Genomic DNA, 71899 nt, shown 5'->3' with positions numbered 1-71899 from the left:
AAGAACTTAGTCTTATGAAATCTATGCCTTTTAGTGATTGAGAGTCTGCAATTAAGGGGTTTGAGGGTCAAGCTAGTGGGTTTCCTGGGAGACACAGATGGAGGCAATTCTAGACCAGTATTTTTTAACCAGCACCAGATTCTTGGGTCAGTGATGCTGAGCATATGAGCTTTGGAAGTCAGCAAATGGAGTATTCTTGGTGGTCATTTACTGGATGTGTAATGGGCCAGTGATTCACAGCCCAGTAATGGCAATGATTGCTTCTCTAGAATATAATTACTGAGAAATAAAATATATAACCCCCAAACATCTAGAGCAACGTCTTCGTTGTGGGGGCGGGGCATATGGTGCTTTGTGGGCTGTTTTAGCACCATCAGTGTCTCCAGACATTTCTAAATGTCCTTGGTGGGGTGCGTATGGCAAAACCTCCCCCTGCTGAGCATTACTGGTCTAGAAATAAGGCCAAAGAGTCACACTGAATATAAGTGATTACACTCACCCCTAATAAACGTAGAGAATCTCACAGTTGGATATATGAATGAAATACAGCTATGGTCAATGTCGAGTGGAAACGAAATGGAAAAGTTGGAAATAATAAAATGGAAGACCGTGTTTCGTAAGCATGTTGGGTCTGGTGACGCAGTTCACTGTGGGTCTGCACGTTCCAGTATGGGGAAGTGACTGGGTTTCTAGAGGTTAAAGGTCATGGAAACTCAGTTCTGAAATACAGAGGAAGATGACAGGGGGGTGAAGTTGTATTCAGAAGAAGTGTGTGGTGGATGGAAAAGTGTGGGGTCTTGATCTTGCCATTAGCAGGCAGTAGAGGTTTCGCTTTGAGGATGTCAGAAAGCACAAGCTTCCTGCCCCTGTGGACTATCTTGATTGTAATTTGAGATTTTGATCTGGTGGCAGGCATGTTGCCTCCTTCTATTATTTTTGCTCGTGTAAAACTTAAGGGAGATGTCTGCTTCTGGAATGATCCGGTTGATGCATTCTCTTCCCAGAAAGCAACCCTAAAGGCTGGAAAGGGGCGCCTGGTGACTCAGTCAGTTAAGGGTCCGACTCTTGATTTTGGCTCAAGTCATGATCTCACAGTTCATGAGTTCGAACCCCGTGTCTGGTTCTGCGCTGAGAGTGAAGGCTGCTTGGGGTTCTCTCTCCCTCTCTCTCTCTGCCCCTCCCCCACTCATGCTCTGTCTGTCTCTCTCTCTCAAAAATAAACATTTAAAAAAAATTTTTAATGAATAAACTTAAAAAAAAAAAGAAGAAGGGCCGCCTGCATGGCGCAGTCGGTTAAGCGTCTGACTTCAGCCAGGCCATGATCTCACAGTTCATGAGTTCGAGCCTGCATCGGGTTCTGTGCTGACAGCTCAGAGCCTGGATCCTGCTTCGGATTCTGTGTCTCCCCTTCTCTCTCTGCCCCTCCCCTGCTCATGCTCTCTCTCTCTCTCTCTCTCTCTCTCAAAAATAAATAAACATTAAACTGTGGCTCAGAGCAGGGGAGTTCGTGGTGGTTTTTTTCCAGTGGGGGTCCCATCCCTCCTCCAGTGCTGTTGGTACAGTAGTTCAACCAGGACAGAGCAGGCCAGGAAAACAATCTTCATTGCAGCTGCCGGAGACGGCTAACATGATTTGGAGCATGGCCAGTTTAAGTGACTCTCTCAGCAGCAAGCAAATGGAGGGGACCAACAGTGCCATTTGCCGGGCCTGGCAGCCTGTTGGGAGCAAGCGATGGACTGGTCCACTGAGAATCTAACATGGAAGTCTGGGAGGTGACACATCCCTAGGAGACCAAATAAACTCTATGTCTTGGGCAGACTGGAGCCTATGCACCTGCATAGTAGAGATCAGAATAGACCCAAATCACCCACATATCTCTGGCTTACTGAGCCTGCGTATGCACAGGAGGAGACACGAGCACGTCTCGTGAAAAAAATATGGGGCGCCTGGGTGGCTCAGTCAGTTAAGTGTCTGACTTCTGCTCAGGTCATGATCTTGGGGTTTGTGGGTTCGAGCCCCGCATTGGGCTCTGTGCTGACAGCTCGGAGCCTGGAGCCTGCTTCAGATTCTGTGTCTCATTCTCTCTCTGACCCTCCCCCACTTGTGCTCTGTCTCTCTCTGCCTCTCAAAAGTAAATAAATGTTAAAAAAAAACTTTAGGGGTGCCTGGGTGGCTCAGTCGGTTAAGCGTCCGACTTCGGCTCAGGTCATGATCTCACGGCTCTTGAGTTCAAGCCCCGAGTCGGGCTCTGTGCTGACAGCTCAGAGCCTGGAGTCTGCTTCGGATTCTGTGTCTCCCTCTCTCTCTGCTCCTTCCCCGCTCATGCCCTGTCTTTCTTCCTCTCAAAAATAAATAAACATGAAAAAATTATTTTAAAAAATTTTTTTAAGTAAATAAATGAAAAATAAAAGGCAGGGCAGACTTGCAAAAGGCCTGGGGTTTGAATGTACTCTCCAGCAGTAAAGCATGTTAAACGTGGCTTGCCATGTTTTCACACAACCTCTGATCAATCTTTGGCTGAACATGAAGCTATACAGACAGGGGTGACCCCTCGAAAGCCACCTTAAGTACAAACAAAAGCAAAAACAAAAACCGAGCAGAGACTTCAGTGGCTGGACATTGCAGGGGAGACAGACTTTGCAGATTTAGCTCAGCTATAAAACCTGAGCAAAATGCATGGACCAGCTCTTAGAGAGTTCTCAAAAGTAAATAGAGATAGAAGGATGAGAAAAGGAAACCCGAATTCGAGCTACCGCTGAAATGGCGGTGAGGTTAATATTTTTTTTTTCCCCTCCAGAGTATTCTCCAACCTGAACTAAATGCAGTTGAAATCGGAAGTGAGGACTGGGATGCAGAAAGAAATCGGGGAGAAGCCCTTTAGTTCTGGCTTGAGGAATAGAAAAGAGAATGCCTAATGCTCAGAGAGAGTGTGGAAATCCCCCTACCTTTTTATTTTTATTTTTATTTTTATTTTTATTTTTATTTTCTCTGGTCTCCTGTGCTCAGGCCTTTAAGCAATATCATGGTGGCATCAGCAGGGGCCAAAGGACACCTCAGAGGAGCTAGAACTCTGAGGGAGGGGAACCTTCCTTTCCAGTAGGTGGAGCTGTGGGCCCAGGAGGGTGGGGTCTCCCTCGCTCCCTCCCTAGGGTGAAGAACTTGGTAAAAACAACCCTATAAAATTATTTATGAACTCCAGAGGTCAGTAAACTTGTCCTGTAAAGGGCCAGCCAGTAACAATTTTAGACTCGGTGCCCTGTGCAGGCTCTGTCACAACTACCCAACTCGGCCGTTATAGCAGAAAGGCAACCAATACATGAACAAATGAGTGTGTCTGGTTCCAATAAAACTTTATTTACAAAAACAGGCGTTGGACTGGTTTTGGCTCACAGGCTATAGTTTGCTGGCCTATGCCATGGAGGAATGAAAACTTCTGTGCACGCCAAAACCAGTACGTGAAGGTTGATCGCAGCCCTGTTCATCATTGCCCCAAACTGGAAACAATCCAAATGGCCTTCAGTGAGTAAATGTATAAAGAAACTGTGATACATTCGTACAATAGAACATACAGGCTATGCTGCGTATACTCAGCAATAAAAAGGAATGAACCATTGATCCATGCATCAACATGGATGAATTTTAAAGCATTATGTTGAGTGAAAGAAGCCAGTATGTTACATAATGTAACCTGAACAAAAAGGTCCTGATGATTCCATTTATATGGCATTCTGGTAAAAACAAAACTACAGGGATCGAGACAGATCAGTGGTGGCCAAGGGCTGGCATGAGAGGGAGGTTTGATCATAAAGGCGCAGCAGGAGGGAATTTTTTAAGATAGGAAACTGTTGGCGCACCTGGGTGGTTCAGTCGGTTAAGCGTCTGACTCTTGATTTCGGCTCAGGTCACGATCTCGTGGTTCGTGGGTTCGAGCCCCACATTGGGCTCTGCGCTGGCAGCTCAAAGCCTGCTTGGGATTCTCTCTCTCCCTCTCTCTCTCTGCCCCTGCCCTGTTTGTGCGTGTGCTTTTTCTCTCTCAGAGTCAATAAATAAACTTAAAAAAAAAGATAGGAAACTGTTTCGTATACCAATTCCAGTAGTAGTTACGTGAATCAATGTATGTGTTAAAAGATATGAAAATTTTAAATTAACAATATAAAATATAAAAGCCTGGGGTGCCTGTGTGGCTCAGTCGGTTAAGCATCTGACTCTTGATTTTGGCTCAGGTCATGATCTCATAGTTCATGAGTTCGAGCCCCACATTGGGCTCTGTGCTGACAGCACGGAGCCTGGAGCTTTCTTGGGATTCTCTCTTTCCCTCTCTCTCTGCCCTTCCCCTGCTCTGTCTCTCTCAAAATAAATACATAAACTTTAAAAAATAAAATACAAAAGCCATAAGGAAAAATATCGACAAATATTACCACATCTAAGTTCAAAATTCCTGCACAACAGATCACAAATAACGTTGAAAGATAACCCACAGAAGCATGATGAAGATTAATATCCAAAATCAACCAACCAACCAACCCACCAATGGGAAAAAGATTTTTAAAAATTTTTTAAATGTTTATTCATTTTTGAGAGACAGAGACAGACAGAGCATGAGCGGGGGAGGGGCAGAGAGAGAGGGAGACACAGAATCCGAAGCAGGCTCCAGGCTCTGACCTGCCAGCACAGAGCCCGAGGCGGGGCTCGAACCTATGAACCATGAGATCATGACCTGAGCCGAAGTCAGATGCTTAACGGACTGAGCCACCCAGGCGCCCCAGGATTTTTTAAACCCAACAGAAAAATGTGTAAGTCAAATGAATAGACAATTTATAGAAAAAAATACAAATGTCCAATAAACTGAGGAAATTATGCTCAACACTAGAGTACAAAGGTATTTAGACACATGCAAATTAAAATAAATGTAAGATTTGATTTTGCTTGTTCTGCCTTTTGGAGGATAATTTGGCAGTTTAATTAAAATTAATAGCACCCCTCTTTGTCCTAGAAATTCTATTTCTAGACATCCTCCTACTAAAAGATTCATGCCCCATGGCATGAATACATGAGATATAAAATACATGAGATATAAAATACAAAAAACCCTGGGGCGTCTGGGTGGCTCAGTCCATTAGTGTCTGACTCAATTTTAGCTCAAGTCATGATCTCACAGTTCATGAGTTCAAGCCCCTTTGTCAGGCTCTGTCCTGTGCCCCTCCCCTGTTCACTCTCTATCTCTCTCTCAAAATAAATAAACAGACACTGAAAAAAAAAAAGATTCTCATGAGTACCCACAGAATCATGTGCCAAAGAATCTGCTGAACATTCCAATGACAACTTAGATGTGACCTCAAAGTTCACTGACAGAGAAATGGCTAACCAAATAAACAATGGCATTCCCCTACTATGGAGTAACGACAAGGTAGCAGTTAAAAATGATGAGGTAGTAAGTATATTCACTTCCTTTTGCTGCTATAATGAATTACCACAAAGTTTGTGGCCTAAAACAAAGTGACTATATTACAGTTTTGGAGGTTGAAAGTTCTAAATGGGTCTCACTGGGCTAAAATCAAGGTGTTCGCAAGGCTGCATTCCTTCTAGACACTCTATGGAAGAATTCGTTTCCTTGACCTTTCTACCTTCTAGAAGTCACCTGCATTCCTTGGCTTATTATCCCATTTTTCATTTTCAAAAGATTAGCATTGAATCTCCCTCTCTCTCTCTCTCTCACCATTCTGCTTCTCTCTCTCTTTTTTTTTTAAAAATTCTCTTTCTCTGCTGAGAATGCCTGCCTGGTTTTTTTGTTGTTTGGGTGTGTATATATATATATATATATATATATATATATATATATATATATTGAAAGGGAGAGTGAGGGGCCCCTGAGTGGCTCAGTCGGTTAAGCGTCCGACTTCGGCTCAGGTCATGATCTCACAGTCCGTGAGTTCAAGCCCTGCATCGGGCTCTGTGCTGACAGCTCAGAGCCTGGAGCCTGTTTCAGATTCTGTGTCTCCCTCTCTCTCTGCCCCTCCCCTGTTCATGCTCTCTCTCTGTGTCAAAAATAAATAAACGTTAAAAAAAATTAAAAAAAAAAAGAAAGGGAGAGCGAGAGTTGGGGGGAGGGGCAGAGGGAGAGAGAATCTCAAGCAGCCTCCACGGTCAATGCAGAGCTGGACACAAGGCCCACAGCCCTGGGATCATGAAGTGAACTGAAATCAAGAATCAGACACTCAACCGACCGAGCCACCCAGGCGCCTTTGTGTGTGTGTGTGTGTGTGTGTGTGTGTGTTTTAAGTTTATTATTTTCAGTAATCTCTACAGCCAACGTGGGGCTCAAACTCACAACCTCAAGATCAAGAGGCACACCCTCTACCGACTGAGCCAGCCAGGCATCCCTGTTTCTTTCTTTTTTTTTTTTTTTTAATTTTTTTTTTCAACATTTATTTATTTTTGGGACAGAGAGAGACAGAGCATGAACGGGCGAGGGGCAGAGAGAGAGGGAGACACAGAATCCGAAACAGGCTCCAGGCTCTGAGCCGTCAGCCCAGAGCCTGACGCGGGGCTCGAACTCCCGGACCGCGAGATCGTGACCTGGCTGAAGTCGGACGCTTAACCGACTGCGCCACCCAGGCGCCCCAGAAACTCGGGATTTTCAGCCCCACCCCCCATTCTCTCAAAAAGGGAGAAGGGCTGAAAATGGAGTTAATGATCAATCAATCATGCCTAAGCGATGAAGCCTCTATAAACTCCCAAGATGTTGGGAGAGTGGTGCCTGGAGACGGCATGGAAGCTGGGTCTCTAACCAGGAGTTTAACCACTGGTAGAATCCAGAGTCCGCTTGCTGCTCTGAAAAGCAGGCACTGGGGCAGGTGGGTGAGTGGTGCCGGGCTCTGCCCTTTACTGGTTGAGATTTGGGGCCTGGCTTTGGCCTTGGCCTCCTTGATCTCCTCAGCGGAACTGAAGCGGTGAAGGCAGATAAATTCCCCACCCCCAAACCTGGGCAGCTCCCCCAGGCTTCCAGTAGGTCTCAGACGGAGCCCGCAAAGCAGGTGTGATTAATACTTTTTTTTTTAACTTTTGTTTTAGTTTATTTATTTTGAGAGAGAGAGAGAGAGAGAGAGTGAGGGAGGGGCAGAGAGGGGGGAGGGTGGGAGGATCCGAAGCCAGCTTCCTGCTGATAGCAAAGAGCCCAATGCAGGGCTCAAACCCACAAACGTTTTTTAACGTTTATTCATCTTTGAGAGACGGAGCATGAGCGGGGAAGGGGCAGAGAGAGGGAGACACAGAATCAGAAGCAGGCTCCAGGCTCTGAGCCATCTGCCCAGAGCCCGACGCGGGGCTCGAACTCACAAACCACGAGATCATGACCTGAGCCAAAGTTGGACGCTCAACCGACTGAGCCACCCAGGCGCCCCAGTTCTTTTAATTTTTGAATTCACGGGGCGAATATATAGTGGGGGCACTGGATAGAGACCACAGTGCTAGATACAATATACAAAGCACAGTAAAAATCGATTCTAGGTTTTAGTCACCCCAAAATACTGGAAATACCATGAAATTCTGAGTAAAGCTAACGAGTTTCAGTTTCAGGTCTTCCTCTTTTTAGATGTGAAAATAGAAAGAAGGTGATTTTCACTTACTCTGTCTGAAAGATGGGTATGAAAATTCCTATCTGTCAATATAAAGGTATTTTCAGACCAAGAGTACAGAGAATTTACCATCAATGTTCTGGGCTTGAGAAAAATATTCGACAAAATTCTCTAACCTTAGCACAGAAACCTCAAAATGAAGGAAATGGTAGCAAGAAATGACTCTTGTAAATTAGGCATAAAATGAAATCTAAATGGATGACAACTGGGCATTTAATATAAATATTCTCTGCTCTAAGAGAAAAACACAATAGTCAAGGACTTAAATATTTTTATTAAAAAATAAAAGACAGTGGCGCCTGGCTGGCTCAGTCGGTAGAGTATGAGACGCTTGATCTCAGGGTTATAAGTTCGAGCCCCATGTTGGCTGTAGAGATTAGTAAAAAATAAAATCTTTGAGGGCTGCCTGGGTGGCTCAGTAGGTTAAGCGTCCGACTTCAGCTCAGGTCATGATCTCATGGTTCATGGGTTTGAGCCCCGCATCGGGCTCTGTGCTGACAGCTCAGAGCCTGGAGCCTATTTCAGATTCTGTGTCCCCCTTTCTCTCTGTCCCTCTCCTGCTCTCTCTCTCTCTCTCTCTCTCTCTCTCTCAAAGTAAATAAACATTAAAAAAACAAAATCTTTGAAAAAAAAATTTAAATACAATATAGATAGAGAAAGCCATATAATACAAAAGTATAGCTTAAGGGGTTATTATACCAAACGTCCTTATAACCACTGCCAAATTCAAGAAAGAACTTTGCCACTCACCCCAGAAGACTCATCCAAACTGAACCAACCCATCAACCATTACCCTGACTTTATAGCAATTATTTCCTTGCATTTCTTTATTTTATTGCCCGAGGGTACATCCCAAACATTGTGGTTTGGTCTTCTGCTTTAAAAGATATTGTTAGGGGCTCCTGGGTGGCGCAGTCAGTTAAGCGTCCGACTTCAGCCAGGTCACGATCTCGCGGTCCGTGAGTTCGAGCCCCGCGTCAGGCTCTTGGCTGATGGCTCAGAGCCTGGAGCCTGTTTCGGATTCTGTGTCTCCCTCTCTCTCTGCCCTCCCCCATTCATGCTCTGTCTCTCTCTGTCCCAAAAATAAATAAACGTTGAAAAAAAAATTAAAAAAAAAAAGATATTGTTAGGTGTTTGGGGCACCTGGCTGGCTCAGTTACTGAGTTGCTCACTGTTTCTAGGCCTCTTGGGCAGATAGGGCTAGAAAGTGCATACACACACACACACACATTCTTCTTATTTTAAATACACTATCTTATGACGTCATACTGATATTTCCAATTTAAACTCAGGAATACAGATTTTTTGGGTTTTTAACCTCTTGTATATTGTATCTGTGTTTCCTTCTTCCACATCAAAAATAAAGGGTTCTCGAAGATAACAGGGGCTGACAGAATACACCCTAATTACTCATTTATTTTATCCCACTGTGTTAGGGGTTCCCAAGACCAGCTCACATTTGGTGGCTCAGTCGGTCGGGCATCAGACCTTGGCTCAGGTCATGATCTCACGGTTCATGAGTTCGAGCCCCACATTAGGCTCTCTGCTGTCAGCGTGGAGCCCGCTTTGGGTCCTCTGTTTCTGTCTGTCTTTGCCCCAGTGGTTCTCTCTCTCTCTTTCTCAAAATAAATAAATAAACTTCAAAAGAAAGAAAAACTCACAGGTTTGAACATATAGTTGTATTCACAGCTAAGTTTTAATACAGAGAAAGGATTTGCTGCAGAAAAAAAAAACAAGAGAAAAAGACATAGGCAGAGTATAAAGGATGCCATGCACACAGGCCTGCCTTATGCTGTCTCCCTCCCACGATGGGTCATGCACAGCTCACTATTCCCTAGCAACGAAAATACAGTGATGAATATGTGATGTTTCTGCCCTGGGAAGCCATTAGAGATTCAATGCCCCATTATTGCGGGGCAGGTCACTAGGCACTCTCTGCCTAGAACATTCCAAAATTCTAGACTCTTAAGAGGAAAGCAGATGATGCATAAACCATGCTGTTTGCACAGTCTGGGCACAGTGAACCGTTCTTATCAGTTAAGGGATAGTGGGAGCAGTCCCCAAATCCAAGGTCCCAGCCAAGTGCCAACCTCTCAAGCAGGCCTTTCAAAAGATAGCAGTCTCAGGCCTGCTGTGTTAACCCCTTGGCCAAGTCAAGTTTACAGCAAAATTATCAGTAGGACCGCATGCAGCAGGGTGAGACCGGCCTGTAGTATTGACCTCATTTATACACTCCAGGGGTCCTAGATTTCACCAGTTCAAACAAATCCCAGGGGCCCCTGGGTGGCTCAGTCGGTTAAGCATCCAACTTCAGCTCAGGTCACGATCTTGCAGTTTGTAAGTTCGAGCCCCGCATGGGGCTCTGTGCTGGCAGCTCAGAGCCTGGAGCCTGCTTCAGATCCTGTGTCTCCCTCTCTCTTTACCCCTCTCCTACTCATTCTGTCTCTCTCTCTCTCTCTCTCTCTCAAAAATAAATAAACATTAAAAAAATTAAAAAAAAAAAACCCAAATCTCATTAACCATAAAGATCCATCTTGGAAAGCCAGGTGGCTTCCTCCTTACATTTCTATTTTAATCCTTTTTGACCTGGCTCACGGCGTCCATTCAGACACAGCATAGCCTGGTCGGGAAGTGGAAACTGATCTGAAAGCCATCCAGGCCAAGACAGTGTCGGGCTAGTCGGTGCACACACAGGAAGTGCAATCCAGAGGGCACATGTGGCACCCCAGGAAACAGTTTAGACTTGTTAGGGCACCCCCCACCCCGAGCAGGACAGACAATAGTCAGGAGGTATGGGTTAACAGGTCCCCAGTGTGGCCTCCCACCCAGTCCAAACCACAGAATTACATTTAGCTCTTAGTTCTAGAGAGACTGCCTGAAGGCAAGCCAGACTCCGTCGGTTCTGCTTGCCTGAGACATATGCCTGAGACGTACGTCCGCCTTTTCTTTTTTTTTTTTAATTTTTTTTAATGTTTATTTATTTTTGACACAGAGAGAGACAGAGCATGAGCGGGGGAGGGGCCGAGAGAGAGGGAGACACAGAATCCGAAGCAGGCTCCAGGCTCTGAGCTGTCAGCACAGAGCCCGAGGCGGGGCTCGAACTCACGAACAGCGAGATCGTGACCTGAGCCGAAGTCGGACGCTCAACCAACTGAACTACCCAGGCGCCCCCGTATGTCCGCCTTTTCATGAGTGTGGACAACATCTGGAGGTGTCAGCACCCTGGCAGGTGTGACTTGGGCTCATCAGTCACTTTGCATTCAAGGTGCTCACAGCAGCTTGGAAATGAAACACCAAGGGGGCATTTTTCTTCCGGAAGAGGGGAAGCTTCCAGGAACACTTCAGAAAGGCAAAGGACTCTAATGCCCTCTGTACTCCCTGGCTCCTCCCCGGATATTTCCTTATTTCTCCATGGTTACACCATCAGTGTGTCTCACTCAGTGACCTAAGCTTACATTTCCCAAGCATTTTATTCTCCACCAGACCTTATTTGTCTGGAAGGGTTGCGTGCAATAAGGACAGAATCATTTTCCCAAGAAAAACATTGTTATACAGTTTAACCAGAAAGATGCATCACGTCCAGGAACTGGTCAGGAGAAATTCTCAACTTTCGTTTTTTTTTTTTTTTTTTTTTTTTTTTCCAAAATGGGTTTACATAACTCCCACTCTTTTGGTCCAGATCGTGTTCCCAGTGAACAGCCTAGAAAAAAAATGCTGGGGACAGCTGCATTTGATAAGCAAACGGCTGGCAAATGCATGTGTAGCAAGAGGGAGATGAAGAAAAGAGAGTCAGGCTATCAATTCAGGGCTACAAACTGCGAGGAATCTAGAACTTTGAAGACTGCAAGTCAACAGCAGTGAGACATCTCCAAGAGAGGGTCGGGAGTCTCATCCGTAGGGAGTGGGTGAAGGGTTACATTTCCTGTGTGTTCCCTCACAGTTAGTCCCCATATCAGTAATCTGAAGCCAATCCAAGAACAAGCTGTCTCCTGTCGGCATCTGTGTGATTTTCCAATATATTCATGGGTCTGTTTCTGATTTTTTTGTTGGCTTGCTTTGTTTCTGCATTTCTTGAGAAAAATTGGCAGTTTTCAGAGGGGAGGGGTGGAGGATGGGTGAAATAAGTCAAGGGGGTGAATAAATATACACTACCAGTTACAAAATAAATGAGTCACGGGGTGCCTGGGTGGCTCAGTCGGTTAAGCCTCCGGCTTCGGCTCAGGTCATGATCTCACAGTTTGTGGGTTCGAGCCCTGCATCGGGCTCTGTGCTGACAGCTCGGAGCCTGGAACCTGCTTCGGATTCTGTGTCTGCCTTTCTCTCTTCCCCTCCCCCACTCATGTTTTTTCTTTGTCTCTGTCTCTCAAAGATAAATAAACATTAAAATTTTTTTTAATTAAATAAGTCACAGGGATGAAAAGTACATCGTGGAGAATATAGTCAATAAAGTGCAGTAACGCTATACGGCGACAGATGGTGCCCATACTTATGCTCACACCATGGCGAGCATCACACGATGTATAGAAGTGCCAAATCACGACGCTGTCCACCTGAAGCTAATATAATATCGTGTGTCAACCTTAGTTCAATAATAAAAACCACATAATAAAAAAAGCTCAAATATCCTATTCACTTGGCATCCACAATATTTTCTTTCTTTTTTTAAATATTTATTTATTTTGGGGAGAGTGCAAGGGGGGAGGGGCAGGGGGAGGGGATGCTGAAAGGCTGTCAGCAGAGAGGCCACCGCGCGGCGACTCGAACCCTCAAACCGTGAGACCATGACCTGAGCCGAAGTCGGATGCTCAACCGACTGAGCCACCCAGGCGCCCCTCTACGATATTTTCATAGCTTATGGCCCCGCAGAGGCTGTCTTAAATAGGGGACCGGTGCAGAATCTGAGTTCTTTTCTTTGAAATATGCTTGCAGTCCTGCACAACTCATGGATGGGCTGAAAACAGCTGCAGAAGCCAGTATCAGCTTTCAGCTCAGAGTCGGGCCCAGGCAATTAGGATCTGGGGAATCCAGGATTTTTTTTTTTTTTTTTTTTTTTTTAAAGCCAGCAGCCTTTCTTCAGGAGCAGCAAAGCCGAGACAAGGAAGGGGACAGCTGTGTTCCCAAGTCCCAGTGCCAAGCAATGCTTTCCCAGTTGCTCTTTTTATTTTGTCAATTTTTTAGAGTCCAAACAGACCCCCTCAAACATACAAACATACGTGTTTGGGGCTGGGACACCAGCACACTAAAAGCTGAGTTTTAAATCTCCTGAAGTGCCATTTCTTTCTTTTTTTTTTTTTTTAATGTTTATTTTTGAAAGAGAGAGAGCAAGCACGAGCAGGAGAGAGAGAGGGAGAGAGAGAATCCCAAGGCTCTGTGCCTCCCTCACAAAGCCCGATGCAGGGCTTGAACCCACGAACTGTGAGATCATAATCCGAGCTGGTCGCTTAACCTACTGAGCTACCCAGGCACGCCCCCACCCCCCTCCCCCCAAGTGTCCTATGTGGAGATTGCCTCTTTTCACATCCTCCCTTTTTCCACAGTCTTGTTCTGTCTCCAGTACTCAAAGACTTTAAACTGCGATCTGCCCACAGGCAAGACAAACGAGGGGGGTGTGATCCATCAACACTTTTTGTTTCATTTATGGCTTTCCTCTACCTTCCTAGCACTGATGAAACGTCTAATGTCTTCATCAATTGTTATCACACCCCCCTCCCCCACCACCATGCGGTAGCCCCAGAACCCAAGGTCTTTGTAAAAATCCCTCTTTTTTCCTCAAACCCCCAGCTTGTAAAATCAGCATTTACAGGGTTAACATTACAGCTGCCAGGAGGAGATCCTTGCAGCCCAGTCAGGAGGGGCAGCTGCTAAGCCAAAGAAAAGGCTGGCGTGTTTTTTTGTTCTTTTTTTGTTTGTTTGTTTGTTTTGCCCTTTTTGTCCCTCTGGCTTATCTAAAGCCTTGCTGCAGCCCTCGGATCCAATTTAGCTGTTTTTCTTCCAGTTGGAGGAGAGAGCAAGACAGGACTAAACATTTTCCGTCCACCCAAAAATCCGCCTGCAGGAATTTGGGGATTCTTTCCCCTCCTTGTCTTTAACTCATGCAAAGCTCATTTTGTGCGTGGGGGAGGGATATTCGGGGCCTTTCTCCTCTACTTGGAGGACAGAACGAAAACCAAAGCCACCTTCTGAGTTGTTCTTTTTCCTCCCTTTAGCCAGCAGGACCAAGAGTAGCCAAGAGACTGCAGCCCTGTTACTGTTTAATACTGTAGGTTACTCCACAGCCACCGAGACACCAGGATTTTGTCATCCCCACCCCCGTTCCTTTTCCTAAATTTTCAGTGAGTCCCACTGCTGCCACCACATCCGGTGATTAGCTAAAAGGACTCATAGGACTCGGGGATATAGTTGTACCCATGGCTAAGCTTGATAACAGCATGTAACTATGTGGTAGGATCTGCAAGGGAAAAACAAAACAAAACTGTCTTCCTCCCACGAGGGGTCACACACAGATTGCTGTTCCCCCAGCAACAAAAATGCAGCCATACATGTTTCTGCCCAGAGAAGCCCCATTAGAGACCCAGTGCCCAAGATTAGTTATTCTTGGGACTTAGTCACTAGTCACCCTCTGCCAAGCACGTACCAATATTCCAGATTCCCAGCACAAAAGCAGATGTTTGACATACACCACACTGTTTGCACCGTCATGGTGCACATCGTGAGCCATCCCTATCAGTCAGGGAATGGTGGGAAACCTCCCGAAATCCAAGTTATGAGACTCCAGCCAGGGGCAAACCTTGTGAACAGGACTTTCGGAGGACGGGCTCAGGCTTGCTAGTGCGTGCTCTCCAGTCTCAGAAAAACAATACTAATTGCACCACTGATTTAATTACCACGAATAGTTTAAAGACATGAGCATATTCTTTCCCAATTGTTTTTATTTTTTTAATGTTTATTTATTTTTGAGAGAGAGAGAGAGGGAGAGAGAGACAGAGTGTGAGCAGGGGAGGGGCAGAGACAGAGGGAGACACAGAACCCGAAGCAGGCTCCAGGCTCTGAGCCGTGAGCACAGAGCCCGACGTGGGGCTCGAACTCAGGAACTGCGAGATCATGACCTGAGCCGAAGTCAGATGATGCCCCACTGACCGAGCCACCCAGGCACCCCTCCCCCAATTATTTTCGTGGTTGCGTTTTTATCTACACTACCTGAGCCACTACATACTCACCTCTCCGTTTGAACTACTATTTAGTCTTACTCCTTCGTTCAGTACTTACTGTACCTTAGGTCAAAGACTCCTGGGTCATTGTGGTTTTCTGAAGCTTGTTCTTTCATAGATTCCTCAGAAAGGAATGATGAGGACAATATTCCTTCAGTTTTTGCATGTTGGTAACATTTTGTTGAAAAACAGCTTTTCTTGGTATAAAGTTCTTGGCTCACATTTTCTTTCATCCTACTGTCAAAGTGTGATGATCTAATTTTCTTACCCTGATCTATCACTTGCTCTTTTTCTTTTCTAGCTGCTCAAATATTTTTTTTCTCTTTTTCTTTATTTTAAAGTGCAATCACTTACAAGGGTATGACGTAGTGGTGTTCACTCTGGATGGATATGCTCATTTTTCAGTTCTTTTTCCCTTCAGTTTGGATAGTCTCCATCACTATGCCTTTGAATACATGAATCTTTTCTTCTGCAATGTCTAATCTGTTGTTAATCCTGTCCTTGCATTTTTTTCTTTTTCTTTGTTTTTTTCCATCCATGCATTTTTCATTTCAGATTTTATAGCTTTAATCTCCAGAAGTTCTATTTGGGCCTTAATATGCTTAATTTGGCTTCTGAACATTTGGAATAGAGTTATAAGGACCGTTTTAATGTTCTTCACTATTGATTCAGATTCTCTATCATTTCTGGGTCAATTCGAATCGATTTATTTTTCTCAAAATTATGTATCATGTCTCCTGGTTCACTGGATGCCTGGTCATTTTTTACTAGGTGGCAGGCATTGTGATTTTTATCTTGCTTGGGGCTGGATATTTTTGTATTCCTATGAATATTGTTCAGCTTTCTTCTAAGACACAATTCATTTGTCTGGGAACAGTTTGATTCTTCTGGGTCTGGCTTTTAAGCCATATTGGGCATGAGCAGAGCAGCATTTAGTCTAGGGCTAATTTGGTCCCCACTGCTGGCCTCCTAAGTCGTCTACTTGATCCTCTGTAAATTATGAGGCTTTCCACTCTATCTAGTGAGATCACGAACTTCTTCCAGCCCTCTGCAAACTCCGAGGATTATTCCCTCTAATCATTTCTGGTGGTTCTTTGCCCAGCCTTGGGTGGTTTCCTCACATGCAAGAGCTGAGGAGTATTTAGCCGAAGGCTCAAGCGGGACCCTCTACAGACCTCTACAGCTCAGCTCTTTTCAACTCTGTGCAGCTTTCTCCTCTCTAGTACCCTGTCCTTGAACTCCAGCCGCCTTGGTCTCCTTGGACTCCCGAGTCCATCTCCTTAACTCAGGGAGAGCACCGGGCTCTGCCTGGATTCCCCTCTCAGGGCTGTGATGGGAAACTCTATCCAGGCTGAGATGTCCGTAGAGCTCACTTCATTTGTTTCAGGTGAGAGGGTAAATCTGGTCCCTGTGACTCTGACTCAGTCAGAAGCAGAAGAAAATCTGGCATGCTCTTTCAGTATGCAGGGGCTTTTTTATTCCAGAAAGTTTTATGGAATTATAGTTTTCAGTATTTCTTTTGTTCCCTTAATCTGTTTTCTTTTCTTTTTATTTTAATGTTTATTTAGTTTTGAGAGAGAGAGACACAGAGGGCGAGTGGGGGAGGGGTGGGGGGAGAGGTGGGGGACACAGAATCTGAAACAGGCTCCAGGCTCTGAGCTTTCAGCACAGAACCCGATGCGGGGCTCGAACCCACAAACCGTGAGATCATGACCTGAGCCGAAGTCGGACACTTAACCGACTGAGCCACCCAGGCGCCCCGATCTGGTTTTCTTGTTCAGGGACTCTGATGGTGTAACAATTAGATCGTCTCTTTCTAACTTGATATTTGTCATTTGTTCTCAAATCTTTTTCTTTTTTATTTGAAGAAACACGTTCCTGCTTGTCACCTTCTACTTCTCTTAAGCCATCATGTGTTGTGTGTATTTGCTTTGTGTTCCTTGTAGTTTAATCTTCTATCCTCAAATGATCTTTTTCTTTTATTTCCAAATATTTCCTGAGATCTATCAAGTCATTTCTGAATTTTTCTAGTACTTATTTTATGTCCTCCATTATCTTACACCATTTCCTCTTTTTTTGAAAGATTTTATTTTTAAGTAATCTCTATACCCAACACGGGGCTCAATCCCACAACCCCGAGATCAAGAGTGGCACACTCCACCGACTGAGCCAGCCAGGCGCCCCCTTCCGTCATTTTCTTAATGTCTCTTAGCTTGTTCAAAATAGCTGGCTATAGCTTTGATCTGTTCTGTTAGCATGTGTTTTTGGCGTGCTTTTACTGTCTCTAAGGATGGTATTCTGCCCCTGATTCTTTAGCCTTCTAGCGACATTGTATGGGATTTCCCCTCCGAACATTGTTGTAGCTCTTTATACAAAAGTGATCTTCCTTAACTTTTGGAGGGAGGTGGGGTTCAGGGTTAGCTTCTTAAATGTCAGAGCTCCCTCTTCTGTTGTTTTTGCATAGTGCTAAAAATGATGGCAACTTGTTTCTGAGAACTCTTGGCTCTATTTACCTACTATTATCTGGACATTCTCTTTCCTTATTGAGGTAGGCTGAGTTATGTCTCCCTGAAAGAAACCCATGTTCTAACCCTGGAAACCTGCGAATGTTACCATGAAAGGACTTTGCAGATGTGATGAAGGATTTGCAATAAAGAGATTCTCCTGAACTATCCAGGTAGGCCCTAATTGCCGTGGAAAGTGCCTTTATAAGAGGGAGGCAAAGGGAGATCACACAAAGAGAAGAAAATGTGACTATGTAGGCAGATATTGGAGTGATGGGGCCACAAGCCAAGGAATGCCAGAAGCCACCAGAAGCTGGAAAGAGCAAGGAGTGAATTTTCCCTTAGAGCTCCCAGAGGGAGCATGACCCTGCCAGCACCTTGATCTTGGCCCAGTGATCCTGATTTGGGACTTCTGGCCTCCAGAACTGTGAGATTATAAATATCTGTTGTTTTAAGCCACCCAGCTTTGTGGTGATTTGTCCCAGCCACAATAGGAAACAGAGTTTGGTACTGGAAGGATGGTACAACTATACCAGATTTCTAAAAATGCAAAAGTGGCTCCAGAATGGGGTAATTGGGTAAAAGAGGCTGGAAGAACGTTAAAAAGCAGGACAGAAAAGGCCTAGGTTGCCCAAAACAGACTGCTGGTGGAAATATAGATGCTGAAGGTGCTGCTGGTGAGGGCTCAGAAGTGAGGAACATGGTGGAAAAGCTTATATTGTCTTAGACAATATATATATAATATATAATATAGTATAATATATTAATATATGATGTATATTAATATATATTATAATATATAATGTATATTGATATGATGTATATTAATATAATATAGTATATATTATATATTAAATAAAATATTGGCATAAATATGAGCATTAAAGGTGCTGTTCATGAGGGCTCAGAAGGAAAGGTGGAACGTGTTATTGGAAACTGGAGGAAAAGCGATTCCCATTATAGCGTAACAGAAAATGTAGTTTAATTGTGTCCTACAGTGATATGGAAAGCAGAACTTATAAGCAATGAACTTGGATATTGAGCTGAGGAGATTTTTGCCCCAAGTTTTTATTAACCCCCAGCTTGTTAGCATCCAGTGCAATATTAGTTTCAGGCATGGAATTTAGTGATTCATCACTTACATACAACACGTGGTGCCCATCACAACACGTGCCCTCCTTCATCCCCATCACCTGTTTAACCCATTCCCCTCACCCACCTCCCCTCCAGTAACCCTCAGCTTGTTCTCTATAGTTAAGAGTCTGTTTCTTAGCTTGCCTCTCTTTTTCCCCCTATGTTCATTTGTTTTGTTTCTTACATTTCACATATGAGTGAAATCATACGGTATTTGTTTTTCTCTGATTAACTTATTTCACTTAGCACTATACTTTCTGGCTCCATCCACGGTGCTGCAAATGGCAAGATTTTGTTCTTTTTATGGCTGCATAATATTCCATTGTACATATTTACCCCTTCTTCTTTGTCCATTCACCAGTCGATGGCCATTTGGGCTCTTTCCATAATGTGGCTATTGTTGATAATGCTGCTATAAACATCAAGGTGCATATACCCCTTCGAATCAGTATTTTTGTGTCCTTTGGGTAAATACCTAGTAGTGCAATTGATGGCTTGGAGGGTAGTTCTATTCGTAACCTTTTCAGAAATCCCCATACTGTTTTCCAGAATGGCTGCACCATTTTGCATTCCTACCATGAGGAATTCCCCTTTGTCCACATCCTTGCCAACACCTGTTGTTTCTTGTGTTGTTGACTTTAGCCATTCTGACAGGTGTGAGGTGGTAGCTCATCGTGGCTTTGATTTGCATTTCCCTGATGATGAGTGTTGGGGAGCGTCTTTTCATGTGTCTGTTGGCCATCTGGATGTCTTTGGAAAAATGTCTATTCATGTCTTCTGCCCATTTTTTAACGGGATTATTTGGTTTTGGGTGTTGAGTTTTATTAGCTGAGGAAATTTTAAAAAATTTAATGTTTCTTTCTTTTTGAGAGAGAGAGAGACACACACAGAGTGTGAGCAGAGGAGGGGCAGGGAGAGAGGGAGACAGAATCCGAAGCAGGTTCCAAGCTGTCAGCACAGAGCCCGATGCGGGGCTTGAACTCAGAAACCATGAGATCGTGACCTGAGCCGAGGTCGGTCGCTCAACCGACTGAGCCACCCAGGTGCCCCTAGTTGAGGAAATTTTTAAGCAAAGTGTTGAAGGTGCAGCCTGGTTTTTACTTGCTGCTTATAGTAAAAAGTGAGAGGAGAGAAACTGAAGGAAGAACTACTAAGTAAAAAGGAGCCAGCACTTGATGATGTGGGAAATCCTCAGCCTATCAAGATTGCAGAAGGTGCTAAAATTAGGAGATTCACTGTCAGGAAAGCATGTTCTGGAGATGGGGCCAAGGGTGTGGCCATACAACCTTCTGCTAGTACTGAAGAGATTAAGCATGTGATTCATGGAGCCCCTCAACCTTCACAGCAGAAGCCAGGAGTAGAGAGGGGATTAATGAAGAAAAACCTGTGGACGTTCCTCTTCTCAAATAATGTGAATCCCTGTGACATACACGGGAGACCTGCAAGGTTTTTGAGAATGTTAGACCATCAGAAACACTGCCAGTGTGGACCAAAAGGGACAAAGATAGAATAATATGAAGAAAGGCTGTCAGAGTCCTAAAACCAAAAAACAGTTATAAAACTACTCAGCTTATTTTTTTAATGTTTGTTTGTTTTTGAGAGGGAGAGACAGAGCGTGAGTAGGGAAGGGGCAGAAGGAGAGGGAGATGCAGAATTGGAGGCAGGCTCCAGGCTCCGAGAGATCAGCACAGAGCCTGACATGGGGCTCGAACTCATGAACCATGAGATCATGGCCTGAGCCAAAATTTGGACTCTTGCTTTGGCTCAGGTCATGATCCCACAGTCATAGGATCGGGTCCTACCTATGTCGGGCTCTGCGCTGAGTGTGGAGCTTGCTTGAGATTCTCTCTCTCTCTCTCTCTCTCTCTCTCTCTGCCTCTCTCTCTCTCTGCCCCTCTCCCCAGCTTGCACACACACACACACACACACACACACACACTCTCTCTCTCTCTCTCTGCCTCTCTCTCTCTCTCTGCCCCTCTCCCCAGCTTGCACACACACACACACACACACTCTCTCTCTCTCTCTCTCTCTCTCTCTCTCTCTCCCCCCCCCCTCAAATAAAAAAAAATTAAAAAGAAGATGATTCTAGAAATGCTAGTATGGTTTAATATTTATAAGTCAGTCAACATAATTCATTACATCAATACTTTAGAAAAGCTATATAATGCTATTAATATTTCAAAAGTATATGGTACAATTCAGTAGCCATTACATGAATGATTAAAAACTCAAAATAGCAATAGAAGGAAACTACTTAAAATTAACACAACCATTTTCCAAAAATCACCTGAAAACTTTATACTAAATGGTAAAATGTTTAAATTATTTCCATTAAAATTGGCAACAAGATAGGGATGCTCTCTACTACATGTATTATTCAACATTATTTTGGGTTTGTTTTTGTTTTCTTAATTTTTTTATTTTTTATTTTTTTAGCATTTATTCATTTTTGAAAGGCAGAAAGAGACAGAGTGCAAATGGGGGAGGGGCAGAGAGGGAGGGAGACACAGAATCTGAAGCAGCCATGGACCATGAGATCATGACCTGAGCCAAGGTCGGCCGCTTAACGGACGGAGCAACCCAGGCGCCCCTGTTTTCTTAATTTTTGTTTAATGTTTATTATTTTTGAGAGAGAGAGAGAGAGACAGAGAGACAGAGAGAGAAAGAGTACAAGTGGGAGAGGGCCAGAGAGAGAGGGAGATACAGAATCCGTAGCAGGATCCAGGCTCTGGTCTATCAGCACAGAACCCAATGCAGAGCTTGAACCCACAAACCATGAGATCATGACCTGAGCCAATATCGGATGCTTAACCGACCGATCCACCCAGGTGCCCCTCAACATTATTTTGAAGGCTGTATTTCAGCATTGTCCAATACCACTGTCCAGAAATGTTTTATATTTAGTGCTGCCCAAGACAGTAGCCACTAGCCATATGTAGCTATGGAACATCTGAAATGTGGCTAGGTAACTAAGAAACTGAATTTTAATTTATTTGGCTTAAATACATTTAAATTTATTTGTTTGTTTGTTTATCTATTTATTTAGGCTTTTAAAGTTTTTATTTTAATTCCAGTTAGTTAACATACAGTGTTATATTAGTTTCAGGTGATTCAACACTCCCATACATCACCCGGCACTCATCATGACAAGTGCACTCCTTAATCCCCATCACCTATTTAACTCATCCCCCACCCCTTCCCCTCTGGTAATCATCAGTTTGTTCTCTATAATTAAGAGTCTGTTTCCTAATGAATTTAAAGAGCCACATGAGCCGCACGAGCTACTGTGCCAAACAGCTAACACAATAAAAAAGAAGAAATAATCACACCAAATATTGGATAAAAGAGAGAATATTATCTGTATCTGATATCACTGTACAATTAGAAAACTTTAGCGCCTATACTAAGAAGCTACCAGAATTGGTAGGTAGTTTTGGTAAAGGGGCTGGATACAAGATAAAATTATAAAAATAGGTATTTTCATCCTATACTAACAGTACGCAGATAGGATTAGCCAACATTAAGTCTTGACAATTACAACGAAGGTATGGTAAATACCTAAGAACAAATTTAACCAAAAAAGACGATGGACTTATAAGAAGACTACAAAATGTCATTGCAGTATGTAAGACATAATCAAATAGAGACACATGAAATAAAAAACAGTAACTCTTCCCAAACTATTATATTAGGGTAATAAGCTCCAATCAGAATCCCAACAGTTTTGTATTGTTTATTTAGTTTGAGAGAGAGACAGAGAGAGAGAATCCCAAGCAGACTCTGGGTTGTCAGCACAGAGCCCGATGTAGGGTTTGCATACACGAACCATGAGATCATGACCTGAACAGAAACGAAGAGTCGGACGCTTAATGGACTGAGCCACCCAGGCGCCCCAACATTCATTTTGAAACTCCATCTCAAACTTCAGGGAGTTCTTAGACAAATAAATTTGCAAGAAACAAAAATCCTTTGAAATTCGGTTACAGAGACACAACAGAGTTCAGCTCAAGCAAAACATACTTGCAATGTTGTATGACAAAAGTGATATTCCATTCAGTGGATACAGGGCAGTGTGTCCCATGAACAGTGCCAGCTGATACTGCTGAATTTTTTTAATATCTTTTTTATTTTATTTTTTTAATGTTTATCTATTTTTGAGAGAGAGTGAGTGAGACAGAGTGCAAGCAGGAGAGGGGCAGAGAGAGAGGGAGACACAGAATCCGAAGCAGGCTCCAGGCTCCGAGCTGTCAGCACAGAGCCCAACGCGGGGCTCGAACTCACAAACCGTGAGATCATGACCTGAGCCGAAGCCGGACGCTCAACCAACTGAGCCTCCCAGGGGCCCCTACTGCTGAATTTTACCTGAACCTTGTGATCCTGGAAAACAGCTTACTGCAAAGAACTCCCCTTCCCTACGTGACTTAGGACTCACGGATGCTCCTGTTGTTTACCTATGACAAGGACAGACACCTTCCAAATTCCCGTTCCTTGCCTCAGAAATACTGATTTAATCAGAGCAAGATGCTGGTAGCCAAACTTCAGTTGAGCTCCTCTCTTTCCTACAGGCTCCTGAACTCTGCTCGTCCCCGCCCCTGAGAAAACACAAGAACATGTGGAACACTGCTCCCTCTTCTCAGCCTCTCCTGGGTGGGAATCCACTGACCACAGTGGGCACTTTCCAGTCAGATCCTACTGGCCATTCCTCTGCTTAAGCAGCTTCTCCTCTTACAGATTCTGCTTAGCTCGGCTTGCCTCCCCCTTACCCTATCTATAAAGGAGAAGCCTTTTTGTTTGGTTTGGAGATAATTGCAGATTTCTGAAATGGAAGCTTTCTCCCTATTTGCAACAGTCTTTATAATTAATATCTCCCAATCTAAGTCACGACTTGTTTTTGACGCAGCAAAAACAAAGCTTGACCTTGACCTCATACCGTAGGCCACAGTAAATTCCAACTAGATTAAAGGTTTAAGTAGAAACAATTAAAGCAATACAAATCAAATCAATGTTAAGACTATCTTTGTAAGCCTACCTGGAACGGAGGAGGAGGACCACGCTAGACAGGAAATACAGAAGCCAGGAAGGAAAGCGTAGACATTTCTGATGAGAGAATACATTTTTCTAATTACATATCAAAGGACACCTATAAAATGCAAAGAAGAAAAAGAGTGAAGGGGGAAATACTACAATGCAACTCACAAAGGGTTGATATCCCTAATGCACAAAGAGCTTCTACAAACGGATAAGAAAACCACAAATCAAAGTAAATTGGACAAAGGATATGAAGACTTACAGAAGAGAAAATCTAAGTGGTCAACAAACAGGAAAAGATCCTCAGTTGCACTAGTAATCAGGAAAAAGCAAATTAAAGCAAATTAAATACTACTAGCCCCCAGATTGGCAAACATTAAAGACAGCATCAACATCCAGGGCTGAGAAAATTTGCCTCCGTGAACTCATATGTTGCTGGTGGGAGTAGGAATGGTACAGTCTTTTGGGAAAGTGATTTGGCTGTATCTATTCGACAACAAAATATCCTTACCTAAATTTAATAATAAACTTCAAAATATAGGAAGCAAAAATTGACTAGCACAATGAAAACCTGACTTAGCAATACAGTGGGAGAATCTCTCTCCTTTCTAGGAACTCAGCTCACAAAGAAGAAAGTCATCAGGAAGGAAATAACACATTTTTAAAAAGTATTTATTTATTTTTGAGAGAGAGAGAGAGCAAGCGCATGTGCACTCATGTGCACCCAGGGGAGGGAGAGAATCCCAAGCAGGCTCCATGCTGTGGGCTCCATCACAGGACCATCTGGAACCCTGAGATCGTGACCTGATCGGAAATCAAGAGTGAGAGGCTCAACGGACTAAGCCACCCAGGTGAACAAAATAACACATTTTTAAAGACCCAACTAACAAGCTTGAGCCAACAAACACATACGCTAAATGCCACAACTGGAAAATAGCCATTTTTTTCTTTAAAAAAAAATTTTTATGTTTATTCATTTTTGAAAGACAGAAAGAGAGCGCAAGCAGGGGAGGGGCAGAAAGAGAGGGAGACACAGAATCCAAGGCAGGCTCCAGGCTGTGAGCTGTCAGCACAGGGCCAGACACTGGGCTCAAACTCACAAACCATGAGATCGTGAGCTGAGTCAAAGTCGGAGCCACCCAGGCGCCCCCAAATAACCGTCTTTTCAATGAAGAGATGAAACATTTTTGAAAACTGGGCCCATACTTGAGCCTTAAGACAAGTTTCAACAAATTTCAAACACTCAACATCATTCAGACAATGTTCCCAGACCACAATGCAATTAGGTTAGAAATCAGTACCATTGGATTATCTTGGTGTTTGGGAAAATGAAAAACGGTGTAAGGAACTGTCAAATTTGCTGCACTCCTTCTAAATCCGCTGTGGAGTCATTAAATTTTTAGAGGAGTATGTGACAGACTGAGATGAGTCAAATCGCAAACAGCTCCTTCGGGGCAGCATTTCTTTCGACACGTGTGGACCAAAGCCCACCAAACGTGCAGCTGGCACTCGGCCGCTTTTGTTTCCTTCCTCTTATAAAACTCCCCAGGCTCCAGGAAACTCTGGGCTGGGCTGTTCTGCCTGTGGGCAGCAGTCTGAATAAAGTACCCATTCCGTTACCCTGTGTGTCCTGAAGTTTTGCAAGTTGGACAATGGACTTCTCAATAATTCATGGATTAAAAGGGGGGGGGCGGAATTTACAAATGAGCACTTGAAACCGAACACGGATGGAAATAAATCAAAACTCGGATCTTTGGTACTTTTTAGCCTTAATGCTTATATAAGGAGGCCAGGAAGGTCGATGCCTCGATTTTTTTGAACTGGAGGAAATGCCCCACCACTGATGTCACAGGTCCCGCAATTAGTCGCTCCGCAGACACTTGGTCCCTGGCGCTAAATCACCTCCGCTCCCCGCGCCCAGAGTGGTTAAACTCTCGCTGCGGGCGACTTCCGCTTCCTGGCCTAAATCTGACACGTACTATTCCCCCCACCCCGTGGGAACCACCCAGGGTCGGTGACAGTGGAGGAGCCCGGCGATGCCCTGAGCCGACGGGGCGGACAGAAGCGCCGGCAGGTGGGCATGTCGCGGCGCCCTGGGCCGTCCGGGGCCTTTTCCGTTCCCCCGAGCGGGGGAGCCGGGGCGGAGGCCGGGGCGGGGGCGGGGGCGGGCCGATCTCTGAGCCTGCCGCTCCGCGGTGTCTTGCCAGCGGGGACGGGGCGGCGGGAGACGGAGGGCGGCCCAGCGGCTTTTGAAGACGCCGCGGCTCCCCCCCCGCCACCCCCGGGGGATGCGGCCCGAGGGCGGGGCCCCCTGAGCGCTGGGCAGGGCCTGCGCCCGGGCGGCCGCCGGGGAGGATGCTGCCCCACGGCGGGAGGAGTCCCGGCCGCCCAGCGCGCGCTCCGGCCGGCTCGCTCTCCCCGGCAGATCCCGCAGGGGCGGATCGGGCCTGGGACCCGGCGGCCCCGCGGCCGAAATGACCACCCTTCCAAGATGGCGACTCCCGTAGAGACACTCCCGAGGGGACAGCCATGTTAGTTGCCTGACAAAGTCACTAAAGAACACTTGAAAGCCCGCCTCTCCTCCGACACGCGCACACGCGCTGGCACCTCGCGAGTGCACCCCGTGGGGTTGCGGGCGGCCGGCCGCTCCCAAGCTGACACTGAGCATGTGCACGGGGAAGTCCAGACACGGAAGAGTCCCTCAGAGGTAGTTTCAACACTTAGGGGCCCGGGACGGAGTTTAACAGAGGCGGCACAGTTGGGCCAGTAAAGCAATTGATATGATTATGAGGCTGTTACGACATGGATTTCGTATGCAGTGATGGTACTCTTTAGGGCCAGTGATGATGAGGCTTCTCTGAGGTCCCTAGGGAGGAGGTGTGTAGAGGGAGTGACAAGGGTTTGGGGGTGAGTGATGGGGTCAACGGGGAAAATAAAATGGGTGGTCTGTGGGATGAGTGATGGGAGACCTGAGGGGTGACTATTGGCAGGTCTATGAGGTGAGCGATGAGGAGTCTACGGGGTGAGTGGTGACGACTCTCACAGGTCACTGAGGGGGTCTGTAGAGTAAGTGATGGAGGTCTGTGGAACAATGATGGGAGTTCTGAGGGGTAAGTCATAGCGGGTTGGTGGGGTAAGTGATAGGGGGTCTGCAAGATGACTGATTGGAGTTCAGTGGGTGAGTGATGAGGGCCTTTAGGGAGTAATGAAATGGTCTGTGGAGTAAATGGTGGAGAGTTTGTGGGGTGAGTATTGAAGAATCAATGAATGAATGAATGAGTGATTCCGACCGCGAGGTGAGTGTTGCATGGTCTGTGAGGTGCGTGATGGGATTTATTGAGTGGATGGTCAAGGTTTCTGTGGTGTCATTGATGCATTTATTTGGGACTAGTGACAGAGGGGCCAAGGGAATCAGATATGATGCTTCATGGAGTCAGTCAGTGATAGGTGGTCTGAAACTGACATGGGATGGTTTCAGAACCCCACTTTGACTTTGTTGGGCCTCCTGTATCTTTTTCTTCTACGTCATTAATGTCTCCCCTTGGTTTCATTATTTATCTTCTTTGGTTTTTTTTTTTTTTTCTTTCACGCATCTTTTTAAACTCCTGACTTGAATGCTTATCTCGTTAACATTCAATCATTTTCTTTTATAATATAAGCATTAAGTTGATGAATTTTCCCCTAAGAACGCTTTAGCTCCATGTAATGCATTTTGATGTGTAACATTTTCACTGTAGTTTACTTCTAACGTTTTCTGATTTGTGTTGCAGTTTTCTCTCTGACCCTCATACTTAGATAGGAGATTTCAATTTCCCCAAGAGTTGACATTTTGGTTATTGATTTCTAAACTATACTCAAAGGGCTCATTCTAATATTGTCTCCTACACTGAATATTGCTGCTTTTCTTCATTTTCCCCATTCTGAGAGCCAAACAGAATGGTATTTGTCTTTAGTTTCATAAAGTAAATGGTACCTAGTATCTTGTTTTACTTTGATGTGCATTTTCCTGGCAACTAGTGGTTGAATATCTTCTCGTATTTATTCGCCATTGAAATGTATTTTTCAATTTTTTTTTTTTTTGAGAGAGAGACAGAGAGAGAGAGTTAGTGGGGAAGGGGCAGAAAGAAAGGGAGAGAGAACCCAAGCCAGGGTCCATGCCATCAGCGCAGAGCCCGATGCAGAACTCCATCCCACCAACTGTGACATCATGACTTGAGCCAGAATCAAGACTCAGACGCTTAACTGACTGAGCCACCCAGGTGCCCCAAAATCTATTTTTTTAAAGTTTTCATATTCCTTGCTCTTTTTTCCCTTCAGGTGGTTTGTCTTTCTAATTTGTGAATATTAACCTTCTGTCATTTACTGTGATTTTTTTCCCCTCGATCTCTCTTTATATCTTGATTTTTGAAAGATGTCTTCACATAAGAAAAAATAATCATCTGATTAGAGCTCTCTTTTTCCTTTTCATATTATGAGTATCTTGTCTTGCCTACTGAATTCTTCCTGCTTTGTGCTTCCATAAATACATGCCTTAAAAAAATAAATATATATATGCCTTAAGTTTAACATTTTTATTGTTTTAATTTTTAAAGTTAAATTTCAATCAAACTGAACTTTACTCTGGTGTGTGATGTGAGATGAGATCAGTGTTTGTATCTTCCATTTGGATGGGAAATTTGCCAGCACCAATCATTAAAGGAATATACTTTTCTAACTCAATTAAATGCCTCTTTTGTCACAACATTTTTTTATTTTTTAGAATAATTTTATTATTATTATTATTTTTTTAATGTTTATTTATTTTTGAGACAGAGAGGCAGAGCATGAGCAGGGGAGGGACAGAGAGAGAGAGAGAGAGAGAGAGAGAGGGAGACACAGAATCCAAAGCAGGCTCCAGGCTCCGAGCCTGAGCCTGACGCGGGGCTCGAACCCATGAACCACAGGATCATGACCTGAACGGAAGTTGGACGCCCAACCGACTGAACCACCCAGGTGCCCCGTCACAAAAATTTTTAAATGTGTATCACTCTGTTTCTGAGCTCTATTTTTCCTTCTGATATTTGTATCTACTTCCTTTCAAAAAATTGTATTGACTTTAGAAATACTTTAATAGCCAACAGTGCTAGTCCCCTCACTGTTCTTTTTCTTTCTTTTTTGGTTGTTTTCTTTAGTATTCTTAGCATTTATTCTTCCATTTGAATGTTAAGACCATTTTATTTTGTTTCAAAATGACCATTAAAGCTATAGTATTTCATAGTTTTCTTCTTATAGACCCAGCACCTTTTTCTTAAAAAAAATTACATTCTTAGATATTTTACATTGGTTTTTGTCACCAGGGTGAAGAGCATATTTTTTCTATTTCCGTAGAAAAAAAAATCTGTCAATTTTTCTTTTTCTTTTTTGTATTTTATTTCTTATCCAATGCAATCATTAGATTCTCATGTGAATTCTAGTTGCTTTTTATAGTCTCTTCGTTTTCCTAGATAGAATATCAGTCCATCCAATTAACAATAATACTCTCTCTTCCTTCCAAATATTTATGCAGATTACCTTGCCTTCTCTTACACTAGCCAGAGCTTTTGGAACAATGTTAAATGATAGTTGATAGAGGGAATCTCTATTTTGTTACTAATTTGAAAGTGAAAGGTGTTCATTCATTCATTCATTCACTCATTCACTCAACAGTTATTGAGTACACATTTGTGTACAACTTTTTGTGTGGACATAAATTTTCATGTCTCTTGGGAGTGGAACTCATTAAGTGTTGAGTGAATGAATGGGAGTGGAATTGCCAAACTGTTTTTCAAAATGGCTGTGCCATTTTACACCCCACTGGGAATGTATGAAGGTTCCAATTAGTCTCACCCTCACCAACACTTGTCACTGTCTTCTTTTATTCTACTGTTTTTTTTAAGATTTATTTATTTTTGAGAGAGAGCACATGTTGGGAAGGGGCAGAGAGAGAGGGGGACAGAAGATCTGAAGTAGGCTCTGTGCTGACAGCAGTGAGCCTGATGTGGGGCTTGAACTCACGAACCGTGAGATCATGACCTGAGCTGGAGTCAGATGCTCAACCTACTGAGCCACCCAGGCACCCCTTTCTTCTTTTATTCTAGCCATCCTAGTGGATGTGAAGTGGTATCTCATTGTGGTTTTGATTTCTATGTCTCTAATGACTACTGATATTGAATACCTTTTCGTGTGTGCAATGGACTGAATGTTTGGGTCCCCCCCAAAACTCATCTGTTGAAATCCTAATTCCCAATGTGATGGTATTAGGAGATTAGGCCTTTGGGAAATGATTAGGTCATAAGGGTGGAGCTCTCATGATGGGATTAGCACCCTTATAAAAGAGACCCCAGAGAGTCCTTTCCCCCTTTTTGCCATGTGAGGACACGGCAAGAAGATGGCCATCTATGAACCAAGAAGCAGTTCTCACCAGATACCAGATCTACTGATGCTTTGATCTTGGACTTCCCCATCTCCAGCACTGTGAGAAATGTTTGTTGTTTAAACTGCCCAGTCTGTGGTAGTTCATTATAGCAGCCCGTAATCACTGACCATGTGTTTTTTGCCCATTTGTGTATCTTCTTTGAAGGAATATCAGTTCAAATCCTTTGCCTATTATTAATTGAGTGATTTGATCTTTTTTTATTATTGAGTTGTAAACATTCTTTATACATTCTGGATGCAAGTCTCTTGTCAGCTATGTGACTTGCATTTGTTTTCTCCTATCTTGTGGGTATCTTTTCACTTTCTTGGTGGTTGACTTTGTAGCACGAATTATTGAATTATATTGGGGCGCTCATCTAAAAGCAATTGACTGTAAATATAAGGGCTTATTTCTGAACTCTCAATTCTATTTCATTTATCTATATGTCTACCCTTCTGCCAATACCACACTGTATTGATTTGTGTAGCTTTGTAGTAAGATTTTTTTAAATGTTTTATTTATCTTTAAGAGAGCAAAAGCAGAGGAGGTGCAGAGAGAGAGGGAGACAGAGGATCTGAAGTGGGCTCTGTGCTGAACAGGAGATCATGACCTGAGCCAAAGTCGGACGCTCAACTGACTAAGCCACCCAGGCGCTCCTGTAGTAAGTTTTGAGATAGGGAAATGTGTGTCCTCCAATTATGTTCTTGTTCAGTATTTTGGCTATTCAGGGTCCCTTGCATTTCCATATGAATTTTAAGATCCACTTAGAACCCTCTGTACAAATTCCAGCTTGGATTTTGACAGGGGTCATGTTGTACCTGAACATCATTTTGAAGAATATTACCATCCTAATGATATTAAGTCTTATGATCTGGGCACTCTTTAGCATAATGTTTTCTGGTGATTTTTTGGTAGCCATTATAATATTTAAGTAGCTTTTTATGTTCCCATTTTAATTTGTATTTTTATTAGGAATGGCTCCTGAATTGTGTCAGATGCTTTTTTAAAAATGTTTTTTTTAATGTTTATTCTTGTGAGAGAGAGACAGCATGAGCAGGGGAGGGGCAGAGAGAGAGAGGGGAGACACAGAATCCGAAGCAGGCTCCAGGCTCGGACCTGTCAGCACAGAGCCCGACGTAGGGCTCGAACTCACCGTGAGATCATGACCTGGGCTGAAGTCAGACGTTTAACTGACTGAACCACCCAGGCGCCCCCAGATGCTTTTTGATGTTACTAGTCTTATGGTGTTGTTCTCTTTAATTGACTGTTGTAATGAATTATACTGATATGTAGTGTGGCCCCATCTTTGACTTCCTGGGATAATTCTGTTTGGCTAGGAGGAATTTTTCTTATGAGACATGGTTGGATTTGAGTTAGTAATATTTTATTTAAAAATTTTGCCACTAGAAGAAAACTGTTTATACTTTTCTTGTCTTTGTACTATATTTGCATATGTCGATATTAAGGTTCTGCCACTTTTTAACAGGAATCCAGGAGATTTCTATCTTTTTATAGGTTAAAATGGCATAGAGATTATTTTCTTTAAGATTCAGCCATTTTCTTTGTCCATTCATCCATGCATGGACACGTGGGTTGCTTCCATATCTTGGCTATCGTAAATAATGCTTCAGTAAACATAGGGGTGCATATATCTTTTTGAATTAGTGTTTTCATTTTCTTTGAGTATATACCCAGTAGTGGAATTACCAAATCATATGGTATTTCTGTTTTTCAGTTTTTTGAGGAATCTCTATACTGTTACCACAGTGACTGCACCAATATACATTCAGCACTGGTCTTTTAAAATCCGAAAATTGTAATTATTTTCTTTTCTCTGGTTACTGGTCTTAACGGCCTTTGGGGGCAGGGGGATTAATTTCGGTAGTTTATGTTTGCTGGGGATTTTATATTCTCATAGAGCTGCGTGCGATACTCACATTATTTTGTTCACTCCCACCTTATTCTTCTCCATTAATACTGCTTTCGCTATTCTAGGGGCTGTGCCTTTCCACAGAAATTCTAGAATATGCTTGTCTGTGGATGTTGAACATATTCTCTGGTGCTTATTTGTGCCCCCTATATCGTGTTTGGTGAAATCTCTTCATGTCTTTGGCCCATTTTCTAACTGGATTGTTTTGTTCCTTCAGTATTGAATTTTGAGAATCCTTCATACGTAGCAGTTATGAGTCTTTGCCAGATACTTTCTCAAAGTCTGTAGCTTGTCATTTCATCCTCCTCCCAGTGCCTTTTGCTACAGTTTTTAATCTGGTGAAATCAGATATATGTGCATTTTCTCTTATTGATCATGTTTTTGGTGCCGTATCTAAGACGTCTCACTAAGCCTTAAGTCCTGATGATTTCCCCCCACGTTGTCTTTTAACACACTTGACAGTTTTACATTGTGCATTTGAATCTATGATCCATTTCAGGTTAATTTTTTATGAAGTGTGACATTTCAATTGAGATTCATTTTGTTTTTTCCTTATGAATGATCCAGTTACTCTGGCACCGTTTGTTGAAAAGACCTTCCTTCATTGAATTGTTTCTGCGCCTTTCGTAAAAAAAAAAAAAAAGTTGGCTCTACTTGCGTGGGGCTATTTCTGGGTTCTCTCTTCAGTGTCACTGATGTGTGTGTCTGCCCTTCATCAGTACCACATTGTCTTGAATCCTGTAGTTAAATAAAATGTCTTGAAATCAGGTAGATTGATTTCTCCTGTTTCTTCGTCAGAAATGTTTTAGCTATTGTAGATCCTTTGTCCTCCCACATAAATTTAAGAATACCTTTGCCCAGGGGCTCCTGGGTGTCTCAGTCGGTTGAGTGTCTGACTCTTGGTTTTGGCTCGGGTCGTGATGTCATGGTTTGTGGGTTCGAGCCCCACGTTGCGCTCTGTGCTCACAGTGCAGAGCCTGGTTGGGGATTCTTTCTCCCCCTCTCTCTCTCCCCCTCCCCCGCTTGTGCTCGCTCTCTGTCTCTCTCAAAATAAATAAATAAACCTTTTTTAAAAAGAGGGGCTCCTGGGTGGCTCAGTCAGTGAAGCATTCATCTTTGGCTCGGGCCTTGATCTCACGTTTTGTGAGTTCGAGCCCCACATTGGGCTCTGTGCTGATAGCTTGGAGCCTAGAGCCTGCTTTGGATTCTGTGTCTCCCTGTCTCTCTGCCCCTCCCCTACTCACACTCTGTCTCTCTCTCTCTCTCTCAAAAATAAATAAACATAAAAAAATTTTTAATTAAAAAAAAAGTGGTAATAGTCAACATATTTGCATTGTTCCTGATATTAGGGGACATTCGGTCTCTCACTATTAAATATGATGTTAGTTATAGTTTTTTTTGTAGGTCTTTTTTTATCAAGTTGGCAAAGTTTCCTTTTACTCCAAGGTTCTAAGAGTTTTTCTTTTTTTTTTTTTTTTATCATGAATGGGTGTTGGATTTTGTCAAAATCTTTTTCGGCACTGATTGATATGATCATGTGATTTTTTTCTTCTTTGGCCTGTTAATATGGTAGATTACATTGATTAATTTTCAAATATTGAGTTCATCCTGCATTCCTGCAATAACCCCCCTTGGTCACGGTGTACAATTCTCTCTGTATATCGCTGAATTATATTTGCTAATATTTTGTTAAGAATTTTTGCATCTATGTTCATGAAGGATATTGGTCTGTAGTTTTTTTAAAGACTTTTTCGGTTAGGTAATAGAATAATTCATCAAGAAACATCCTATTTTCAAATACAGCTGATGACAGAATGCAAAATTTGCTATGCAGACCAGGTATAAACCCAGTGGGAAAACATTAGCACATCAACAGTGTATTTTTTGTACTCTTTGTCTCATTTTGGTATCAGGCTTTAGGGAATGAGTTAAGAATTCTCTCTTCTATTTTCTGGAAGAGATGGAGTGGGACTGATGTTAATTCTTCTTGAGAAGTTTGTCGAAATCTCCAGTGAAACCATTTTAGCCTAGACATTTCTTTTTTCTTTTTAATTTTTTTTAATTTTAGAGAGAGAGTGCGCACGAGCAAGGGGGAGAGAGAGAGAGAGACAGAGAAATAGAGAATCTTAGGCAGGCTCCACACACGTGGAGCCTGATGTGGGGCTCAATCCCACAACCCTGGCATCATGACCTGAGCTGAAATTGAGAGTCGGATGCTCAACTAAGTGAGCCACCCAGGCACCCTGGCTACCTATTTCAAGCATTATTTTTAAAATCACAAATTCAGTTTCCTTAATAGTTACGAGGCTATTCAAATGAACTATTTCATAGTGGAAGAGTTGTGGTAGTTTGTACTTTTCAAGGAATTAGTCCATTTCATATAAGTTGTCAAATTTATTATTGTATTTCTTTATTATTCTTTTGATGTCTTCAGGGCCTATAGTGATATCCCCTATTTCCTTCCTAATATTAATCATTTGTGTCTCTGACTTTTTCGTTATCAATATTAATAGAGGTTTATTTTATTATTCTTTTTGGAAAACCAGCCCTATGATTGATTGTTTTTCTCTATTGTTTTTCTGTTTTCAGTGTCCTTGATTCCTGCTCCTATTTTATTATTTCTTTTCTGCTGTTGGCTTTGGTTTGCTTTGTTCTTCTTTTCTGATTTCTTTTTTTTTTTTTCCGGACTTTATTTCTGAGTACTCTCTGCACCCAACGTGGGGCTCTAACTCATGACCCTGAGCTCAAGAGTTGCATGCTCTACCGACTGAGCCAGCCAGGCACCCCTTCTTTTCTAATTTCTTGAGATGAGAGTTTAGATTACTGACTTGAGGCTTTTTCTCTTTTTACTTGTAAACATTTAGTGCCATAAATTTCACTTACAGCACTCCTTTAGTTTATGGAGCAGTCTCTTGGGCACTGGTTATCAATCCCAGGGGAGGACTCCCAACACTTCTGCCCACTGCACTTCGGTATCAGAGTCACCAAGGAAAACACAACACAGTCAAGCATGGAATGGAACAATGCTTTACTCACACGGAGAAGAGACAGAGCGAGATCAGCATCGGGAGTGTGCATTCTTTTCTCATAGCTGGCAGGTCCCCTGGCAGCCAAATGGCAAATAAGCATCGGAAAAGATCCTTCACTCCATTAGTTAGCAAGGAAATAGAAATTAAACTAAACTTAGATACAACTCACACACCTCTCATGTCACAGTGGAAGCACCTCACCCCCTCCCTTGCAGAGTCTGAAATACTGAAAGCTGGGGGCCATTGATGTACAAAAGTTCAGCAGAAAGAAATAGCACACACTGGGGCACCTGGGTGGCTCAATCAGTTGGGACTTTGGCTCAGGTCATGATCTCACCGTTGTGGGTTAGAGTCCCGCATCGGGCTCTCTGTGCTGACAGCTCAGAGCCTGGACCCTGCTTCAGATTCTGTGTCTCAGTCTCTCTCTGCCCATCCCCTGCTCATGCTCTGTCTCTTGTCTCTCTTTCTCTCAAAAATAAACAAACATATAAAAACATTTTTTAAAAAGGAACGGCACACACTCAGTCTGAAGTAGGGAAAAATATTCCCACACAAGGCAATAAACCCAACACAGGCTATGTGAGCTCTTTGTCTTTTGGGAAGGAAGTGTTCTAGGCCCAAGGTCAATTCTTAGGTCATCAAGTAGGGATTAAAAGATTATATGCCTGAGATTGTATCCTACAAATTTTGATATGTTGTATTTTCATTTTTATTTAGTCCCATGTATTTTTTTTAATTTAATGTTTATTTAATTTTGAGAGAGAGAGAGACAGAGCATGAACGGGGGGGAGGGCCAGAGAGAGGGAGACACAGAATCTGAAGCAGGCTCCAGGCTCTGAGCTGTCAGCACAGAGCCCGACGCGGGGCTCGAACTCACGAACCGCGAGATCATGACCTGAGCCGAAGTCGGCCGCTCAACCGACTGAGCCACCCAGGCGCCCCCCATGTATTTTTTAAAAATTTCCCTTGAGACAGGGCACCTGAGTGACTCAGTCGGTTAAACGTCCGACTTCGGCTCAGGTCATGATCTCACAGTTCATGAGTTCGAGCCCCGCGTCGGGCTCTGGGCTGACAGCTCAGAGCCCGGGGCCCGCTTCAGATTCTGTGTCTCCCTCTGTCTGCCCCTCTGCTGCTTGCACTCTGTCTCTCGCATTGTCTCAAAAATAAATAAACATTAAAAAAATTTTTTTTTAAAGTTTCCCTTGAAACTTCCTCTTTGGCCTGTGGTTTCTTTAGAAGATGTTGTTGAGTTTCTGAGTGTTTGGGGATTTTCCTGTTCCCTTTTTGTTTTGATTACTGGTTTCACTCCATTGTTGTCAGCGAACATACTATGTGTGATTTCAATTCTTCTACAGTTGTTGAGGTTTGTCATGTTGTCTAGGATATGGTCTTTATGGTCTATTTTCTGTGGACATTTAAAAAGAATGTATATTCTGCTACTGTTGGGTGGAATGTTCTATAAATGTTGCTCAGATCCTGTCAGTCGATGGTGTTCATGAATTCTTTTTTTAACCTTGCTGATTTTCTGTCCAATTGTTCTGTCAGTTGCCAAAGGAAGGGTATTGAAGCCTCCAACTATAATTGTGACTTTTGTCTATTTCTCCTTTCAGTTTCATCAAATTTTGCTTCATATATTTTGCAATTCTATTGCATGGTGTATACACACTTACAATTGCTATGTCTTCTTGGCGGATTGACCCTTTTATCATTATGTAATGTCTCTGTATGTCCCTGGTAATTTTCTTCACTCTGAAGTCTACTACTCTATCCAATATTAATAAGTTCACTCCTGCTTCCTTTTAATCAATGTTTGCATGATACAGCTTTCCTTTTCAATTTTTATTATTTTATTTTTTTTCAAATTTTTATTTAAACTCTAGTTAGTTCAACCTACATATATCATCATATTTGAAGCACATTTCTTGTAGGCAGTACATAGTTGGGTCACGATTTTTTATTTTTTATTTTTTTATTTTAGAGAGAGAGAGAAAGAGCTCCACACTCAGCATGGAGCCCAATACGGAGCTTGATCCCACAGCACTGGGATCATGACCTGAGCCTGAGCTGAAATCAAGAGTCGAACACTCCACTGACTGAGCCACCCAGGTGCCCCTGGATCATGATTTTTTAAATTGAATCTGCCAATTTCTGTCTCTAATTAGTGCTTTTATACCATTTACACTTTATATAACTATTTATATGTTAAGGTTGGAGCCTGTCATATTTTGTGTTTTCTGTTTGTTCTCTCTGTTTTTGTTTTCTCCTTTATTTTTCCCCTTTCTTTGGGGTATGTGGACATTTTGAAGAATTCCATTTTGATTATCTAGTATTTTCAGGAGGATCTCCTTATGGAGCTTTTTTTTTGCCAGATGTTTTATGTATTGTGTAACATATACACAACTTATCAATGTCTATTGGTATCATTTTACCACTTTCAGCGAAGTGTGGAGATCTTCCTTACCCCTTTTCTCTTTATCCTCCCCTATTCATTGTCTTAATATAATTGTCTTATATATTTCCTTTATATGCATTGAGCACCACATTAGATGGGGTTATAATGTTTGCTTCAACTGTCAAACCTATTTTAGAAAACTTAAGAGAAGGAAAGCATAGTATATTTACCTATATTTTTTGCTCTTTCCATATTCTTTCTTCCTTACTGATGGTCCATTTTCTTTTATCATTTCCTTTCTGGTTAGAGAACTTCCTATAGCCATTCTTTTATGGTAAGCCTGCTGGTAATAAATTCCTACTTTTCCTTGACCTGAAAATGTCTCAATACTTCTTTCATTCCTGAAGGATATCTTTTATGGGCATGGGATGCTAGACTAACAAGTCTTTCCTTTTAGCACTTGAAACATGTTGTTTGGGGCGCCTGGGTAGCTCAGTCGGTTGGGCATCTGACTTCAGCTCCGGTCATGATCTCGTGGTTCGTGGGTTCAAGCCCTGCATCAGGCTCTGTGCTGACAGCTCGGAGCCTGGAGCCTGCTTCTGATTCGGTGTCTCCCTCTGTCTCTCTGCCCCTTCCCCACTCACGCTCTGTCTCTGTCTGTCTCTGTCTGTCTCTCTCTCTCTCTCTCTGAAAATAAATGAACATTAAAAAAAATTTTTTTTTCAAGGAAAAATGTTGTGCCATTTACTTCTGGTCCTAAATGGCACCTTCTTCCAATAGAGGGTCGTTTCGTCTACATTGAAAATCTACTGTTTAGTGTGGCCACCTTCATTATCTGAGCTAGATCTTCTGGATAATTTGCTGCAGCTTCTATATCAGCACCCACTGCTCTGCCTTACACTTGTATGTTATGGAGGTGGCTTCCTTCCTTAAAATGCATGAACCGACCTCTGCCAGCATCAGACTTTTTTTCTGCAACTTCCTCACCTCTCTCAGCCTTCAGAGAATTGAAAGGAGTGAGTGCCTTGCTGGGGATTAGGCTTTGGCTTAAGGGAATGTTGTGGCTGGTTATACGGAGGTGGCTTGTGGCACCCCAAAACCGTTATTATAATAGTAACGTCCAAGGTCACTGGCCACAGGTCACCACAATAAATATAAGAATAGTGCAAAGGTTTGAAATATTACGAGAACTATATTACCAAAACGTGACACAGAGACACGAAGTGAGCAAATGCCTGTATTTCTTCGCTGAGGTTTTCTATTGTCTCGTTTGTGTTAGGCATTCTTCATCATTGCCCAGTGAAGTGTGCTTATGATGGCTGCTCTAAAATCCTTGTCAGGCAGTTCCAGCATCTGTTGGGGTTTCAGTGTTGGCATCTGCTCAGTAATCTTTCCTCCTTCCAGCTGAGGTGTTCCCGGTTCTTGGTATGACATCTGATGTTTCATCGTGTCTAGGACATGTGGGTATTAAATTAAGAAGCTCTGGAATTCATTTAACTCTCATGTTTTCACAGGCGTCCTTTGACAGACCTCCGTTGGGTGAAGGGAGATGTCAGCTCATTACTCCACTTGGCCTCTTTGCGGGGTGTGGGGGGGGTGTCCCTTATATTGCCCGGTTGGGGTAGGAGTTCATGCTTCCCCCAGGCCTCTGATGCCACCCTGACTGGGAGGGAGATAGGTGCCTTGTCACTGCTTCCCATTTGATGCCCCTTGACATTGTTGGCAGAAGTGGCCTAGTTACTGCTGAGCCTTGGTGAGAGCTCTAGTAGGCCTCCTCTGACATCACTCAGTGGGGAGAAGGGAGGACACTGTGTTAGCTCTGGGTGAGGATGGGAGCCCAGACTCCTCACATTGTCTCCACTGTCACCAATGGGTGGGAGAGGAAGAGGCAGTGGTTACTATTGCCCAGCAAGGCAGAAAGCTCCAGCACCCTAATGGGCTTTCTCTGATACCGCCTTGGCAGGGGGCAAGGGTTGTTGGGCTGGGGGTACTGTAAGAAGTTACAGTTTGTCAAGGGTGGGAGTATGGGCTCTCCACTTGGCCTTTGCTGTTAGTGATGATGGTGGGACCCCAGTGTTTTCTGTGGTGCTTGGCTTGAGTAGAGCCATCATTGTCTGAAAGTTTTCTATCTTCCTAGACTGCCTCTTCCCTGGTCCTTTGACTAGAGAGAGCAGGCTTTTCTTTGGGCACTTTTTGTCTGCACCCATTGGCCTTTCTAGGTTGCTGGCTTCTCCAGCACCAAGTCTAGGATATCTGAGGCTAAAAGAAAACCCCGTACTGCCACATCGTTTTTGGGGTCTCAGGATCCCTAGCCAATATGCCTTCTTCATTTCTTTCAGAATCTTCCTATGTTTTATATATAATGTCCACACTTGTTAGTTGTATGTAGCAGAAAAAAACAGTTAAACATATCTACTCCATCTCCACAAGAGGAAGTCTCCATAATTATGATTTTTAAGACCTCATGTGGTTTTGGGGTACCTGGGTGGCTCAGTTGGTTGAGCATCCGACTCTTGATTTTGGCTCAGGTCATGATCCCAGGATTGTAAGATTGAGCCCCGCATTGGGCTCTGTGCTGACTGAGCATGGAACCTGCTTGGGATTCTCTCCCTCCCTCTCCCTCTGCCCCTCTCTCTGACTCGTGCTCTCTCTCTAAAAAAAAAAAAAAAAAAAAAAAAAAAAAAAAAAAAAAAAAAAAAAAAAGACTTCATGTGAGTTCATGCATCTGTGCTACTTTTATTTGTATATATTGAATGACCACTAAAGGTTTATGCAAAGGTTTACATCCTTCTTTATTGTATATTTTATTATTAAAAATGGCCCCCTTTGTTAATGTATTGAGCACTTTTGGCTCAATTTCCACCTCAATCATCATATTTCTAGATGTGCTTGCATTTTCTTGCACTTGCCTGGTGTGTCATATGTTTTTTAAATGTTTAATTATAATACAGAAAACTGCACAGATTATGCACATTTAGCTTGATGATTTTTTAACAGACTGAGCGAACACGCACAACCACCACCTAGATTAAGAAATAGAATGTGACTAGCACCCAGAAGACACCCCCTTGTGTTCCTTTCCAATCCCCAACCTCCTCCCAACGGGGGACCAATATCCTGCCTTCTAGCGGCAATAGATTGGTTTTACATGTTTTCGAAAGTTATATAAACACAATCGTACAGTGTTGACTCATAGCTCTTTTGGGTCTGGCTTCTTTGGCCGATGCATCAGATGAGATTCATGTGTGTTGTCTGTAGTCACTTGTTCATTCCTGTTGCTGTATAGTACTTCCTTGTATGACTGTAAGACCATTTATTTATCTAGTCTGATGTTGATGGGCGTTTGCCTAATTTTCAGGTTTGAATAAAGCCACCCTGAACATATCCTGTCTTTCAGTGAACATGTGTTCGCATTTCTCAGGAGTACACTCCTAGGAGGATATTGCCTATGTTCAGCTTTCGTAGATAATACCACACCCAACAGCTCTGCAAAGTGTTTGTACTCTTTTGTGCTCCTTAAAAACAACTTACGGGTTTCCGCCCCTCGTATCCTCACCGGGTCTCTTGGTTATTTGCCATCGTTTTCGTTTTAGCCATTTCTGGTGGGCATGAAGGCATGTCTGATTGTGGTTTATATTTCCTTGCTACCTAATGAAGTTGAGCATCTTTTCCTCGGCTTATTCGCCACTCGGGTATCTTCTTCGGGAAGTTCCTGTTCCTTTTGCTCTTTTCCTCTGGCTCCTTTTGGTTTCTAGGAATTCCTGATACATTCGAGACATGAATTGTTTGTCAGATACAGGTATTGCAGTTAACTTCCCCCACTGTGGGATTTGCCTTTACACTCAAAGTTTTGGGTTTTTTTTAAATTTTTATTTATTTTTGAGAGAGAGAGACTATGTGTGAGCAGGGGAAGAGCAGAAAGAGAAGGAGACACAGAATCCGAAGCAGGCTCCAGGCTCCGAGCCATCAGCACAGAGCCCGACGCGGGGCTGGAACTCACGAACCGCGAGATCATGACCTGAGCCGAAGTCGGACGCTCAACCGACTGAGCCACCCAGGCGCCCCTACACTCTTAATTTCATCTTCTGATGAACAGAGGTCTTTAATGTTAGTGTAGTCTAATTTAATAACCTTTTATTCTACCAGATAGCAAAACCTGATATGAGGCACATTAATTAAGACACAGTAGTGCTGGTCCAAGAATAGACAAATAGACCAGTGGAAATACAGAGTTCAGGAATGAACCTCCACATATACAGTCACAGAGCAACATTGCAGAGCAGTGGAGAAAGGGTAGTCTTTTCAATAAGCCATGCTGGATCACCTTGATATCCATGTGGAAGAAATGAATCTTGACCCTAACACATACCATGCACCAAAACCCTTCCCGAGAGGACTATAAATCTAAATGTGAAAGAACAATAAAAATTAAGAAAACATGGGACATCTTTATGACCCTGAGGTAGGCAAAGCTTTCCTAACTAAGACATAATGAGTGCTGACCATAACAGAAAGAATGATAAATAGCACAGCATGTTTCTGTCCAGTGCTTCATCTCACATCTTTGTCTTTTTTATTTAGATGTGTGGCGACTGTATTTTTGTTTTGTTAACCGGTCCCATCGTCTTTACCTTTTATGGCAGGATTCAGCTCATTCAGTTTAGTTGAATTGTAACATATTAAATTTCAGGGCGCCTGGGTGGCTCAGTCAGTTAAGTGTCCAGCTCTTGGTCTCGGCTCAGGTCATGATCCCACGGTTTGTGAATCTGAGCCCTACATCGGGCTCTGTGCTGATGGTATGGAGCCTGCTTCAGATTCTGTCTGTCCTTCTCTCTGCCCCTACCCTGCCTGTGCTCACTCTCTCTCTCTCAAATTAAAAAAAAATAATTTGGGGCGCCTGGGTGGCTCAGTCAGTTGAACATCCTATTTTGGCTCAGGTCATGATCTCACCACTTGTGAGTTCGAGCCCCGTGTCAGGCTCTGTGCTGACGGCTCAGAGCCTGGAGCCTGCTTCAGATTCTGTGTCTCCGTCCCTCTCTGCCCCTCTCCTGCTCGCACTCTGTCTCCCTCTCTCAAAAATAAATAAATATTTTTTAAAAAATAATAAAAAATAATTTTTAAAAGGTCTTAATATCTTGGGATTCTGATAGTTTGGAGTTTTGATTATTTTTATCAATTTCTGCTAGTAGTTGCCTTCACCTCTCTTACAAGTATGATGGTCTATATTTTCTCTATTACTAGATCCGATAATGTTGTACTAGTATTTGGATCTACTAATAGAGGTATGTGATTGATTGGCCTTCCCCTCCTCATTTCACTCAATAGATTTTTCCAGGGTATTTTAAAATTTCCAGTTAGTAATGATCTTATTTATTGAAAATGCCCAATTACATTATTTTTATTTATTCAGATATAACTGTGTATTATGAGAATCATTTCTCAAGACTGCTTTCCTCTGATTTTGAGGTTTCTGTTACTATTCAGTTTATAATTGTTTAGACTATTCCCTGGAGTATTCTCCTGAGATAGGAATATTGGCATAATGCTGTAGATGCTTTTGTGTCTAAAATCGTCTTTTGCGCTGACAGAAGAATGGTATTGAACTAGGATGGGTTTAAAATTCTCGGATCTCAGCCCTTCTCTCTCAATAATTTGTAGATGTTTTCTTCTAATATGATTCCTATTGGTGCCAGTAAAAAGTCTAGTGCCATTGTGAGCCCTTTCCGTTGTAAATAATGTGTTGTTTCTTCCTGGAAGTGTTTTGGGTTTGCTTTTTATCCTTTAAATTCAGTGCCAAATCAGATCTGGGGTTGATTTGGTTCCTCTGGGAGTCCAGGATTGGGGGGATTTCTGTGGGGGAGGATCAATGAGTTAGGGTCCATTAGGATTAGATAATCTAAAGCCTATAGATGTGATTCATATTGGAGCAGTGAGTGACAATCGGGAAATTCTTGAGGTTTTATAAGAGTTGGAGATGTAAATATCTGAAGGCATCGATTAGCCCATGCGAGTTATTTTTTTTTTCTTTTAAGATTTTATTTATTTATTTATTTATTTATTTATTTATTTATTTTTATTACTTTTTTTTTTATATATGAAATTTATTGACAAATTGGTTTCCATACAACACCCAGTGCTCATCCCAAAAGGTGCCCTCCTCAATACCCATCACCCACCCTCCCCTCCCTCCCACCCCCCATCAACCCTCAGTTTGTTCTCAGTTTTTAACAGTCTCCCATGCGAGTTATTGATTAGAACGTGGAGGTGGTGAATGATTGATTGCAAGCCTGGGATTACAAATCATCGGGAGTCAGTTTTGGTGGCCCTATAGGAGTCATTGATTGGGACCTGTGGATATCTGTAAATGCAGGACTGTGTGAGTTAGTATGTGAAGGACTGTTATTGAAGTTTTGATGGGAGTCCCTCATTCTATATATGGGCTGTGAGTTATGGGGTCCTCTAGGAGGTCAGGTTTGGCCCTCAAAGGTCATTGAGTAGATCAGTGATTGGTTTTCTACTGAGGGTCAATTGCCTGTATTGGTGATTATTTGAGGAGCCTATGGAAACCAGTTGATGGTGCCATCTGGGACACGGTTTTGTCAAGCAGTGGGGGTTACAGATTTAGGAGCCTATGCAGACATGCTGGTTTTCTGGACCCAGGTGGGAGCTGGGGAAGGGAGGCAATGAGTTTATGTTTTCATCTATGGCAGAAGAGGGTGGGCTTTATAAGTTGCCCAGAACATACACTGAATTATACAGAAACTCAGTTTATACACGTGTGACATGATCATCCCCTAGCCAGAGCACTTTAAGGGCAGCAGGAAATGGAAATCATGTTTTTTATGACTCTGCCATGTACAGAACACCATCTGGCATGGTAGTTAAGAAAATGTACTGTAGAGGGGCGCCTGGGTGGCGCAGTCGGTTAAGCGTCCGACTTCAGCCAGGTCACGATCTCGCGGTCCGTGAGTTCGAGCCCCGCGTCGGGCTCTGGGCTGATGGCTCGGAGCCTGGAGCCTGTTTCCGATTCTGTGTCTCCCTCTCCCTCTGCCCCTCCCCTGTTCATGCTCTGTCTCTCTCTGTCCCAAAAATAAATAAAAATGTTGAAAAAAAAAATTAAAAAAAAAAAAATGTACTGTAGAGCCCCGCGTACCTGGCTTCGAGTCCCTGTCCTGCCCCCTAATCTGAGTGATCTTGGGGCAGATTTCTTGATATCTCTGAATACCTTTATCTGATGATAAATGGGAATAATAATAGCAGAATTACCTAGTTCCCAGGATGAGTTTGAAAATTAAATGAGGTACCTGATAAAACATGCCTTGCAACCTTGTAATAATAGCAATATTTAATATCACTGGAATATATTCCAGGTAGCAAGCAGGGGTGAGTGCTTTAGAGGCTTTATACCATTTATCTCTAACATCCCTATGAGGCCAGTGTTTTCATCCTCAATTTTAAGGTGAAGGAACTCGGACCAAAGTGACTTGCCCCAGATTCTAGCTAGGACATAGAAGACCTGGAATTCAAAGCCTCATTCATTTTATACCAAATCCTATGAGTATTTTTTTTTCATGTTATATGCTAATGCTTGGTGTCGGTTTTACTAAACTTCTCTCTTTCACAGTATCCGGCACAGAGAGCTGCCCGCCTTGGTGCCCCCAGGAGGCATCTGTGGGGTGGCTGCTGCTTGACGGACTGTGTGGGCACTGTCTTTCTAGGGTTTCTTGGAGTCTCTGAGGAGCCCCTGGGCCAGACCCCGCAGTGAAGGCTGCAGGACCCACCTCCCGGCCCCAGCAGCTCCGATTGAGTCCACAGGTGTCTACCTGGCTTCAAGCTCCTGGGAAGAGTGGAGTCGTCAGCAAGAGAGCCTGAGAGCCGAGGCCCGGCGGGAACATGCCAGCTGACCAGAGTTCTCCCCGGTGGTCCTCGGTCCTGGCTCCAGAGGGGCATGGCAGCTCGTGTGAGGTGAGCAGGGAGAGGACCCCACGGGCAGGAATTCATTCAGTGAGGACACAGCCCAGACCTGTCAGCAGGCCCTCAGGGAAGGGGCAGAGGGGCCACAGAAGTGGCAGATTCTAGGCTACCAGATCACCATCCACCTGCTGTCCCACATCCAGAGCCCTGTGTGTTTCAATGGACCTGTGATGTGGCTGATGGAGGAGAGGTGGGATGGGAGGGCCACCCTACATCTGGGGTCCTAGCCAGAGAGAGACGCTTCCCCCGCCGACCCCCGACACAGGCCCTGCCCTCTCCATTGGCTCTTCGCAGATGCTCAGCTGATCCACACTAGACCCTCCTTTTCCCTTTGTGTCTGGAGATTTGCTGATTTCTCCTCTATCCTGATCTAGGCAGAAAAATCCCTTTTCTTTGGAACTGAGAGGATGGCAGGGAAATAGGGTGACAGCATTCTCCAGGGTCCTTCTAGGTCTTCCTCCTCTTTTCGAAGATGGTAATGGCCTGAGAAGGGACATGACTTGCCCCAGCCTCTCAGATTGTGAGTGACAGCACTGGACTGGGACCAGGTCTCCTGAATGTGTCCTCCACCCTTGCCGCACTACAGCCAAACCAAGTTTCCCACTAAAAGCTCCCCCTTGAGGGGCGCCTGGGTGGCTCCGTTGGTTAGGCGTCCGACTTCGGCTCAGGTCATGATCTCACGGTTCGTGAGTTCGAGCCCTGCGTTGGGCTCTGTGCTGACAGCTCAGAGCCTGGCGCCTGCTTCACATTCTGTGTCTCCCTCTCTCTCTGCCCCTCCCCTGCTCATGCTCTGTCTCTCTCTGTCTCAAAAATAAATAAACATTAAAAAAAATTTAAAAAAAAGTTCCCCCTTGAGAATCTGTAAACAGGGGAATGTGATGAAAGAGCCAGACCCTGCCCGACAGCCCCTCCTTCGGACCTTCCTGGATGCTGTCACCTCTGGGACAGGCTCCTTGTCACAGGGGTTCAGGGTCATATGGTCATTAGGATCATAGTAAACATTAAAAAATTATTTTGGTTTTATTATTTCACAACTTCACTATTTCCCAATAAAACGTCAGAAAATGCAGGTAAACAAAAAGAAGAGAATAAAACATTACTTGTAATTCCAGCATTACCCAAAGTAAACCATTGTTAATATTTAGCTATATTTCCTTTCAGTTGATTTTTCCTTTGTATGCGCATACGTGCACGTATATGGGTATATGTGTGGGGCTGTGAGTGTGCATACGTACCATATACATATGCATTATATAGCTCAAGTTTGAAAATGGAATCACAGCATTTGGTTGCCTCCTTTCTATTTATTTTTATTTTTTATTTTTAAGTTTATGTATTTATTTTGAGAGGGAGCGAGAGCGCGTGAGCAGGGGAGGGGCAGAGAAAGAGCGGGGGAGGGCGCCTGGGTGGCTCAGTCGGTTAAGCGTCCGACTTCGGCTCAGGTCATGATCTCACGGCTCGTGAGTTCGAGCCCCACGTCGGGCTCTGTGCGGACAGCTCAGAGCCTGGAGCCTGTTTCAGATTCTGTGTCTCCCTCTCTCTCTCTGACCCTCCCCCGTTCATCCTCTGTCTCTCTCTGTCTCAAGAGTAAGTAAACGTTAAAAAAAAAATTATTTTTAAATAAAATAAATTAAAAAAGAAAGAGGGGGGGAGACAGAGAGAGAATCCCAAGCAGGCTCCGCACCGTTAGTATGAAACCCACCCGACCAAGGGCTCTATCTCACGAACTGTGAGATCGTGACCTGAGCCAAAACCAAGAGTTGGATGCTTAACTGACTCAGCCACCCAGGCGCCCAGTTGCCTGGTTTTTAATTTGACAGTTTAACATAATTTTCTAGGCACTAAATACTTTTGTCTTCACGTACGCATAACACACCGCATTATGTCCTTTGGATAAAGTTTAATTTAACCCCTCCACTGTGTGTGCACTTAGGGTGTTTCAGGTTTTCTGTTGTGATTAACACTGCTGTGGTAAAATTCCTACGCTTAAATCTTTTTGCCCGGGTCACCGAATAAGGAATAAGTAGGAAATGCTGCCTAACTGCAGTGCACTTGTACCCGTGGAGGCGTTTAGGCTCTGCTCTGTCATCTCCATCACAGACCCACACTTTGGGGCCACAACAACGTGGTCCTCCCCAGTCTTTCTACAAGTGGCCTCTTGGCCAGCCGGTGTGTGGGAATTTCTAGATGAATGATTCTGGGCTGTACGAGGCACATTTCTCCACTCATCTCTTCCTTCCCAAGAACAGGACCAGGAAATAGTGGCTGGAGCTGGAAAAACAGGCAGAAGGGTCAGTGAGAGAAAGAGGGATGCGCAATAGCCCCAGGCACCTGCTGAGGGAACCCTGGTGCACTTGCTGGAGACAGAGGATCACCAAGGGGCCCCGGGCACAATTGAGAACGCAGTGGAACAAACAGGGGAAACGGGAAAGAGAAGCCCAGAAGCCAGGGGCAGCAGAGAAACCAAGAAACAGTCACTGGGGCTGGAGAAATGGAGAGCAAGGAAAAGGAAGCTGGTCCGAGAACAGTAAGAGGGGGCTCCAAATAGGAGCAGGGATCAGAACGTAGAGGAACCAGGTAGCAGCCAGAGGGAGCAGGGACCATCCAGAGGGATGAGAAAACAGAAGATTTGGCTCTAAAATGGAAAAAAAAGCAGGTGGGTATGGTGTTCTGGGCAAGAGCCTGTGAGACAAGCAAGCTCTCAAAGCACCAGGGTTTAGAGGGGAGTCTGAGGGGATGGGGAAAGGCAGAGGTACCGGGGAACAAGGAATAGGAAAGAATGGGAAGGGACTAGATAGCAGCCAGAACAAGCAGGGACCAGCTGCTGAGGCTGCAGAACAGGTGGAGGGGTGGGGAAGGGACTGACCCATGGGACAGTTGGAAGGACAAAGAAAGGCCTCCCAGGCTGAGGAGTAGCTGAGGAAGCCAGGAGCCACATGGAACAAGGAATAGTCTCTGAGGTTGGGGAACAGCCAGAGGGAACAGCAAAGCTGTGCTGGGCACTGGGTGTCTACTAAGAAGTCCCGGGGGCTAACCAGAGGACAGGGACACAACGAAGTGGGCATTCAAAGTTTACCTGGTGTTGGAGAGCGACTCGAGTGACCAGAGAGCAGCAAGAGGGACTAGAGAACAGCTGAAAGGCATAGTAGCCATTCCTGAAGCTAGTTGCCAGCCAGAGGCCCCACGCAACAGGCACTGGGGTGAAGGGACAGTTGCAGAAGCTGCAGAGAGGCTGAGGAACCACCAGAGTTCCCTGGAATAAGGTGACAGGGATTTCCTGGGACGTGGGACTTCAGTGCTAAAACAGAGGAAGTCCTAGACAACTGGAACAGTTGGTCACCCTACCCAGGAGGCAACCAGAGGAACCAGCAAATAGTCAGACATGATGGAAACGATGGACAAGGTGAAAGTACAGAATCAAGCATGGTGCAGAGTGCACAGAACCAGTAGACTTTGGTGGTCAAGAGCCTAGGCCAGGAGCCAGGTCGACCAGCTCTCCGCAAAGTGTGGTCCCCGAACCAGAAGTGGGAGCATCAAGTGAGGGTGTCTGAGAAATGCATTCCAGGACTGCCCAAGGCACAGGAAAGAATTGGGACTGGGCGGCAGTCAGAGGGCTCAAAGGGCAGTCAATCTGTGTCAAACAGAAGGAACAAGTAAGGCTCATCAGGACCAGGGAACAGCCAGATGGACTAGGGCACAATCAGAAGAAATGTACCACAGACTAAGGATCAGCTCAAGGGAAAACTGTCCAAGGAAAACACAGGACAGTCAGGGGCAGCAGGAAGCAGTCAAAGGGAAGAAGAAACAGGAGGCATGGAACAGTTAGAGGAATCCAGGGGCAATCAGGAAAGAGGCCAGGGACAACCTACATTAAGAGGGAACAGGAAACAGAGGGACCAAGGAAGAGTCAGATGGGGACTATGCAGACGGAATAAGGACCAGCAGAGGGAGCAGCAGGGAGAAGTGAGGCACAGTAGTGGGCAGGAGAAGCAGGGGAAAGCCAGAGGGAGGAGCATGGGGGCACCAGGGAACGGGAATAGCCAGAGGGAGCAGAAAGGAGCCGAACAACCCCCGCCAAGGGCAGACATACAGAGAGGCTGGGTATCTGCCCTCTGGGGAGGGCACAGTGAGCCAAGAAGTCACCGCACACTTTCAGCCGGCTCAGCGAACATGCTGGAAGCCCTTCTGCTAGGCTGGGACAGGGTGTAGAAAGGCAAGATCATATATCACAGGAGGTGATACAGAAATGTTCTCGGGCACGAGTGAGGGCAGCCCCCAAAGTGGGAGGACCCAGCCCTAAGCCAGCTGCAGGGTGGGACAGAGAAGGTGGCAGGGACACAGTGGGTAGTGAGCGGTCAATCCCGGCAGCCCAGCACGCCCTGGGGATGAGAGCGCACGGTGTGCCGGCTCCAGTGATCCCGAAGGGAGACATTGCTGTGTGGGTCGCTGGAGAGCCATGAGGAGCTGGAGTGGGGACCCTCACCTAGGATGAAGAAGTCCTTGTAGGGGTCCTGGTGGTGATAGGGACACATGCCATCCTCCATGGTAGAAATGGGCCAGAAAATCAAACCTTCTCATATGTGGCAGATGAGACTGGAATCTGGGTGAATCTGTACCAGCAACTGTCTACCCAAATTCCTAGTACCAAAATGCCCCCTCCCAAAGCTTCTATTTTAGTGGGGAAAGGATCAAAGAGGGGCAGCTGTGGGCAGCGTACCTTGCGTGTATTCATCTTGTGTCAATGCTCGTAATGCCTATCATGGTCTTTGTACACTTTCCCTGAGAATGTGGCCTTAGTGACTCCCAGGGAGGGGAGAGACAGATGAGGGTGGTCTTTCGTCCACCAGCTTGGGCCGCTGGAGTTGTTAAAATGTTTGAGAGTGTAAAATGATGGAACATCTTCATTCGTTCCTACTGGTTGGTAAATAGCCACTCCTGTCCTGCTGCCTGAGGCTCCTCCCCTGTGTTACCCACACACCTGCGGGCCTGTCCTGGGTAGCCGGCAAGCTGGTGGGTTGGATGGGCAGGCAAAATGAGAGCTTCGCTCAAGCCTGACCCCAGGATTCTCCCTGGTTGACTGCTCTTGGGTGAAGAAGGGGGCACAAGTCAGGGGGTGTTGCTAGGGGCCCAAGTGGAGGTCCTGCTCTCAGTAACCCTCAGGGCCGTGCTCAGGAGAGCTGGTGGGTGGAGAAGTGCTGGGCATGTTCTGGTGCTTATGGATCTGCCTCCAGGAGCTACTGGTGGTGGAGAACGTACTGTGAGTTCCCTGCCTGCTTGGTGCCCCTGAACATTCACCAACAAAGGGAGGGTGACCCAGGCCCCCAAAGTGAATAAAGGATCCTCATTTCCTCATAGTCAAATCATTGGATCTCTTCTTTGATGCTTAGCATGTTTTCTGTCTTGTTTAGGACTTCCTCACCTACCCCAAGGCCTGAACAAACATTTACCTAAATTTTATTTATTTATTTATTTATTTATTTATTTATTTATTTATATATTTATATTTTAGAGAGAGAGCACGCAAGCAGGGGAGAGGGGCAGAGAGAGAGAGAGAGAGAGAGAGAGAGAGAGAGAGAGAATCTTAAGTATGTTCCACACTCAGTGCGGAGCCCAACTCAGGGCTCGATCCCACGACCCTGGGATCATGACCTGAGCCAAAATCAAAAGTCAGATGTGCAACCGACTGAGCCGCCCAGGTGCCCCTCACTTACATTTTCTACTTGGAGTTTCAAAGCTTGGATTTTCTTGAAACTTTTGATTCTTTTGAAATCATTTTAAAATTAAGAGAAGTTACAAGAATAGTAACATCTTGCCACATTTGCTTTTGCTGTCTCTTGACTTATGCATGTATGTTTGTGTGTGCATGTGTATATGTTTATACACACAGATATAGTTAAAACTTTATTTTCTGAACCATTTGAGAGTAATTTGCAGACACAATTCCCCTTTACCCCTAAATACTTCAATGTGTATCTCTCGAAACCAGGGACATTCTCTTCCATAACCACAGTACAGTTACCAGAATCAAGAACTTTCATACTGATGTTACTACATACCATGAGGGTACTAACATACCATGTATTATCTAATTATCTGACATCTCATGTGTAATATACAGTTTTCCCAGTTGTCACAATAAGGTCCTTTAGAGCATTTTCCCCTGATCCAGGATCCAATCCAGCTGCCTGCATTGTGTTTAATTGTCATGTCCCTTTAGTCTTTAATCGGGAACAGTTCCTCAGCCTTTCCTTGATTTTCGTGACACTGAACATTTGGAAGAATGTCCCCCAATTTGGATTTGTTCCTGCCTCCTCATTTGATTTAAGTTATTCATTTTTTTTTTTCTCAGAAATATCACAAAAATGATGCTGTGTTCCTCTCAGGGCTTCATGTCAGCAGGCATTCAATATCAATGTAACCTTTCTTGATAATACTAACTGATTACCCACGACTACAATGGTGTCCGTCAAGTAATATAACCTGACCATCTTTCCCTGTGTAATTAAAAACCATTTTGTGGGGGGATAATTTGAGACTACATAAATGTCCTGTTTCTCATGTTCTCTGATTTTAGCATCCTGTGGTGATTCTTGTGTGTAACAGTTAATTACTGTACTGTTTCCCTAATGATGTTCTAATCCCATCATTTCTCCTACATTGATTAGTTGGCATTCTACTATAAGGGGAAAATATTCCTCTCTCTGACCGCTGGAAGTATAATTACATGCCAGGCACAGTGAGCACACCTCGATTTGTCATTAGTCACCAAGAACTAGAGCTTTTTGGAGAAAAGACAGACTCCAGGGCTAGAGCAGAGAGAGTACAAAATGATCCTGGAAGAACTCATTGTTCCGGAAAGTAATGAAGTGCTCAAAAGATGGGGACGAGTCGACAGGACACAGGAGCTACCATGAAGGAGCTCCCTCTGGTCCAATTTGGGACAATTTGAGTAGCAAAGTATAATAAAGATAGCAATAAGTTATAACCCACGGCATAAAGTAGGAAGTCACCAGTTCATTTAATAGGTAAATAGGTTTGTAGGTAGGCAGACAAGGGAGAACTGAGTGCTTCTTTTTAATAGCATTCTGATCTTTTCTAGTGAGTGCTTCTTTTTAATAGCATTCTGATCTTTTCTGGTGTGCCCATTCCTCCGGTCCTTCTGAGGCTCATATTGGTAGTTTGGTATTCTTTGGAAATAATTACAGATTTACTAGAAGTTGAAAAGATAGTAGAGAGAGGTCTCGTGTATCCCTTTACCCAGTTTCCCCCAGTGGTTACATCCTGCATCACTAGGAAACTGACATTGCTACAGTGTGTGTGTGTGTGTGTGTGTGTGTGTGTGTGTGTGTGTGTGTAGTTCTCTGCCAACCATGCATTGATCCCTGGGAAATAATACACATACAGCACTATTCCATCACCAAACAAGTCTACTGGTGTTAAAATTTTACCAGTTAAAGTATAGAAAACTCAGCTGCCTTTAAATCCCTTTACCCTCAAAAAAAAAAAAAATCCCTTTACCCTCACCGGTTTATATTATAATACAGTTGTCTTAAATATTTCCCTTACATACATGGAGATCCACAATAGACAATGTTAGACTTTTTGCTTTGGCCCTCAAACATAGTTTAGGAAAAAACTCAAGAGGTGGGGTACTGGGTGGCTCAGTTACATGTCTGGCTCTTGATTTTGGCTCAGGTCATGATCTCGTGGTTCGTGGGATCGAGCCACATGTCAGGCTCTGTGCTGACAGCATGGAGCCTGCTTAGGATTCTCTCTCTTGCTCTCTCTCTCTCTCTCTCTCTCTCTCTGCCCCTCCCCTGCTCACACACACTCTCTCTCTCAAAATAAATAAATAAAAATTAAAAAAAGAAAGAAATCTCAAGAGGAGAAGCAATGTCTACTGTCTTTACTCATATTTTTGCTTTTCCCATTTTTTCTTCTTTCCTGATGTTCCAATTCCTTCTCTTATTATCTCCTTTCTGTTTTGAGAACTTCCTTTAGCCATTCCTTCAGGGTAGGTCGGCTGGCAACAAATTTTCTTAGTTTTCCTTCATCTGAGAATATCTTGATTTCCTTTTCATTTTTTCTTAGTAACAGTTTTACTGAAATAATGACTTCCATACCATACAATTTACCCATTTAAAGTGTACAACTTACTGTTGTTTATATTTATGGGTAGGAGCAACCACCACCACAATCAATTTGACAACATTTCCATCACCTCAAAAAGAGGCCCCATTTCCTTTAGCCATCACTCCTCCCCACCCCACCCGTGTTCCCTGCCTCCCTTAACCTTAAGCAACCACAAATACACTTTCTGTCCTCTAGACTTCACTATTCTGGACAGTTCACATGAATAGGATCATATAATCTGTGGTCTTTGTGTCTGGCTTCTTTCACTCAACGTAATGTTTCAAAGAGCTCCCTCTGGCCAAATTTGGGACAATTCGAGTAGCAAAATAAATAATGATAATCATCGATTATAACCTGATGAATAAAGTAGGAAGTCACCATTCCATATGATAGGTGGGTAGATTTGTACATAGGCAGACGGGGAAGAATGTAGCATGTTGTGCGTGTACATGTTGTAGCATGTATCAGTACATCGTCCCTTTTTATGGCCGAATAATATTCCATTTTATTGGAAATGTTGATGGGTCAACATTTTGTTTATCCGTTCGTCATCTGATGTACATGTTGGTTGTTTCCACCTTTTCGCTATGATGGGTAATGCCACTATAAACATATGTGTACACATTTTTATGTGGACATATATTTTCATTTATCTTGAGGATACATATACCGAGGAATGGGATTGCTGGGTCAAGTGGCAACTATGTTTGATCATTTGGGGAACTGTCAGACTGTTTCCCCAAAGAAGCTGTACCATTTTACACTCCCCCAGCAATATATAAAGGCTCCAATTTCTCCACATCCTCACCAGCACTTGTTGCTATCTGACTTTCTGATGCTAGCCATTCTCGTGGGTGTGAGGTAGTATCTCATGGTAGTTTGGATTCATATTTCCCGCATAATTAATGATGCCAAGCACCTTTTCATGTATGTATTGGCCAGTGCCACTTCATTTCTTAAGGATAGTTTTGCCAGAGCCAGATATGGAATTCAGAGTTGACAGTTCTCTTCTTCCAGCCCTTGAAAACTGTTGGGCCACTTCCTTCTCTCCCCCATGGTTTCTGATGAGAAATCCACTGTCACTTTAATTGTTTTTCCCCAAAAGGTAAGTTGTGGTTTCTCTCTTGCTGATTGCAAGATTTTTTTCTTTGTCTTTAGCTTTCCGAAGTTTGATTATAATGTGTCTTGGTGTAGATTTCTTTGGCTTACCCTTTTGGGATTTGCTCAGCTTCTCGAATCTCTAAGTTGATACTTTTGCCAAATTTGAGAAAATTCCGGTCAATTTCTTCAAATACTCTTTCAGCCCCACACTCTTTCTCCCCTCCTCCTGGGACTCTGATGACACCAATGCCAGATCTCTGATTATAGTCTCACAGGTCCCTGAGGCTCTGCTCATTTTTTTCCAGCCAATTTTCTTTCTGTTCATATTGGATCATTTCCATTGTTCCATGGTCAAGTTCTCTGAGTCTTTCCTCTGTACTGTCTATTCTGCTGCTGAGCCCACAGTTGAGTTTTAAATTTTTAGTCATTGTATTTTTCAGTTCTGAAATTTCCATTCAGTTTGTCTTTATATCTTTTCTTTCTCTGCTGAGACTTTCTATTTTCAAATTTAAGTGTATTGAAACATTCTTATGATAGCTGCTTTAAAATTCTTGTCAGATAATTCTAACTTCTGTCTCATCTCAGTGTTGGTGTCTGTTGATTATCTTTTCTCGTTCCAGTTGAGATTTTTCTGCTTCTTCACATGATGCCTGATTTTCAATTATGTCCTGGATATTTTGGGGAACTATGAGACTTTGATATTATTTAAATCTTGTGTTTAATAGGCCTCCTCTGACACTGTTCTGCTAGAAAAGGAGAATCTTCTTTTTCTGAAGAGAATTCGGAAGAGGATTCAGAAAAATCCTCCTTACTGCCACGTGGAAGTGGAAGTTCAAGTTCCCCACTTGGCCTCCTTTGACACCCCAGAAGGCGCCAAGCACCTTGTTGCTACTGGGAGGGGGTGGGTAGAATTTCAGGCTTTCCACCAGACCACCTCTGACACCACCCTGGTGGGAAGACAAGACTGACACCTCGTTTTTTAGTCAGGGGTGGAGTCCAAGATCCCCACCTAGCCTAAATTGATGCTGTGGGGGAAGGGTCTCATTACCCACAGGCTGGAATGAAAATCTAGCCTCCCCATTCAGCCTTTACTGATAAGAATGGAAGTAGGGGGCACAGTTATTTCTGTGATGCCTGGCTGGAACAGGGCAATATTATCTAGGTTTTTCTCTCTTGCTACGTTGCCTTTTTCCTGGTACTTGAACTAATGAAAGCAGATTTCTCTGGCTGTTTCTGCCTGTGCCAGTTGGCATTCTAAGTTGCCGGTTTCTCTAGCACCTGAGGATCATGACAGGTTTGCCTCCCTCTCTCCAACGGCCAGAGTATTCTTATCTTTGTTTTATATATAATATCCAGGGGTTTTAGCTATACTTAGCAGGAGACCTAGGAAGAATTATGTCTATTCCATTTTGGTCCCATTGGTAATTTTTAACTTATTTTTTTTAAGTTTTTAAATGTTTATTTTTGAGAGAAAGAGAGACAGCGAGAGAGAGTGAGCGAGCACGAGCAGGGAGAGGCAGACAGAGAGGGAAACACAGAATTGGAAGCAGGCTCTAGGCTCTGAGCTGTCAGCACAGAGTCCGATGCAGGGCTCAAACGCACGAACTGCAAGTTCATGACCTGAGCTGAAGTCGGACCCTTAACCGACTAAACCACCCAAGCACCCCTAACTTAATTTTTGAATAGGTAATACATTCACATGGTTGGTTCCCTCCTTCAACTCCCCAGATCTCTCTAGCAGAAAACCGGTCTTGGTTAGTTTGTGAGTGGGTGGGGTATATGCTTAGAGATTATGCAAATGAAAGCAACTAAGAAACTATTCTTAATATTTTTCACAGAGTAGATATTGTTACTATTATGTTGAACACTGATTTTTTTAATTAGTAATTTTTAACTTTTTATCATGAAATATTACACACATTTGAATAATGCTGCCATAAATATTCTTGACCATGCCTCTAATTGCACATGTATGCATATTCAGATTGGGCATATTTCCATGAATGGAATCACTGTGTCCTAGTGTATGCATGTTTCAACATTACCCAATAAAGAAAAAATGCCTTCTAACGTGGTTGTGCCAATTTACACCATCAACAATATGAGAGTTCTCATTGCACCATATTCTCCTCAACACTCCGTACTATCAGTCTTTTTTATTGAGGACATTCTAGAAGCCATATAGTGGTGTCTCACTGTGGTTTAAATTTGCATTCCCTGGTTACCAAGGTTAAGCCCTTTTCATGTTTATTGAAACCTTGGATTTCCCCTTTTGTAAAATGCCTGTTCAAATGCTTTGCCCACTTTTCTACTTGGCGCTCTCTTTTCTTCTTATTGGTTTGTAAGAGTTCTTTACATCCTCTAGATATGAACCCTTTGACAGTACTATGTGTTGCAGATATCTTCTCCTTTTCCGTGGCTTTCCTTTTGTTCTCTTATAATGCTGTCTTCTAAATAAATAGAAGTTTTAAAACGTGTTGTAGCCAGACATCAATCTTTCTTTATGGTTAATGTTTTTTGCATCTTGTTTTGAGAATTATTTTCCTAATCTGAGATCATGTCTTTTTTCTGCATTTTTGTTTGTTTGTTTGTTTGTTTGTTTGTTTGTTTGTTTTTGGTGCCAAAACCTGGGAAGGAATTTTCTGCATTAATTTTAAAGGCTTTATTGTTTTGCCTTTTCCCCTACGTTTCTTTTTAGTCAATTCTAGTTCATTCAATTCTATGTTGCCATGGCTGGCACATAATCAAGCAGTAAATGTATATAGTGCCCACATTAACTAGCGGATTTAAACAAAGCCTAATTTAATCCTCATTTTTTAAAAAGAATGCGTAAATCAATGAATAAATGTACTACATACGCAATGAATGCTAAGATACTTCAACAAGTTTTTTTTTTCCTCTCATAAAATACAAAACCAGACACTGAGTGCAAACCCTGTGTGATACATTATGTCATTATGTCATATACAGATACGTCATTGAAAACAACTTCCTATTTGCCTTCTATCCAACCCCCCAGTGCTGACCATATTGCCTTGAACAGGATTGTGTTGTTACAGGTCTCCGTGTCATTCGAGGATGTGACCGTGAACTTCAGCAGGGAAGAGTGGCAGCATTTGGACCCTGCTCAGAGACGCCTGTACCGGGATGTGACACTGGAGAACTACAGCCACCTGCGCTCAGTGGGTAAGCACAGCTGCCCTGTGTGTCTGCCAGGGGCGTCAGTGTGCTATTTCCATTCTCAGCTGCTGAGTGTTCTGGAACATCTTAAGTGTGTGATGGTGTCATCCTTGATTGGTCCAAGATTCTTCATTCCCTTTCCATGACTATTATTATTACCCTGTTCCCGGTGCAATGCGTGATTACTTTTCTGAAGGGCAAATGGAAATGTCACTGAAAGTCCCCTGAAACCCAATTAGCTGGACCCAATCCTGTATCATATCCTGTCAACAGGGTACCAGGTTCCCAAACCAGAGGTCATCTTCAAATTGGAGCAAGGAGAGGGGCCATGGACATTGGAGGGAGAAACCCCACATCAGAGCTGTTCAGGTGAGTGTGACCAGAGCAGACGGGGGACACAAAAACAAATCGACTCTTTCTAGAAGAGGCTGTGAAGATAACCGGCCTTGAAAGTTCTAAACGTTGGTCGTTTATTGGAGATGGTTGACAGAAGCGTCTTTGATACCTAAACAACGTCTCTAAGTACAACCCTCGCAAAAAGCCATTGTCTTGGTTGTTTGGCTTTTTGACAGGAGAGCTGTCTCTAGTCTCTGCACCCGGATCACACACATGTGCCACCTTATCTTATCTAAGGCCTTTTTATTCTTTCTACTCCACTCCCACCCCCTTTATCTTAGATTCTTTCCTTGTACCTTCAGGTATTCTAAAATGTCTTCCCTTTTATGCCAATTCCACATGCTCCTTCCCTACATGTCCTCCCAGGGGCAACTGACCTACTGTGTCTGGTCTTTGAATTTGTGGGGTGGTCTTTTAAAGCCTGGAGGGTTGGTGTGTGAGTAGGTATTCTTAGTGTATGTAAATTGTGTTGCACCACGTGTCTTAATTCTGTTCCTCTTTCTCACTCATCCATGAGGTCTGTCCATACTGCAGTGTATTCCGCTGGCTTCCCTCCTTCAGACTGCTGCAAAGCATCCCCCCTGTGCCAGCAGCACATCTTAACCATTCACCCTGTGGTGGAACCTAGGGTTGTTGCTAAATGAAGCTCCCAGCTAATACAAACAGCTTTGCAAGAACTTTCTACAGCAGTGTTCCCTTATGGAGGGTGAGAATGTCTCAGGGGATGTTTACAGAAGAAGGGATTTGCCTGATCATTGTATATTTCCATCCTGAATTTGACTGAGTGCCACCATATTGTTCTCAGGTTGACTGAACGAGTCTGTACTAGCAATAGTTTCTGCCAACGATTAGTAGAACCAAGCTTTCTCATCTTTTGGCCAACAATGGGTATAAAGTGGTATCTCATTTTTTTATTGCACATCTCTCCAATACCTAGTTTCAGCCTTTCATGACTGATCTGTTGTGGTCTGTTTGAGTTTCCTCTTCTATGAATGACCTTGTTCATGTTCCCCGTGTTTTGCTTGAGTTTCCTGTCTGTTTCTTTTTTTTTTTCTCTTCAATTCTATATGTTCAAATTTTTATTGTTACCTTCTTTTTTCTTCTTCTTTTTTCTTTTTTTTTAAATTTATTTTAATCCAAGTTAGTTAACATATAGTGTAGCACTGGTTTCAGGAGGAGAATTCAGTGATTCATCACTTCAATACAACACCCAGTGCTCATCATAACAAGTGCCCTCCTTAGTACCCATCACCCATCTAGCCTATCCACCCCTCACCCACCTCCCCTCCAGCAAACCCTCAGTTTGTTCTCTGTATTTAAGAGTCTCTTATGGTTTCCTCGGTTTCATACTGGTTTACATCCAATTTATTACCTTCCCTTTTTCCCAGTCTTCTCCTCTTCCTTATCCCCATACGTGAGGTTGCCCTAGGGACCCTGCCTACTGTTCAGCAGTCTTTCCTTCATATACATGCAAGGATTCATCCATACTGAATTCTGATGACTCTGCTTTTGACATCACCAGTCCGGTTTTCTCTGGTACTTTATTTATTTACTTACTTATTTTTTAAATTTTTTTTCATGTTTATTTTTGAGAGACAGAGAGAGAGACAGAGTGTGAGCAGGGGAGGGGCAGAGAGAGAGGGAGAAACAGAATCCGAAGCAGGCTCCAGGCTCTGAGCTGTCAGCACAGAGCCCAATGCGGGGCTCGAACTCACAAACTGTGAGATCATGACCTGAGCCTAAGTCCAATGCTTAACTGAGCCATATGGATACCCCTATTTACTTATTTTTATGGTTATTTATTTTGAGGGGGGAGGAGAAAGATAGAGAGCAGGGGAGGGGCAGAGAGAGAGGGATAGAAAGAGAATCCAAGGCAGGCTCTGTACTGATGATGCAGGGCTGAAACCCACAAACCGCAAGATAATGACCTGAGCCGAAACCTAGAGTCCGATGCTGAACGGACTGAGCCACCCAGGTGCCCCTGGTACGTTATTTTTTTAATTTATTTTTAAATTTTTAAATTTTATTTTAGAGAGGCAGGCGTACGAGCAAGGGAGAGGGGCAGAGAGAAAGAGAGAATCCCAAGCAGGCTCCATGCTCAGCAGGGAGCCTGACACAGGACTCGATCCCACGACCCTGGGATCATGACTTGAGCCAAAATCAAGAGTCTGAGACTCAACCGACTGTCCCACCCAGGTGTCCCTTCACTGGTACTTTAGTACTAGATTTAGCTTCCTAGAAAGTTTCCTTGAGATGTTTCTCTTGATCCTCAGTACATAAGAAATTTGAATCATCATCTCACGCATTACCTTCTCACCTTCAAATTCTGTCACAGTCTGTCAGTGCTTCTTAAATCTTTTAGTCTTTTTTTTTTAATTACTTACCTGCAGTTCCTAGTGCCTTTCCATTTTTGCAAATATCATTTTTGGATCTCAGCTCATCTTCTCAATTCCCAGTAATACCACCTAAAACCAGCTTCTTATTTTCTTATGCTTGGATTACGATGATTCTATTCCTGATTGAATTTGCTGATTCCATGCTTTTTATTAGTTCACTTTAAGTGCTAATGACAGATGTCATTACCTAAAACATTCCATTTATGTTGTCAGCTTTATGAAATAAACCCAACAATTACTTAGTATGTCATAATTAAACTCTTCTTTCAAAGAGATAAACAATATGGCCACATATTTCCAATTCAAACTTGTATCTGTATATTTTCTATAACCTCTACTCATCTCCGTTTTAAACAGTTTTATGGTTTATTGATATTGCTATCAGTAATTGATATTAATAATTTATCAATGTAAATAATTCTATGCGTTTTGACAAATGCATACAGTCCTATAACCACCACCACCACTGTCAAGAATATAGAGCAAAAAATTACACCACACCCCTTTGTTGTCACTCCTTCCCACTACTTCTGGCCCTGAAAAATACTCATCTTTTTTCTGTCCTTATAAGGTTTGCCTTTTCCAGAATGTCATATATATGGAATCATATAGCACGAAGCTTTTTGAGCCTGGCTTCTTTCACTTAGTATAATGCATTAAAAACTCATTCATCCTCTTGTATGTTTCCACTGTTTATTTTTTTATTGCTGAGTGGTATTCCACTGTATAAATGTGCCACGGTTTGTGTATCCACTACTTTGGATGGTTTCCAGTTTGGGTGATTATAAATAAAAGTGCTATGAAGTCTATTTACTGATTTTGTGTGATGAGAAGATTTCAGTTCTCTAGGGTAAATACCTAGGAGTGGGATTGCTGGGTTGTATAGTAAGTGTATGTTTAATTTTATTAGAAACTGCCAAACTGAGTTTTAAAGCAGCTGTAAAATTTTACATCCTAGCCAGCTATGTATGAGAATTCCAGTTGATCTCCATCTTTACCAGCATTTGGAATTGTCCATTTAAAATGTTTTTAGCCATTTTAGTAGGTGGGTGGTAGTATCTTACTATGGTTTTAATTAGCATGTTTGTAATGTCTAATAGTTAACATCCATATATCTTCCCTGATGGAGTATTTGTACAAATATTTTGTCCAGTTTTCTATAGGGAACTTTGTGTTCTTATTGAGTTTTGAAAGTTCTTTGTATATTCTGAACACAAGTTATAAGATATGTGTTTTGCAAATTTTTCTTTTTATTATCTTATCAGTGTCTTTCATGAGACATTTTATTTATTTTTTTTAAGTTTTCATTAAATTTTTTTTAATGTTTATTTATTTTTGAGAGAGAGAGAGAATGAGAGAGAGAGAGAGAGAGAGAGAGAGAGAATGAAGTGGGGAAGGGACAGAGAGAAGAGAAAGACACAGAATCTGAAGCAGGCTGAAGGCTCCAGGCTCCAAGCTGTCAGCACAGAGCACAACGCCAGGCTCGAACTCACGAACTGTGCGATCATGACCTGAGCTGAAGTCGGATGCTTAACCGACTGAGCCGCCCGGGCACCTCTCATGAGACATTGTAAATTTTGACAGAGCCTAATTTATCTATTTTCTTCTTTTACAGAGTGTGTTTGGGGGTTGTATCTATGAAATCTTTACCTAATCCAAGGTCACAGAAAATTTAGATTTTATATTTGGTTCTGTGATCTCTTTTCTATTAATTTTTTATGTGATTCAAGTATGGATCAAAGTTCACTTTTTTACACATGGCCATCCAATTATTCCAGCATCATTTATTTTTTAAAAAATGATGCTGGGGCTCCTGGGTGGCTCAGTTGGTTAAGCGTCCCACTTTGGCTCAAGTCATGATCTCACAGTTTGTGTGTTTGAGCCTTGCATCAGGCTCTCTGCTCTCAGTACAGAGCCTGCTTCGGATTCTCTCTCTCTCTCTCTTGCTCTCTCTCTCTCTCAAAAAGTAAACATTTAAAAAAAAGATTAAAATAAACGATCCTGGGGCGCCTGGGTGGCACAGTCGGTTAAGCGTCCGACTTCAGCCAGGTCACGATCTCGCGGTCCGGGAGTTCGAGCCCCGCGTCAGGCTCTGGGCTGATGGCTCAGAGCCTGGAGCCTGTTTCCGATTCTGTGTCTCCCTCTCTCTCTGCCCCTCCCCCGTTCATGCTCTGTCTCTCTCTGTCCCAAAAAAAAAAAAAAAAAAAAAAAAAAAAAAAAAAAAAAAAAAAGTAAACATTTAAAAAAAAGATTAAAATAAACGATCCTGGGGCGCCTGGGTGGCACAGTCGGTTAAGCGTCCGACTTCAGCCAGGTCACGATCTCGCGGTCCGGGAGTTCGAGCCCCGCGTCAGGCTCTGGGCTGATGGCTCAGAGCCTGGAGCCTGTTTCCGATTCTGTATCTCCCTCTCTCTCTGCCCCTCCTCCGTTCATGCTCTGTCTCTCTCTGTCCCAAAAATAAATAAACGTTGAAAAAAAAATTTTTTTAATAAAATAAAATAAAATAAACGATCCTTTCTTGGGGCACCTGGTTGGCTTAGTCAGTTGAATGTCCAACTTTGGCTCAAGTCATGGTCTCTCAGTTCATGAGTTGAAGGCTTATGTCAGGCTCCTTGCTGTCAGCATAGAGCCCGCTTCAGATCCTCTGTCCCCTTCTCTCTGCCCCCTCCCACTTGTGCTCTCTCTCAAAAAAAAAAAAATAAACATTAGAAAAAAGCATGATCCTTTGTCAACTGATTTGCCTTTGCACGTTTATTGAAAATCAGTTGCCATATGTGTGTGGATCTCTTTCTGGAGTCTTTACTCCATTCCTGTGATCTATTCATTTATCTTTATACTATTCCCACACTGTTTTGATTAGTGTATAATAAATTTGAAATCATGCAGTGTTAGCCCTCCAACCTTGTTCTTCTCTTTCAATTGTTTTGGCTATCTGAGTACTGTGTATATCCATTTGAATTTTAGAATCAGTTTTTTAATTTCTACAAAAGTGAATTTTGACTGGGATTATGTTGACTCTGTGGCTCAGTTTGGAGAGAACTGACATCTTAACATTATTGAGTCTTCAAAGCCATGAATAAGTTATACATTTCCATTTATTTAGGCGTTCTTTACTTCCTCTCAGTGATATCTTCTACCTTTCAGTATAGAGGTTTTGTGCATCTTTTGTCAAATTTATCCCTAAGTATACCACATTTTTACTGTTTATTTATTTTTGAGAGAGAGAGACAAACAGACAGAGTGCAAGTGGGGGGAGGCGTAGAGAGGGAGGGAGACAGAATCCGAAGCAGGCTCCAGGCTCTGAGGTGTCAGCACAGAGCCCAACACGGGGCTCAAACTCACGAACCATTGAGATCATGACCTGAGCCAAAGTCGGACACTTAACCAACTGAGCCACCCAGGCACCCCCTAAGCATACCACATTTTATGCTATTTCCCCCCAGCTTTATTGAGATATAATTGACACATAACATTATATAAGCTTAAGGTATACAAAATTTAGGTATTGCAAAATAATTAACACCACAGCCTTCGCTAATATCTCCATCCTGTCACATAGTTACCAATTATTTTTTGTGGTGAGAACATTTAAGACTTACTCTCTTAACACCTTTCAAGTGTATGATACAGTATCGTGAGCCCGAATTACCATGCCGTATCTTAGATCCTCAGAACTCGTTCATCATAGAACCTAGAACCGGCAGTTTGTATCCTTTGACCAATACTTCCATTTCCTTCACCCCCAACCCCGGGTAACCACCACTCTACTCCAAGTTTGACTTTTTTTAGATTCCACATACAAGTGATAATACCATACAGTATTTGTCTTTGTCTGACTTATTTCATTTAGCATAATACCCTTAAGATTCAGCCAGGTTATAACAAATGGCACGATATTTTTCTCATGGCTGAATTATATTCCCTTGGGTGTGTGTGTGTGTGTGTGTATATATATATATATATATATATATATATATATATCTTCTTTATCCATTCAACGTTGACTGACAGATTGTGTCCATATCTTGTTATTGTGAATAATGCTGCAATGAATACGAGAGTGCAGATATCTCTACGAGATCCTCATTTCTGTTCTTATGGATATATACCCAGAAGTGGGATCACTAAATCATGTGGTAGTTCCGCTTTTAATTTTTCAAGGAACCTCTATACTGTTTTCCATAGTGGCTGTACCAATTTGCATCGCTACCAACAATGCACAAGGACTCCCTTTTCTTCACACCCTCAGCAACACCTCTTATCTGTCATCTTGATGTAGCCACTGTAGCAGGTGTGAGGTGGTATCTCATTGTGGTTTTGACTTGCATTTCCCTGGTGATTAGTGATGTTGAGCACCTTTTCATGTACCTGTTGGCCATTTGGATGTCTTCTTTGTGTTTTTGTTTTAAAATGTTTATTTATTTATTTATTTTGAGAGAGAGAGCGTGCCAGAGAGAGTGAGAGTGGGGGAGGGGCAGAGAGAGAGGGGGAGAGAGGGAATCCCAAGCAGGCTCCTTGCTGACAGCATGGAGCCTGACGTGGGGCTCAGTCTCACAAACCGTGAGATCATGACCTGAGCCAAATGAAGAGTCTGACGCTTAACCGACTGAGTCACCCAGGAGCCCCATTTTGATGTCTTCTTTGGAAAACTGTCTGTTCAGTTCTTCTACCGATTTTTAATCGGTTTATTTCTTTTTTGCTATTGAGTTGTATGAGTTCTTTATATTAACTCCTTATCAGATACATGACTTGCAAAAATGTTTTCACATTACACAGATTGCTTTTTCATTTTGCTGATTGGTTTTTTTTTGATGTGCATTTAAGAATTTTTACTTATGTCTACCATATGTGTTAGTGTTCTATGAATCAGACTCTTTATTCTGTGCTCTGTCTATTCAGTGATACATTTTCACCTGGTGATCAGATTTCGGTGTTCCATGAAATGGCTCAGTGACTCTAGCATATGTGGCTCTTTCCTCTTTCTCACCTTTCTTTCCACAGGAGCTCAGAAAGAAAGCACAGACTTTAGACTATGTGGTAACTGAGGCTTTTACCTCTCTGTTTTTAGAAAGTTCCCAGAAGTAAGAGCCTGTTTCTTCTTGTATAACTCAGGGGCTGAGCAGAAGACAGAAACTACCTACTAATTTGAACAGCGAAAGTATAACGTAAAGAATGATTGGCTACGGTGAGATTGAAGTGACGAGAGATTAGCTAGTAAAAGTAAAGAGAAATCTAAAGAATAAAGGAATAGCAGATAAAAAGAACAGCTGGTACCTCTAGGGCTGTGATTGAACACCCAAGGAAGGGCCTCCCTTGCTTCCTGGGGATGAATCCAGAGCTTGATGGGAGACGCAGCCATTGGCTCACAGCACGGAAGAAGAGTTACTGCGGTGCCGTACTGGTGGAACTCACTGGAAATCTGCTCTCTGGGGTTCCAGAGAAAGCTGATCATGCGGAAGCTTCTCAGCGGAGGCAGCCCCCTACGAATTGTCTGAGAGGGGTGCTAGGGTAAACTGCTGAGTGCTGCTGGCCATGTCGCACTGCACAAACCTGGAGCTAGAGAAGCTCCCAGAGTTTACGGGAGCTGGGTGCTTGGGAAGCCATATGAGCCACAGGAGGTAGGTGCTCGAAAAGTTGTCCCCACTGCAGGAGCTGAGGTCTAGAGAAGCCACCCACACTGCAAGACCTGGGCGCCCAGGGAGCTAGAAGTGCATCAGTAGCGTGGTGGTGGCGAAGCCACAGGTGGCTGCAGCAAGCCTGGTGGCGGACGAGCTGCCCTTGCTGGGACGGCAGGGGTGCTGCTGAGTGGGCCCACCGTAACCAGGAAGCAAAACCCCTTCCTCCTGCAGTGTTTCTCCATCACCCGGTGCCGAAAAGGCCCAACATCATGCCAGTTGGCAAAGGAAACATATCTAAAGAGACTCACATCCATTTTTGTAGAGCAGGCAAAGGGGAGTGGATTCAGAGCTGAGAGGCAATAGGTTGGTACCTGGCACGTTTATTCTTCAGTTCACTGAGGCAGAGCCTGGAAAATGTTTGGCAAACTTCCAGTTATTGAATTTGGGGAGATAGGCAGCGGAGGATATCTTGCTCTCTTTCGGCAGGATTTTGCAAGTGTCTGCTCAGGGAAATTCAAAGGACCATACATCATACTTGGAAGGGGAAGAAATGTTAACATGTTCAGCCTTTCTGTTGGAGCAGAAAACTGGGCCAAATTAGGTATCAATATGAGTGGTACCCTGTCGGCTTTCTACACTCACAGCAGATAGAAACTCCCTAGAAGTGTACTGAAATTAGAGCTAATAGCAAGGACAATACATTTTGAATATGCAGAGAAACCAAACAACAAACTCAGTATAAATTCTCTTATGTAAGAATTCGGAGGTGAACGGATGCAGTCAACAGGTCAACTCTACCCCTGGCGGGTCATTCAGGGGCCATGTTCCAAGTCATTGCCCTGCCATCCCCCAGGGCACCATTGTCAGCTGCGTGGTTAATGTTGGGTCACGCTGAGTCCAGTGGGAAGGAGAAAGGGGAAGAGAGTTTTTCCCATTGACTTCAGGCCCGGCTTGGAAGCTGCACATACCTCTTCTGCTCATACTTTTCGCTGGTGAGGACAAAGCCAGGCTGGTAAATGCAAGTGCAATTAGTTGTGGGCGGATGGCTTGTACTTTCTGCCTCAGGTGGCTTTTCCTCTCCTATCTGGCTCTTGTTGAAAGCATATATCCCCGGGACCAAGGAAAACATGCAGCTGGCTATAGAGTTGGAGCACAGATACCTATTTACTATTTGGATGGTTGATGTTGCAACACTGTTGGGTATAGCTGCAGAGGAATGGATCTCTGAGGCACAGAAATGTAATGTTGGTGCTCCTATGGTTCAGAGGAAAAGCAAGACAAAGCAGAGAGGTTATAAAGGTTCAGAGCAAGGGCGCCTGCGTGGCTCAGTCAGTTAAGCGTTCGACTCTTGATTTCGGCTCAGGTCACGATCTCACGGTTCATGAGATCGAGCCCCAGCGTCAGGCTCGCAGAACCTACTTGGGATTCTCTCCCTCCCGCTCTGTGCCGCCCCCCGCTCCGCTCACGTGTACACTCCGGCTCTCTCTCAAACTAAATAAATTTTAAAAAAAAAGAGAGAGAGAAAGGTTTAGAGCTGATAAGTAATAAAGACATATAATGTGAAATATTTCTTCCATGCTAGGATTCCCCTTAACAGACTTAGGTTTCTTCTTCTGGTTAGTCTCATTATCAAGACCTCCTACATTATGGATATGAATTCCCAGGGTCACAGCCCATCTCCCTGACTTAATTAGCGATTTGGTCTTCAGCAAGTTACACAACTTCTCTGTACTTCTGTTTTCTCATCTGACTGATCATGACAGCCGCCTCTTAGGGGTTAGTGAGGACTGAATGAGCTATTTATGCATAAAGCACTTGGAACAGTGCCTGGTGCATCATAAATGCTATAAAATTATTTTGTATATAGTAAGTGCTTTAGAAGAATTTTGTATTACTACATTATTACTATTTTCATTATTGTCATATGGACCCTTCCATTTCTGTGTCCACCTCGTACCCCGTCCACGGCCAGACCACCCCAAATGCGCCCCATCTCGTCTGAACTACATGTACCCTGGGCTGATTGCCCTTTGAGTCATTTTTACTTTCTTCTTTTTCGTTTTAGGTGAGGATATTGGGAAAGTACAACAACAGAGAATTTCTGGAAAAGTTCCACTCCCCTGTGAGAAATTTGGTCAATCTATAAGAAAAGCTCCATTGTGTTCCATTTTAGAAGAATTGTGGCAAAATAATAGCGAGCTAGAGAGGTATCCAGGAAGCCAAAATAACCCTTTAAGTCCTGTGAAAGTGCTGAGCTGTGAATGTAAAAATATTGAAAAAATAATTCACGTGAGTTCCAAGCTTGTTCCTTCAATTAAAAGACTCCATAACTATGACACATTTGGAAAGAGTTTGAAGCACACTTTAAACTTACATAACCATAATAAAAGCAATTCAACAAAGAACCTCGATAAGATTTTTGGAAATGATAACAATTTTGCCCACAGCTCTTCCTCCCCCGAGAATGCTGCCACAGGGGCAAATGCCTGCAAAATTAATCAATGTGAAAAGCATCTTGGCAACAAACAAGTTCTCATCCCCCATCAGCAAATTCAGACCGGAGAGCAACTTTATGTTTGTACTGAGTGTGTAAAGAGCTTCCCCCAGAAGTCACATCTCTTTGAGCATCAGAGAATGCATGCTGAGGGAAAATCCCATGAATGCAATAAAAGTGAGAACGCCCTCACTCAGAAGCCGCAGATTAATGGACCTCAAAGTGTTTATACAGGGGATAAACCCTATATATGTACTCAGTGTGGGAAGGCCTTTACTCTCAAGTCAAACCTCATTACACATCAGAAAATTCATACTGGGCAGAAACCGTATAAGTGCAGTGAGTGTGGAAAAGCCTTTTTCCACAGATCGTATCTCTTTAGACATATGAGAATTCATACAGGAGAAAAACCCTACGAATGTAGTGAATGTGGAAGAGGCTTCTCCCAGAATTCAGACCTTAATATACATCAGAAGACTCATACTGGAGAGAAACACTATGCGTGCAGTGAATGTGGGAAAGCCTTTACAAGAAAGTCCGCGCTCAGAATGCATCAGAGAATCCACACAGGAGAGAAACCTTATGTATGCACTGAATGTGGGAAGGCTTTCATCCAGAAATCACATTTCAATACACATCAGAGAATCCATACCGGTGAAAAACCTTACGAATGCAGTGAGTGTGGAAAATCATTCACTAAGAAGTCACAACTCCATGTGCATCAAAGAATTCACACAGGAGAAAAACCCTATATATGTACAGAATGCGGAAAGGTCTTTACTCATAGGACAAACCTCACTACACATCAGAAGACTCATACTGGAGAGAAACCCTACATGTGTGCTGAATGCGGAAAGGCTTTCAGTGACCAGTCAAATCTCATTAAACACCAGAAAACTCACACTGGAGAGAAACCCTATAAATGCAATGGCTGTGGAAAAGCCTTTATATGGAAGTCACGCCTCAAAATACATCAGAAGTCTCATATCGGAGAGAGACACTATGAATGCAATGAATGTGGGAAAGCCTTTATCCAGAAATCAACACTAAGTGTGCATCAGAGAATCCACACAGGAGAGAAACCCTACGTTTGTCCTGAGTGTGGGAAGGCCTTCATCCAGAAATCACACTTCATTGCACATCACAGAATTCATACTGGAGAGAAGCCTTATGAATGCAGTGACTGTGGGAAGTGCTTTACTAAGAAGTCACAACTCCGTGTGCATCAGAAAATTCACACAGGGGAGAAGCCCAACATATGCGCTGAATGTGGGAAGGCCTTCACTGACAGGTCAAATCTGATAACACACCAGAAAATCCATACCCGAGAGAAACCCTATAAGTGCGGTGACTGTGGGAAAACCTTCACCTGGAAGTCCCGCCTCACCATCCATCAGAAATCTCACACTGGAGAAAGGCACTATGAATGCAGTAAATGTGGGAAAGCCTTCATCCAGAAAGCAACGTTGAGCATGCATCAGATCATTCATACAGGAAAGAAACCCTACGCTTGTACAGAATGTCAGAAGGCCTTCACCGACAGATCAAACCTCATTAAACACCAGAAAACGCACAGTGGAGAAAAGCTATAAAGGCACTGACGGCAAACGCCTTCAGCTGGACCTCACAACTTGGTACGCGTCAGATGTCTCGTAGATGGGAAGAGGAGTGACCGTGACACTACAGCTTCCGTGAACAGAAGGCAAGCAAAGCCAAGTACCCTTCAGTCAACGGGAAGTACAAGTACCTGCATCGCCGCAAGCTGACGCGCAATTAGACGCGTAGGGAGATGCTTTGATAAAGCATTTGAGCAATAGTCCTATTTGGGTGCATGATTCATCCACAGACCCTCAAGCTCCTACAAGCGGTACAAATAGAGACCCCAGGAGATGACTTGGAACCTGTTATGTTTCACTTTTTGGATGAAGGACTTGATAAATTCGGCACTGATGAGTTCTTCGTCCCCCGGGGTGTAAAAGTACTCAATATTGGCCACTTCTTTTTCAGATTCCTAGGGCGGGGAGAAGAGTTTTTAGAGCACCAAGGTCAAGGCAGAAAACTATTTGGGAACGCAGGTCTGTGAGTAGAAGCCACAAGTTTTTGTGATCGTTGACATTTAAGACACACAAAAAAGATTGCCATGAGGAACTGTTCTGTCTCTTCCCTTCACCATAGAATTTAAAAAATGTGATATTTAAAAAAATTTTTTAAATGTTTATTTATTTGTGAGGGGGGGGAGGGGCAGAGAGAGAGGGAGACACAGAATCTGAAGCAGGCTCCAGGCTCCGAGCTGTCAGCACAGAGCCCAATGTGGGGCTCGAACTCATGAACCCTGAGATCGTGACCTGAGCCGAAGTCGGACGCTCAGCCGACCGAGCCACCCAGGCACCCCCAAAATATAATATTTTTTAAAAATGAAATAGAAGTTTTAAGCTGAAAGTCTCGCTTTAGGTTTAAATTGGCAACTTAGGCACGGCTGTAGTGGATGTTACAGAAATATAGTTGTTAAGCCTTTACAGACCTCTGAAGGTGGCAATTGTTCCCTCATTAATTCCATGCTGTGGCAGCAGGCGATTCACATCCAAAAAAGACGTGCATGCGTTCTAACCTGTATCCCAAAAGCTATCACTTATGGAAGCTGGCAGACCACAGACTTCTCATCCCCTTAGACGCTGACCCTCATCCACTGAGGCTTCTGCTTTCTTTGGGATTCCTGTTTGGAAAGGAGTGGTTGACAAATTGGGTTTCAGTACCTAAAACTTTGATTTGGTTTTCCTTTCAACTTGGATAAGATACATTCGCTTTCTACACGCACGTTAAGAGCAGTTTTGTGTAGATTGCTACAGGATAAAGTCATCTCGCACTGTATTTGGTTAGTCTCGGATATGATTATAGTTGAGTAACTGCGAGACTTCTCTAGAAAGAGCACTGCTTTTTTTTAGGCACTGATATACAGACACTTTCTCATTTTGCCTTAAATGGTTTTTTATGACACTCATAAGAAAAGGGACTTGCTTTCTCGCATGCAATTTTATTTTGTTTTTAAACCTTTTTATTAAAGTATAATGTACACAGAAAATGCAGATAGCATGAGCAAACAGTTCAGTGATCTCTCACAAAGTGAACACACTCAGATGAAGAAGGAAAACATGCCCAGCACTCCAGAAGCATTCCAGGCCTTGTCCCCCATCCCCAAGTTAAACACTATCCTGACTTGTAACAGCACAGATGGTTTTGTCTGTTTGGTATTTTATATAAATTGAGTCCAACAATTATATTTCCTATTTTAGTAATATACTCTTTAGTGTCTGT

General features: G+C 43.4%; 1 protein-coding gene across 3 annotated transcripts; it reads left to right on the top strand.

Annotated features, from left to right (window-relative positions):
* Positions 1–25513: 25513 nt before the first annotated feature.
* On the top strand, positions 25514–70771 carry ZNF41 (zinc finger protein 41). 3 transcript variants are annotated; one of them, XM_030305191.1, is made up of 5 exons: positions 25514–25585; positions 45014–45260; positions 57563–57689; positions 57957–58052; positions 68159–70771. In XM_030305191.1, exons 2-5 carry the CDS (start codon positions 45189–45191, stop codon positions 70177–70179), a joined length of 2316 nt encoding a protein of 771 aa, XP_030161051.1. In that variant the 5' UTR covers positions 25514–25585; positions 45014–45188; the 3' UTR covers positions 70180–70771. The 3 variants fall into 3 exon arrangements, with proteins under 3 accessions (XP_030161051.1, XP_030161056.1, XP_030161052.1); XM_030305196.1 differs by having other exon boundaries at positions 57547–57689; XM_030305192.2 differs by lacking the exon at positions 25514–25585 and adding an exon at positions 25993–26388.
* Positions 70772–71899: the final 1128 nt, after the last annotated feature.

This window comes from Lynx canadensis, chromosome X (genome assembly GCF_007474595.2).
Source record: "Lynx canadensis isolate LIC74 chromosome X, mLynCan4.pri.v2, whole genome shotgun sequence".
Taxonomy (NCBI): Eukaryota; Metazoa; Chordata; class Mammalia; order Carnivora; family Felidae; genus Lynx; species Lynx canadensis.
The sequence above is the reverse complement of the archived record's forward strand: the minus strand, read 5'-3'. Positions and strand labels throughout refer to the sequence as shown.

Excerpts from the sequence above, each read along its gene's own strand:
- ZNF41 (XM_030305191.1), top strand. The coding sequence starts at position 45,189 with ATGCCAGCTGACCAGAGTTCTCCCCGGTGGTCCTCGGTCCTGGCTCCA. Across the intron at positions 45,261-57,562 it reads GGCATGGCAGCTCGTGTGAG|GTCTCCGTGTCATTCGAGGA; the intron begins GTGAGCAGGGAG and ends GTGTTGTTACAG. Across the intron at positions 58,053-68,158 it reads CCCACATCAGAGCTGTTCAG|GTGAGGATATTGGGAAAGTA; the intron begins GTGAGTGTGACC and ends TTTTCGTTTTAG.